Source organism: Xyrauchen texanus, chromosome 23, assembly GCF_025860055.1.
Source record: "Xyrauchen texanus isolate HMW12.3.18 chromosome 23, RBS_HiC_50CHRs, whole genome shotgun sequence".
Taxonomy (NCBI): Eukaryota; Metazoa; Chordata; class Actinopteri; order Cypriniformes; family Catostomidae; genus Xyrauchen; species Xyrauchen texanus.
Window position 1 is genome coordinate 7,631,100 of NC_068298.1, and position 72,089 is coordinate 7,703,188.

The window sequence follows — 72,089 nt, forward strand, 5'->3', positions numbered from 1 at the left end:
CATAAGTTCATCGTTTTATCCTTTTTCATTTTACCACGTGTTTTAGGTTTCTCCACTTTTCTACTATTTCATCTGTGTGTATTTTACCTGTTGCTGCAGGTAAAATACACACAGCCTCCTTGCTCGAGTCTGTGTTTGTAGCCTGCTAGGGTTTTTAGCATCGGTTATCTATCTGTTTTCAGCCTGTAATCCTTAACATCTGCCATTTTTCAGTGCGCATCTGGTTTTACCCCACATTATTCTCTTATCACGATTCAACTGCGTGCATTTTCCACGTGCATCCGCTTTCTGTTTTTATCACGATTAATCTGCATGCATTTTACAGCGTGCACCCGTTTTTCTCCTCTGTGTTACACGGATTATTGCATAGATCTCAAAGCACTGCTTGTTAAGAACAACCATAACAACAAAAAATTGCGTGAGGTATTCACGTCGATATCAAACCCTCACTGCTCAGAAACAACCAACAACAACAAACAACTGGGGTAAGTCAGTTGTTTCTACCTGCTTACCTGTTATTTATACCTGCATTGCATGTCACATGTTTACAATAGCCTCTTCCATCAGCAGTGAGGGATTCAAATGTGATTAATGTAAGGAATTAGTCAGGATGACGGAGAAGTTTAATGAGTTAGAGACACGCATCTGAACGCTAGTGGAGGCTAGTGAGAAAGGGAAGCCGGTAGATACCGTTTCGGATGCGGGCAGGACAGAGAGCAACACACACACACTTTGGTTCCGGCTGTAGAGCCCCCAAAGCAGGGCATTTGGGTGATGTCTTGGCGGCATACTTGTAAATTAAATTATTACAGATCATAGTTTGGATGTGCTCTGTTTGACTGAAACCTGGTTTAAACCAGATGAATATATTAGTTTAAATGAATCTACTCCCCCAGATTATTGTTATAAAAATGACTCTCGTCTGAAGGGTCGAGGATGTTTTTGGTCTTTTGAAATAATAATGCTTAATGTGACACTGTAAGATGTAGATATAAATACAAAAGTCAGACAAAATGTAACAGGACCAACTCATCACCATAATCATACGCTAGATGTAATTCTGTCATATGGAGTTTTTGTTGATAATATAGAAATTCTGCCACAGAGCGATAACATCTCGGATCATTACCTTGTCTCTTGAATGCTGTGATCAGCTAATGTTAATCAATCTACACCATGCTATTGTTCAGGTAGAACCATTATTTTGACCACTAATGATAGCTTCACTTATAATCTTCCAGATCTATCTCATACACTCAGTAAACCCCAGCAAGATCAATAAATAAACTTCAATTGGTTAAAAACTGAGTGCTGATGAGAACCAAAAAATATGATCATATTAGCCCCATTTTATCATTGGCTACCTGTTCAATTTCGTATTAATTTTAAAATTATGTTAACAACGTACAAAGCTTTGAGCGGTCTAGCTCCGCAGTACTTAAGTGACCTTTTACCATGCTATATTCCATCACGTTCATTACGATTGCCAAATTCTGGCCTGTTAATAGTTCCTAGAATATCAAAATCCACAAAAGGAGGTAGATCCTTTTCATATTTGGCTCCTAAACTATGGAATAGTCTCCCTAACACTGTTCGAGATGCAGACACACTTACTCAGTTTATGCCTAAACTAAAGACTCATCTATTTAGCCAGGCATACACCTACAGTAATTTATCCTTCAACTCACAATTAGGCTGCTTTAGTTAGGTCTGCTGGAACCAGAAACCAGAAACAGTGATCATGATCTATAACTCTGTAATAAATTGAATTGCATCTATGCTAATATTATTTATTTGCTTCCCTGTCTCAACCTCAGGACTCCTATCCTGAGGTCTCCAGAACCTGCTGGACCCAGCTCCATTCCTGCTTCATGTTGGACTCCACTGCTACGTGTCGCTGTGTGATGATGACTAATAGCAGCCGGTGCCAGCCAAACATCACATCAGTCTATTACTATGGATGTTAAGTGGTCTAACTGTCACTGCTGGGGTCTCTTTGAAGAGTTCATTTGGTAACAATTCCATTAGTTCTTGTCTCTTTTCAGGTGGCAGATGGTTTAGATCAAGTTCAGCAGACTGTCTGGGAATAGGGAAGTATTGTTCCTCTATCTCCACTTCTTTCTCCACAGCTCTGATGAACAGGGTTTGCCCTATTGTTAATTCAGTGGTTGCTGCTGCTGGGTCATGCAATGGAGTCTGAATATTCAATTTCTTAAGCATATTGATATGAAATGTCTGTAATGGCTTGTTACAGGATGGAATATGGATCTCATAAATGACTGGTCCTACTTTCTGTCTGACCTGGTAGGGCCCTTTGCACTTGGCCAGCAGTTTATTGTCTGATGTTGGCAACAACAACTGTGTAACAAAGTTACGCAAAGGATGGTCAAGGAGGACACAGGAAACGGGCTTTTTAATTGCCGTTTTTCTCTTTTACTGTACAATTCAATCACCACAATATACAGCACACTGGGTTGCTTTTTGGGCTCTCTCTCTCTCGGACTGGAGGCTCGGAGTCTGCTTTTATGCCGCTCTCCTCGTGCTCACTGGAATTAGAGACAGGTGTTAGGCATAATTTAGCTCATGTGTAAGCGCCCTTACCGCTTTCCTCTCCCGGACGGGCACTTGACCACGCCCCCGCTGCCACAAACTGCACCTCATGTCCTGGCTTCAAACTGCGAGTTCTAGCGGTTCTGTCATACCACTCCTTTTGACAGACTTGGGACTCGTGCAGTTTCTGTTTATTCAGAGCTGTCTTCTCTAACTGCTCCCTCATTTTTAGTACATATGAGATGATGTTTGTCTTGTCTGGCTCATCTGCTGACTCCCATTTCTTCCTTAGGACATCTAGAGGCTCTCAGACTGGGTAGCATACAGGAGCTCAAACAGAGAAAAATCGGTAAAGGCCTGGGGTACCTCCCTGTAGGCAAATAGGAGTAATGGTAGCCATTGTCCCCATTTCTCTGAAACACACTTTTTTTAGCATACCTTTTAAGGTTTGGTTGAATCTCTCAACCAAACCATCAGTCTGAGGGTGGTAAGGGGTAATTCTTACTCTCTTTTTCCCATGAGTTGGTAGATCTGTTGGAGTGTGCGACTCTTGAAGTTTGGGCCTTGGTCAGTAAGGACATCTTTGGGTATGCCTACTTGTGAATAAAGTCTTAAGAGGTCTGTAGCTACCTGCTTAGCAGTGATTTCTCTAAGAGGGTAAGCCTCTAGGTATCTGGTAGCGTAATCACAAATAACCAAAATAAACTGGTTCCCTGACTTACTCCTCTCCAGTGGACCTACCACATTCACTCCAATGCACTCAAAGGGTGCATCTATGTCAGGTAGGGGTATCAGGGGTGCATAGGCAGGTGTGCAGGAAGCTGTAAGTTGGCATTCTGTACATGACTTACAGTACTTCCTCATGTCACTGTACATTTTGGGCCAGTAAAACCTCCACATCAATGTTTTCATGAAACCTAGATGACCAGACCAAGGGATGGTATGACCCAGCCGAAGCACCTTTTCTCTGTGAACCATAGGGACAACTAGCTGACATCCATCCTCTTTACTCTCCCTATGAAGTAGACCTTCCTTCAGAACAAAAGTCTCCCCAGTAACTGGAAACGCACTCTCTGCCTTCTCTGTGTCCTTAAAACACCCAGTGGTAACCTCCCTCTGCAGCTTAGCCAAGTTGTTGGGAATAACTACTCAGACTCCGTTAACTCAGGTTGCCCTATATCCAGCTCAGCATGGTTAATGCTGTCAAACTAATTCTCCCCATACTCTCTGCGCTTGTCCAACCTGTCCTATTCAGTAAGGTTATGCTCTCCCACAATATCAGCATGCAAAAATGCATTTCACCCATGACATTAGACTCTGCTTTCTGGGCTATACGCTGTGCTTGGCCGTTGTGACTACTCTACACCATGCTGTATTCTGTAATAGGTCAGGTAAAATGGGCATATCATACCAAGCAGGATGGGGTAAGGGAGATTGGTGGCGACACCAACTCTCATGAGGTAGGGCTGATTGTGAACCTCAATGTAGACATCAGCTGTGGGTCGCTCTGTTTTATCCCCATGCACACAAACAACTGACACAGTCTCCTCTTCACTCCATATATCTCTGGGGACAAATCTAGCCTGTACAAGGGTTCGTGAACAGCCTGTGTCTACAAGGGCAGAGATTAGTTTGCCATTAAGTAGGACAGTTATAATGGGCTTAGTGTTATACTAAGGGATGGATGACTGACTGGGACGGAGCACCCAACAAAGGCTAGTGGTCTTGGGTTTCTTTAAGGGGCACAAGGGGCTAGTATGACCAGGTTCTCCACAGTTAAACAAACTACATCTGACTTATTGGAATTTGACTGTGATGGTGCAGGCTTAAGGGGGTTGGTGTGGGTAGGCTTCAGAATCTTAGTGTGACTAGGTATATGAGAGATTGAACTATCCCATGTCCCCTCAGACTTACCCCTGGCCTGATGGAGTATGCCATCTTAGCGGTAGTTCTCAGGGCCCCTCCGGGCTGCGATGTAGGCCTCAACTTTGCAGCATCTCCAGCGGTGGCAGGATCTCACTCCTTCACCCAGGTCCTTACATCCGGTTAAAGTACTCGAAGATACTGCTCCAGCACCAGGGTTTCCATTTTGTCCTCCTTTTTACTGATGCTGAACTTCACCCTCTTGCAAAATAAGTCTTTGAGGTGGTTATAAAGCTCTCTGGGGTTTTCTCCTACAGGTCCCTGGCTCGAAACCTCAGGCTGTATGTCTCAGCAGTAATTTCATATTTGGCCAAGATGGCTTTCTTGACCTCAACATAGTCCTGTTATAGCAAAGGGTCCATTGCGATAAAAGCACTTCAAGCTTTGCCAAAAGTCTTTCAAATGTTGTTAGGTAATGCTCTATGTCATCCCTGTCCTCCAGTTTTGCCAGCCATGGCTCCAGACCTAACTGATGTTCCCGGCGTGCAGTGTCTCTTTCCTATCACTCATCTTGTTCCCTCTGGTATATCATAAAACTCTCGAACATGCATGCTAAAGACGTAATAGCAGCATCTTCTCCAGCCAATGGGCCCTCAGTAGTATGTAGATGTCCTCTAGGTACTCCTCCAGTTGCACCTTGTTCCACCTCTTGCCCATCACCCTCTTCAGGCAGACTTCTCAGCTTTAGCGGCATCTTTCCAGCAAGATTATCCAACATGTCACTGACCGTGGCAATACCACTTCTGACACCACCTGTTAAGTGGCCTAACGGTCAGAGTAAAAATTATGTGCTGGTGGATCCCAAGAAGTGTTTATTACAGTGCAAATGTATTTACAGTGAAAATATTTACAGAAGTATAATCAATAACTACACAAATGTAAATTGCAACAATGTGCAAAAATGGCTAAACCAACAAATGGCCCACGTCCACAACACTGTTCCATTCACTTCTTCTAAAAATGGAAAAAACGAGCTCTGACCTCTATCAGTACCTTTTTTATTGGGTCTAGCTCCACCCTTAGAATGAAAATGTATATATATAAATAAATAATAATTAACATGTTTAAACATACAAAATAGGGCCTAGATTATCAGGCCACCCAATATGCAACTTGTCCACATGACACTTAAGATATAAAGAGCAAAACAAAGACAAAACCTGCAGTCAATCATATTTTATCAAACTACAAATTGAAGACATTATAGATATTACAGTTTTATCTTCTGTTAATGACTGAACATCTGTAAAGCTGCTTTGAAACTATGTGTGTTGTGAAATGCGCTATACAAATTAAAATGACTATTTAAGCTGTATGGTTGTTTTAGGGTTTGTTCATATCATCATGGCAAAGAAGTTGTAAAATTGTATATAAATTTACACAGAAAATGTTAGTAATTTGATCACACTAAAATGATGTTAACACACATCGTTTTTGTCTTGTGTCTATACTTTTGAAACTGAATGTGAATATTTTAACATTTACAGATTGGCCCCCACTTTAGTTGAAATGTCTCACTGTTTTTTTTTTTTCGTTTTTTTTTTTATGAAAAGTTAAGAAAGTCAATATTAATTTTGGTGGTAATCAACATTATGTCACAAATGATGTTGACTGAGTTTAACTTGTATTGAATCTGGAAAATTCCATTAAGTATGAGCGGTAGTAATAGTGATGACCAAAATGGCCACTTAATTTACAAATAAATTACATTATGAATTGCATTTGACCACCTCTCACATTTTTCATTAGACAAGATAAAAAGCCTAAAATAAAATGCCTACCCACCTCTTCAGCCAACTCTCAATATAGATGAACAAAGTATCAATGCAGAATTTTGACAGGCTGGAAGCCAAATTCTTGCTGCCATGTTTTCTCAACACTGCACAGTTCTTCAACCTGGATCCTTTCTGTGATGCCCATTTATCCATTTGGACAGCTGCCAAAACACAGTGCTTCCCAGCCTCTGAAGAATGCCAGGTAGGCTGAAGGAATCATCTGTCTTGATGGAGGCTTGTCAAATGTTTAATGTTCTTCACCCAGTGTTGGTATTGTGTGCTGACAGCAGAACTCAGAAAGAGTTGATTAGACAGATTCCAAAGAAACCGAGATCCATCTTCATGTTCTAATGAAGCATATGATTGATCCTGTTTCTGGACAGTAACAGCCTTTCAACAGCTGATTATATAGAAACAGATTATTTAACATTACCTAATCATCCCTAAAACGCAACATTACTTGCAGACTAATTGTACTACATGGTGCAAATTTGTTATAAAGTAGATAGCAAAAGTCGCTTGGGTGTTGTAGGTGGTTGCCAGGGTGTTGCTATGCAGTTGCTAAGGTGTTATGAGTGTTTTTTTTATTGTGTTGCTATGCAGTTTCTAGGGCATAGTTAGATCCTTCATGGTGGTTGCTTGGTGGAGCCCACCCCCAAGTCTCTATGATTTTCTGGTCTGTAGAAATGGCTTGGGGTACCTTCATCTTTTTTTTAATAATTCGCCTGGCTTACTTACTTAAATAAGTAACAGCACACCACTATTCAAAAAGCTACTCAATTGGAGTGTCATTCATGTCCATAGCAAAAATATAGCCAAAGTTAAATACTAATAAGTTTAATCTGGTTTAATTTAAAATCATAAGGTTTCTGAAGCTTGCTGCTTCATAAAACATTTTTTGGTGACAATACTGTGGATAAAAAGAGAACACTGTTGTATTGTACCCTACGAAAACCTGCAAAACACTTGAGATTGTTCAGCTGCACAGTGTAAAAATCAGATAATTGGTAAACAGTTTTTCCTTGCGCTTGTTACCTATTCTCTCCAGATGCTCCTTCATAGTGTGTGTTATTACCCACAGTTCACCTTGCTCATCCTCAGTATCTCCAAACCACTACAACTCTGTGTCTGCCTGTCAGGAATTGACTGTTTTCTACGAACACCTCGAAGCACACATGTTCATAGATAACCTGATTTGTGATTAAACCAGCATGGGAAATGTTCATCATTCTTTTTGTAGGCAATATAAACAACCACCTAGCTCCCCCAGTGCCAGCCATGTTCTCCTCCTTTGGTGTTGAGTGGTTTCCAGACTTATGTACGCCCTGATTGCTTTCACAGCAACCAGTGTTGGAAATTGTCACGGCACAGTATTTGCTGGTTGGCCTTAATGTAGTTCTGCTCTGAGGGGTTGAATTCCAATTTACACTGATATCTGGCACAGACTGGATCTAGTTAATCAGCAGATTAGGTGGATAAACTTATGAATAAGGTTATATTCATTAGATAATGCATTACTGTACAGTAGATATCATGAACTAATAATGAACAACTCTATACAGCAATTAGCAATCTTGGTTAATGTTCATTTTAAATATACTATTGTTCATTGTTGGTTAGTGTTAGTTTATATTGCATTAATATAAACTATATTGCAATATAAAATAATATTGCATGTTAAATAATGTTAACATGTATAACTTTCAATTAAAATGTTGCTTTTAATTGAAATTAACATTACCCAGATTAATAAGTGCTGCAAAAGTGTTATTCATTGTAAATTCATGTTAACTAATGTAGTTTAACTAAAGTTAACAAATAAAACCTCATTTTAAAGTATTAAACACTGACACACACACACACACACACACAAATATAGCATATTTTTGCTTCCAGTTTGGGCCAGATTCATTCTAAGACTATAGCTGTGTCCCAAATGCACACTATACAATATGCAATTACACTACACACTATGTACACTGCCCTGTAGTGTATGAATTTTCTAAATGTAGTATCATCCCAAATGGAACGTTTAATTTATTTTACTACAAAGAATAATTTGCCATTTAACTGCTGACGGGAGTGATGCTTTAAATACACGTGATGCGTTGCTGCTAGCTTTAGCGCGTTAGCCAACCTCAGTTCGACACTTGTGTCTTAAACAACATGCATACAATATTCACACAGAATGAGATGATGGCGAAGTATTCAACGCACATTTTTTATTTGAGATTGGCCTAAATGTTACGGTCCCGTTGAGTTTGTCCAGTTTGTTCTGTGTGTGTGTTTTTCCCATTCCTCGTGTGTGTGACCCAGATGAGCAAATCCCCTGAACATAACTCTCTCCTCCCTGCCAGACTGTAGTGGGGCACTGAATATAAAGACTGTACCCCGCTGCTCGATTCAGGAGCTGAAGGGAATTTCCTGGATGATGAGCTTGCCATGCGCTGGAAGGTACTAGTGGTGCGTCTCGAAGGCTCCATCACTACCAGCACCTTGAGTGTCACCACGCTGGATGAGATCACCCTCACCACCGCTCCTCTCACCCTCACAGTATCTGGCAACCAGGTTGAGCAGCTGACCTTCTTCCTCATTAGGTCGCCATCCTCGCCATTCGTATTTTGAGACACCCATGGCTAGTAATGCACAATCCTCTTGTTGATTGGTTGGGGAAACTCTGTGCTTACCTGGAGTACTTTCTGTTTGTCTTTCTGATCTTCTCCTGGAAAGTTAAGGATCGTGTCTATAACATCAAGCAAGTGTTACAGCGGCTGCATAGAACTAGTTGTTCGTCAAAGTGGACAGTCGGTTCAATGCTTGGGGTACATCATCTCATCTGAGGGGATTCGTTTGGATCCATGCAAGGTGAGGTCCATCTCTGATTGGCCAACCCCAGACTCCTGCAAGGCCTTGCAGAGGTTTCTGGGGTTGGCCAATTTCTATCGCCACTATGTGTGGGGTTTCAGTTCTGTCACCGCTCCTCTGACGATGTTACCTTAAAGTGCTCACTAGGCACTTTTTTGTAATGTTTCTATTTTGTCTTGTCATACCGGCCGGGCTCCAAAAACATCAAGCCTGATTCCTTATCCAGATGCTTTGAAGCCAATAATTTGTCACCCTCCCAGGAAACCAAGCCCACCACCGTAAGGGTGGTAGAATGGTATCCGGGGAGGGTTCCAAATTTAAATCCAAAGTCCATTCCTCTTCCTGCTCAACCACCACACCTGCAAGGTGAAGATCTCCAGTCATTCTCCAGTGGGGCTCCTTCAGCCGCTGTCAGTGCCTTCGAGACCCTGGTCCCATATTGCCATGGACTTTGTCACCAGGCTATCTCCCTCCCATTGCAATATGGTAATTTTGACCATTGTTGACCGGTTCTCAAAGGCAGCTCATTTTATTCCCCTCCACAAACTGCCGTCAAACGAGGGAGACCATGATTGTGGTCATTGTCTTCCATATTCATGGCCTCCCGGTAGAGGTGGTTTCTGACAGGAGGCCCCAGATTATCTAGAGGGGCTACTGTGAGCTTGTCATCTGGGTTCCATCCCCAAACTAACAGGAAGGCTGAGCGTGCCAACCAAGTTCTTGAAAGGTTCTTGCACTGCGTGGCTTCCTACAATTCTTCTGCTTGGAGTGATAATCAGGTCTGGGTCGAGTACGCTCACAACTCCTTGCCGGTATCATCTATGTTGCTGTTGCCTTTTCAGTACTGCCTGGGTTACCAGCCACCTTTGTGGCGTCACAAGATGGCGGTAGCCTAGGCAGCACTGAAATGGCAACAGCCCCATAGACAATGTCTCTGTTTTCTCTGCTCATGCTTTCATTTCCAAGTGCCGTCACACAAAAAGAGAGAATCCAGAGAAGCCCTTGTTAGGAATGGCGTGCATTATAAGAGGCTGGCTGACCGGCACCGGACTTAACCCTCAGTTTATGTCTGTGGCCAAAAGGTTTGGTTATCTTCCAAGGATATTCCACTTCATTATTCACCTCCTCCATTCGTCTCTGCGTGGGTGTCCCTCAGCTGGATTGTGCTCATCCTCTCCCTACTGCAGTCTGAGTTGTGCCGTTCTCTGCATCATTGTTTTCTCTGCACCCACATTTTTGGATATCGACTCTCAGTTGTATTTAATAAACTGTTGGTTCTGTTTTCTCCACACTTGGGTCTCCTGTGCTATTTCCTGACACTAAATCTGATACATATAGACATTGTAGTGTAAATGTAGCCTGACTTAATTTAGAATTACATATTGTGCACTTGTGTTTTATTTGTTTTGGTTCAGATTGTGGGGCCTGTACTAATGACTTGGGGAAATAGTATACATATGGAGGGCCCCTGGGTTAGATGTGCACCACTCGTGCTTATGAGTGCAGCAGATGGGAGACCAGCCCAGAGTAATCTGGATGTAATGGCAACAACAGCAACAACACATTTGGCCTCCTGTTTCTCTCAGCTCCTGTTAAACGTTACTCCCATGTGTTTAATTTTCTAGATAATTACTCCAGTCTTTTTTCATTGTGAAGTGTTGATAGACTGGTAAATTGTTAATAACGTACAAAAATGACTTTGCAACTGTAGATGTATAGTAAGATTGCCCGTAGGAAATATTTGAAACTTTAATAAGTTTCTCCACCCTTATAAAAATCGAGAGTTCACTGCAAATTTGCTGCAAACTTGTCGCAAATTCGCCACCGATCATTTTCACATGCAATTGAGATTTGCGGCAAATTGTCCGATGTTGCCAAAGGTTTGCTGCTGGTTCACCACTACCGGTGAAGAGCTGCAAACTTCTGGCAAACATTTGTGGCAAATCACAAGCTCATTTGCATGTGAAAATAATGAGTGGCAAATTTGCGGCAAAATATTTTGTAAGGGCAAGAAATTGATGAAATGACAGTAGAAGAATGGCAAATGAAGACTTTTGCTTTTACAAGTCTTTTACAAGATTGTTTTCCTTAAATATTCTCTAGAATTTTAAAAGACATCTCAACAAACTCAGACTTTGCTGAAAAATTTGCCAAAGATACCTGTACCAAAGTCTGTAATAAAAAGTACGATTTGAATATGAACACAAACATTTTCCATCAAATTCTTTCGAGACCAAATAATCTGAGCTATGGTATCCATATTAATGTAAACTCAAATAATGCATGACAACAATTGTCTATTTGTGTCTAAGATTATTTCTTTAAGGATTTTGGAGAGAACTATCTTGTTGATACAATAATGATATGCCATTATTTACTCATTGTAATGTTGTTCCAAACACATATTACTTTTTTCCAAGGAGCACTAAATGTGAATTTTTAGCACTTAAATCAAATATGGTGGCAGGTTTGGAATAACATGAGGTTGAGTAAATAATGACAAAATTTTCATGTTTTGAAACAATATAACTATGAGAATTATGAGAGGCAACCTCTGAGCAATAACATTTTCCCATTGAGGCTCACATAATCAGATGCATAGGATTGTTGTATTCCTAGATGCAAGGGCATCAAACAATCAAATATTCATGAGTTCTAACTTCTGCTGTCCTCTACGCTGGATGTTCACGGAAAACCCTAAGCAATTCAAATTATGTCTCAGACACTCACAAAACATGTCCGCACATCCATGCTACAGGACTCCAACCCTAGCAGATGTTTAAAGATTATGACACTACCTCATCGAAGGGTGTGTGGTGTGTACAAAGTGATGTTCTTCTAGTCCGTGATGTTTTACATCTCAACATGGCTCACGTCAAGGCGTGTCTCTTATGCAAACGCTTGCAGACAGCTGCTTAGCAGTACAAAACTTTGCCCTCGGCAAGAACGTGCACGCAATGTGAGATATATGTTTCTATAAATATGCAAAAGGCTCCCTGTCACTTATAACAGTCCAAAATCAGTTCTCTTTAAGAATCCTAAAGGAAAAGGATGCTATTTTTTAAACTCATTGCTTTAATAATATGCAAAGTGTTCAGTGTAGTGAAGTCAGGGTTTTACCACTGATAAACACTTAAATATGATGATTATATCATTCACTACACTGAAACACCCAGTTGTAGGATGCAGAAAATAATTAAAGCTCAGAGACAAGCCAATAGTGCTTGCATTCAAGTGTAAGATGACGGACAAGCTAGCTCATGTATACTGTGGATCTGATCTAACAAACAATATCCTATGACGGAAAGGTTATTACAGCACTATAGTAAGGTTAGCTTGGGGTTGAGCTTATGATGAACCTTAGAACATTTCTCTGAAGAGAAAATGGTGCTTGACAAGGCAGTGAATAATGCAAGGCTTTCTGGTGCAAGGTGGAATTCATTGCTGTTGAATGTGTGGATCATGTTCTTTGGATTTTTTTGTACACTTTTTTTATTTTTTTACATAAAATCTGGAGTGTGTAATTTTTGTCAATGTTAAAATACCTTCTATCCCAGCTAAAAGGAACAGTTTACATGTACATTTATGCATTTGGCAGATGCTTTTATCCAAAGCGACTTATCACTTATTACAAGGACAATCCCCCTGGAGCAACCTGGAGTTAAGTGTCTTGCTCAAGGACACAATGGTGGTGGCTGTGGGGATGAAACCAGCAACCTTCTGATTAACAGTTATGTGCTTTAGCCCACTACCCCACCATCATTCTCAACAGTTCACCCTAAAGTGTAAATTCTCTCATTATTTACTCAACCTGAAGCCATGTCAGATGTGTATGACTTTCTTTTTAGAAGAATATCTTGGCTCTGTAGGTCCATACAATACAAGTGAATGTTGGCCAGAACTTGGATGCAAGAACCATTTAAAGGCTGTGTTTTAATACATATTTTCAGAAGTGATATGATATTTGTGGGTAAGAAACAGATCAATATTTAAGTCTTATTTTACTTTCTCGACTTTCACTTCCACCTTCTTCTTCTTTTTTTTTTTTGGCGATTAAAATTGTTTGTGCATATTGCCACCTACTGGCCGGAGCTGGTCAAACATGGAGATTTAAAGTAAAAAGGACTTAAATATTGATCTGCCTTTCATCCACACCTGTCAGAAGACATGGATTTAACCATCCAAAATGTTTATGATGTTTTATCCTATGAGGAACTGTAACAAAGATTTTTAGGAGAATATCTCCGCTCTGTAGGCCCATAAAATGTAAGTCAATGGTGGCTCCAATGGTTAAATCTAAGGGATAGTATAGGTGTGGCTTAAAAACAGATCAATATATATATATATATATATATAATAGTCCTTTTTTTACTAGTAATCTCCACTTTCACTTTACTTCCACATTCTTCTTCTTTTCTTTTGGTGATTCTAATTCACCACTTACTGGCCTGGCCTGGTCAAAGGTGGAAATTTATTGTAAAAAGAAAAAAAGACTTAAATATGGATCTGTTTTTCACCCACACCTTTCATGTCACTTCTGAAGACTTGAATTTAACCACTGGAGTCATATGGATTACTTTTATACTGCCTGTATGTGCTTTTTGGAGCTTCACATTTCTGGACACCATTCACTTGCATTGTATGGACCTCCAGAGCTGAGATGTTCTTCTAAAAAGTCATACACATCTGGAATGGGAGGATGAGTAAATGATGAGAGAAATTTCATTTTTGGGTGAACTATTTCTTTAATGTGCATAGACAACAATAAGTAAGCAATTTTATGGTTGATTCCTATGAAACGTATAACACTGTGGCTATGTGGTGCTATATTAAAAATTTATTTGTTAGTTTAAGCACGCCAACAAGCCCAACCCAGCAAGACTGATTCAACCAATGGTATGAATTTAGGCAGCACTTTTATTCAATCAGTAGCAGACCAAAATACTCCATCAGTTGAGCCACTGCACAATTTTATTGAGCTAGAACAACCTTATCAGTGTAGTTGATTATGTAATGCAAAGTTAAAATGTATCACCTTACAAGTCATGTGGCATAGTAAAAGTGTTTTGATGTTATAAGATCGCATTGTGCGAGGAACACTGCAAAAAGTACAGTAAGTGTTTATGAACTGATAATATGAAGTTTTACCCAAGATAGGTCTGAAAGGAAATAAATTATATTGTTTTAGTGCGTCTCTTGATTATTTCACCACTAAACTGCCGCAATATGTTCAACAAACCTTGTAAAGATAATTTATAAAAATGTACATTAGGTGCTGTATTGTAATATGTTTTTATGAGACCCGATTGCTTAAAATAAATTTGATGAATAAACTTCAAGTACAATGTGTACCAGACTTGCTATGCAAGATTAATACACACAATGCACAAACCAGATCCCAGACCACATTACAGACGAGCCCCAGCTGCCCCACATTTCCACTCTTTAGGCTTATCTCAGAGGGATTGTCCATGTTTGAGTTCTGTTTCACATTATCAGAACTTTAGTGGATAATCCAGTTTAGAGCTGTTTATGAGGCGTAAAATCTCAGGTTTTAATTTGTAGTAATTAGAAGCTCGTGTGTTTGACGTGACTAAGAAAAGTGCAAAGATGGTACCCTCAAGTACCAATTAGTCCTTATTCTGCTGTAAAATGTAATTTGTAACATATACCGTTAGATTACTCAAGGTCAGTTACATATTCAAAATACTTAGGATTACTTCTTCAGCACTGGTAGATTTTTTTCACTTGTTTTGACTATAAAAAAATCTGCCAATCCAGTAAATACACATGTTAAAAATACATTCTCTGAAAAACCTAAATATCTTATGCAATATTGTTTCTAAAACAAGATCAATCTAACTGATCATGTTTTAAGGATTTTTAGATATTTCTACAGGAAAAAAATAAAAAAATTATTGTCAAGAAAATGATTTTTGCCCTAATATCAAAGGTCTTACTAGAAAAAATAAATTATGATCTAAAAATAATTTTCTTGATAAAAAAATATGATCGTGCCTGGTAACATGTGCATGTAAAATGGCTAGAAATAGCATTTTAGCTTAGCGTAAAGCTGACAATTTACACATGGTTTATTTCTTCTGCTCCAAACTTACTTCAAACTTCTCTTTCTGCTCGTATGAATGTAACACAACATAAGAAAGTGTTTCACCGTTGTTCAAACGCACTTTGGATCACATCATTAATATGTATAAATGTTTTCCATCTGAAAAGACTAAATATTTAATGAAACAAATGACAAAAAAATGCAAAGTAATCTCCTCAGTAATCAAAATACTTTTGAATGTAACTGTATTCTAATCACCAGTTATTTAAATGGTAACTGTAGTGGAATATAGTTACTTATATTTTGTATTTTAAATACATGTATTCCGTTACTCCCCAACCCTGCTCGCCCTAATGTCACTCCTTGACAGCGTCACCATTAATTTTCATTATATGGCAATAGCTATGTGAAGATTCTTTAAATGTTTCCCTTTTTATTCAATGAAAGAGTCATACTTGTTTGGACAACATGAGGGTGAGTGAATAATGACAGAATTTTCATTTTTGTGTGAACTTACCCTTTAACGTTAGCTAATCACAAGCGTGGAATCCTCTGCACTTTCCGGAAGCCCCAGGCTTGTGCCATGCAGGGGGCTCAGTTTGAAATGTAGGCCACAATGCATGGACCTCCACAGTAAATTAGCCTTCCTTTCCACAGCTAAAACCCCAAAGAGGAAAGAAAGCTCTAGTTACAACCCCTCAGAGCTGCAGGTCAGAGGTAGAGAGATGAGATATCAGTGTTGCCCACAGGATCTCATCTGAAGTCATCTCGCTCTCTGATGAGCTGTACAGATGCTGTTAGCAACAGGGAGGGATTACACACACATACACACTCAAACTATCCAGCACATCTCAAGAGATCAAAACAATGGATCATAACCAAAACAAGCTAGTACAACCCCCTCTATATTTATACCATTAATAATGGAAACATGTAGATGCTTCAACGCTGCAACCAATATTCAAGCCAAATCGACACCCTTGGGTTCATGGCACTCCTAACTATACTTCCTGTGTCCTATTTTGCTGTGTCAGAATTTAGTGTGCGACTAGGGCACTGTTTTGTGGTGGTTGTTGAGGAATGTCTGGACCCAGATTTTACACTGGATCTAAAACTCACTGAACAAAACACATTTTGGTTAGCTTGGCACAATATTTTTTTCTCTCGTTGCAAGTGAACACATATTTAATGTAGTGTAGGTTGTATTTTCTTTTACCTTGCATAGTTTTGTTAAATGTTTTAAGGATGACGGCATGCCATCCATGTTTTCATCTGCCTAATTTGGCTAGCTTCCTACCAAGTGACATGAATTTGCACCAAAATACTGCAAACTACATGTTAACAGCTTATTTATTTTGCACGGGTGCATTATTTTATCAGAATAGACCTGCCACCACTAGCTGGCTAGAAGAGTATTTGTGAAATATGGGTCAGCAGGTATGATTCTCTGACCCTAAGCTCATATGGGTCAAAGGGAAGTGGGTCTCACTTTCATCTAGTAAAAAGTACAAACGTTTTTCACCTTGCATGCTATTTACTCGTAAACTGAGCAAAACAATGATTCGTCAGTATCAGGAATACTGAAAAGATCTGTACCGGTAACAGAGGCAGATCATTCATTTTGTCCAAGTCCGCAGTGGTCTTCAACACCACTAGATGTAGCTGTGTCCCATCCTTTATAAACTCAAGGACCTACTGCAATAATGGGAAGAAAATAAATAACTAAATTAAGGCACACAGCTAGTGATCTAAGAAGATGCACATAGTGTACAATAAATATTTCTGAAACATACTCTATTCAGTATGTAAAAAGAAAAAATACACTAGCTACACAAGATGAATTTCAGACAATTTTTGGCATTTCTGAAATATTTCAGAATGCAATTCATAATGGAAAACAAGAATCATTTATTTACCCTCATGTTGTTCCAAACCCCTGACTTTCTTTCTTTGTTGGAACCCAAAAGGAGATGGGCAGAATTATAGCCACAGTCACCATTTACATGTATTGAATGACAAAAAAAAGATGCAGTGAATGGTGACTGAGGCTGTCAGTCCCTAACATTCTGCATAATATCTAATATCTGTGATCTTGTGATATATATACTTCTGTTAGTCAATTGATCATTTTGTCCACCTATCGAAATAATGTAGACTCGCTGATCATATTGTGGATACAAGTTAAGTTCAATAGACAGCATTAGTGGCATAATGTTGATTGCCACAAAACATAATTTTGACTTTTAATCCTTTTCTTTAAAAATGCAAAATCGAGGATACATTGAGGCACTTACGATGGAATTGAATGGGAATTTTTTTTAAAGGCAAAAAGCTTTAAAGGCAAAACTGTGAAACGTTTCATTTTTTACAAGCACTTTAATTTATCTGTTAAAAAGTTGTATCATTTGAACTGTAAAGTTGTTTAAATTTGTTTTGGAGTATTAAGGTTTAATTTGTTATGTTGTCATGGCAATAAAATTGCTAAATTTAATATAATTGTATGCAGAAAAGGTTAGGAAACAATTTTATCATACTAAAATCATGTTTACATACATATTTTTTTTTATGTTTTGGGCTATAATTTTGAAACAGTAAGTATTTTAACATATACGGTTGTACCATTCACTTTTTTACGTGCCTCACTATAACCCAGATTTTTACTTTTTGTAAAGAAAAGGAGGAACAAGTCGAAGTTATTTTTTGTGGTATTCAACATTATGCCACAAATGCTGTCGATCGAGCCGAAATTGTATTGAACTCAGAACATTTCTTTATGTATGTATAATGGGATTGGAGGCAGCCATATTATATTTTTATATACTGTGGATGCATAATATGGTTATATATTGTTTCCAAAATGTCATCATTTATTAGTCTGTCATCATTATTACATAAAAACATTAAATGGGTCATGACATGGCTTTTTTCATTATTTTTGTGTTATTGAGTTCACTTATAATATTACTTACAACATATTTTTTTTGTAAAACATATATATTTGTAAAACATGGTAATGTTTCTCAGAAAGGCACATTTGTGGTGCTGCTTCTCTTTTAAGACTTGTCAGTACACACCCACTTTTCTAATTGGCTCTCTGCTCTTGACTTGCCTGCTCATTCATTGCCATCTCACTGCTCACTGCTACTGGACGGGGCTAAAGAAGTGATAAGGTAAAGTCCTTGATGTTTCATTATATAGGTCTTCAGATCCAAATGTTTGCTGCAGTCTGACATCAAAATGTTGAGAAAGTAGAGAACGAGTCATTTTGACAGCTTGGTGTGACGAGGAGGAGGGCGGGGCCGAGCCGATCCGTGACTATTCACGCCCGTACCCCAATCGGGCTAATCAGCTGAGAAGAGGGATAAATGCAGCTGAATGCCGCAGATCAGGTGAGAGAGAGCCACATGCAGCTGCCGTGTGTGTATTTGTGTTTGTGTCTTTTTGTTTAAATTAAATATTACTACTATGCCTGAATGCAGAGGAATGGCAGCCATCCGTGAGAGGAAGAGGGGCTCACTGCCAGCCGCCTGGAATGGTGTAGCCGCTGCCAGGGGCGGAGGGGCTCGTTACCGGCTGCCAGAACGTAGAGGGGCATTCCATCCATCAGGGGTCAGAGGACTCGCTGCTGTCCACCTGGAGAGGAGTAGTTGTCTTCCACCAGAGGCTGGAGGAGTGATCGAGGACTCTCGCTCCTCTCCTCTTTTTCTTTTCAGTCAGGCTAATCAGCCGAGGAGAGGAATAAACGCAGCCAGATGCAGCAGTTCGGGTGAGAGAGAGCCACACGCAGCTGCCGTGTGTGTATTTGTGTTTGTGTCTATTTGTTTAAATTAAATATTACTTTGAATGTTCAGCCGGTTCTCGCCTCCTCCTTGCCCATCCTTTATACTGTTACACTTGGTTTTAACACATTTTTATAATTTTTTTGCATTGAGGAGGAAGTTTTGAGTTCTAAAACGTACAGTTTTTATATTACAATGACCTCTTATATGTCAAAAGATCAAGGAACATTTGATTTCTCATGTTATGACCATTTAAAGATCAGGTATCAATTTAACAGTTTTCATTTCAGTGAGTAAGTACCACGGTCATTATTGCTTTTCTCCAGCACATGTGGCTGAATGAGAATAACTCATCATTTATCATGATGCCCTCATCTGCCGTCCACCCACCCACACTCACACACACACACACACACACACACACACACACACACACACACACACACACACACACACACACACACACACGTTGGTGCGGCTATCCTTATGAGGACTCTCCATAGACATAATGATTTTTATATGGTACAAACTATAGATTATATCCCCTAAACTTAACCCTCACAAAAAACATTCTGCATTTTTATATTTTCCAAAAAAATATTTCAGTATGTTTTTAAACTATTTGAATTATGGGTACACTAGAAATGTCACCATAAGCCACATTTATAGCATAATACCCTTATAATTACCAGTTTGTTACTTAAAAATGTTTCTTGTAAACCACACATACACACACACACACACACATGCACTCACACGCACACTCGACAGCTCTGGTCTGTGTGTGTCTTGCAGCCCCTGTGAGGTGAAGGGGCTGGGCAGAGGAGCTGATTGAGCAGGAGTGATTGTATTTGCTCAGCCCTCCTGCTTGGCTGAGATGAGTCTGTGATGCTATCACATACAGACTGGGCCTCGCCACCCAAGTGCATTTATGGCCTTGCAGTTATTTGTGTTTGCTCAGAGATCACTGTGTTGTATGAGATATGTGTCCATGCATCATGCAGTAGCTCCTGCCTTTACAGTAGATGTGTTTGCCTCTATCATGCCTGATTCTGTCACTTTTACTCCCTCTGTTTATATGCCAATTTTTCAGCTAGATACATTGACAGACAGGAATATAAGTAAGTGCATAGGTTGATAGTATACAAGCAGATATTGGTTATCCTTGTGTTACTGGATGCGTTCACTCTCAAAATAAGTAAATCTTTACAGACTGCATATAGTGCATTTTTACATTGGCATCTGTAACTGTAAATCTGTAACTTTTGCTTGTTGCTACATCGACACTTAGGTAAAAGAAATTAACTAACGTTACAGATTAAAGAAAGACAATCAGCCAACCTTGTGTCACCCAGTAAATATATAGAATTTATTTTATTAAGTATTCTCAGTTAATTGTTTAATGGGATTGTTTATATGATTCATGTATTTCAATTAATATTTTTTTTTAAAAGACTTCATAAATGTAATTGTTTGTTAAAAAATTTCTGGTTAAATGATTAATTATTGAAAATGTTTTATATATAATTTACACACCTGTTAAGTGAATGTCCAATCCAGGAAGAGTTAAGAGATCTTGTTAGGTGGACACAAGTGAGGGGGGTGGACTCTTTTGGGATGGGGTCTTTTGAATCATTTCACTAATTTGTTAAGAAGCGGTACGGCTCCAAAAAGGTCCGGTCGTTCCAAATCGCCACTGAAGATATAGGGAGCCCTGTACCTAACCCTTTCCCTAACATTAACCGTGAGTGGAAGTGACACCCCCTATTGGAGTTGGTTCAACCCCCTTTCTGGCCAGCAGCTATACCTACTTGGGGTTTGTTCACGGCAGTGGCTAGCATCTGTGTTATTAGTGAGGCTTGTTGTTTAAAAACACCAAAAAAATTGAAGTGGATGAGAACGATTCATTCATTTGAAAGATTTGTTCAAAAACATTGATTCGCTCACAAGTGAAACATCACTAGTGAGAGTTAATATCTAACATCCTGTTAGTTATTTAGGTAATCGAAATAAGCAAGATCTAAGAGGGTAACCATTGACTAAAAATTGAATTACAATACCAAGTGCAAGTTTTGCCTGTGATGGATCTTAAATGTTCGCAAACATCCAACACAAGTCATGTCATCTTGATGGCAGTTTTTGATTCAGGAACACTAAAAAATCATGTGGATAACATCGCTGCATCGTGATTATCCCCAGATTCTTTAAAGGAACTCTAAACTCTACTAGTGCTGCTGCGGCCTTCATCACAATTATTTTAGTCATTCCATCCCAGAAATGGTGAGAGCAGAAAATATTTTTTTTTTTCAAATGAGAGGAGACAGCCAAGCACTAGGTGAAGGCAGTCTGTCATATACAGTGTTTTTCAAATCTGGTGTTGGAGTTTCTGGTGGATTCAGTGCTAAAACACATAGTTATATAGGCCTAATACTATTTTTAATTTACATTTCAAATCAAGATTGTATGCTTTTATTTAGTTATTAAAATGTAATAAATTGATAACATAACTTTAGCATCTCTGTAATATTACATTTGATTTATTTGCTTAATTGTATGTTTATTATTTTTAAATTGTAAACTGGTAAATGATTCCAAGGGCACTTCAAACAGTATTGTCAGTGTCACACTGTTTTCTCTCATACTGGTACGGATAGTTGTTGACCGATATATCGCAGAGGCCGATAAATCGGCCGATATTCTGACTTTTTTTAATAATCTTCATCGGATGATCCATTTTCCCGTTTGGCCGATTTGTTTCTTGAGGGTGCCGAGAATCGCTTGCTTGCATGTGAAGCAACTGAGACATGCAAACGACCAGTCACGTTTCATTTTCTCATTTAAAAGGTACTCATATCAGAGCCGCGGCAGACACGTTTGATCTCATAATGTTAAGTGCTTGCCTGTTTCATTCTCCCTCTCTCTCCTCAACAGTTCCCTGTAACATTTTAACTGTCTTGTCAAATGATAAAAAGGCAAATATTAATAAATCTAAGATCATATGCTGTCTGAAAATATGCGCATATCTCGAAAATGCTTTCTCTGGAGGCTGTATACTGAGGTAGGATATAAATAAGGGGCTTTTCAAACTGTTCTTAAACCAGTTTCCTTAAGAGTTCCATTCATTCATAACAGCTGTCAGTTAAGTCAGTAACTGATTAGGCAGGAAGGTAGCAAGTCAGCTGCCAATGTTTTCAGATGCAGTTTTTCAGTAAATGCGATTGCTAATGTGGACATGCCATCCATGGTTGCTGGACTACTGTGTATACTGTTATTTCCTTCTTCCTAATATATTAACAATTTCTTCATGTGCAAAAATATTACTGAAATTTGTTGACTAAAGAGAAATCTGAACAAACTGCTATCTACTATTTAAAATATAATATACATTTTTAGCATTATGTGAAATTGAGTAAATATAGTGCTAAAAACTGTAAGAGTTTATATATATATTTTTAGTAAGTTTGTAATTTACTATATTAAATAGTGTGATATATCAGCATCGTATTGGCCTATCAGCCACTCTGCACTCTGGATATTGGCATTGGCCATTCAAAAACCCATATCGGTCGACCACTAGTTATGGGTTTGTTTTAAAGTATCCTTTGATGTCGGGCTGCACGATGACAAAAATCGTAATTGTTGATTATTTCCCTTGATATTGTAATCATGATTATTAATTTAGATAAATAGAATTTACATTAAATTTCTTTTTTTGTGTGTGGGGCAAATTACAAGCCATGTTATTTATGGAAGTTACACTTCCAAAAAGAAGATTAGAACTTAAGCTTGATTATTGCTGTTAAATTGTTATACTATAATATGGGAGTAATAGTTTTGTCTCACCATAACTGATATTCTTATGTTCTCAGCAAAACATGTCTAGGATTGGTTACATTGCTCAACCACTGAAAAAAAATTAAGTACAACATTTTTATTCAACATGGGTAGATCTAAATGGTAATTTTCTTGGGGTGCACCAATGCCACTTTTCCTCTACAGATATGATTCCAATACCTGAAATCTCAGTATCAGCCGATACCGATTCCGATCCGATAGCATTGTTGTTTTTTCCTTAATCAGTGTATAATATTTTACCTAACTGTTAACTGATTAGGGGTACTGTTTTATATGAAAAGAAACAAACCTTTAACTCAGTATTTAAATAGAAAAGTGTAGCCCATTAGGAAAATTTGATTGTTAACTAGTCTAGTGGATATTGCAGCAGCAAAATGCACAGTCATTTATGTGAAAGTTCTCTTTGCACATTTATTTTCTACTTTTATCTGGGCTTAAAAGGAGTTAGACTATATACGTTTGTCTTAAAGAGACTTTGATTAAACTGCATGAGTCATATGGACTACTTTAATAGGGGCAGTGGTGGCTCAGCTGTTGGTGCTCTGGGTTACTGACCAGAAGGTCGGGGGTTCATCCCCATCCCCATCACCGCCAAGACGCCACTGTTGGCCCCTTGACCCTATCTGCTCCAGGGGAGCTATATCATGGCTGACCAAGCTTAGCTGGGATATGTGAAAATAAATACATTTCACTGTATACACTCACCTAAAGGATTATTAGGAACACCATACTAATATTGTGTTTGACCCCCTTTCGCCTTCAGAACTGCCTTAATTCTATGTGGCATTGATTCAACAAGGTGCTGAAAGCATTCTTTAGAAATGTTGGTCCATATTGATAGGATAGCATCTTGCAGTTAATGGAGATTTGTGGGATGCACATCCAGGGCACAAAGCTCCCGTTCCACCACATCCCAAAGATGCTCTATTGGGTTGAGATCTGGTGACTGTGGGGGCCATTTTAGTACAGTGAACTCATTGTCATGTTCAAGAAACCAATTTGAAATGATTCGAGCTTTGTGACATGGTGCATTATCCTGCTGGAAGTAGCCATCAGAGGATGGGTACATGGTGGCCATAAAGGGATGGACATGGTCAGAAACAATTTAAAGGCCGTGGCATTTAAACGATGCCCAATTGGCACTAAGGGGCCTAAAGTGTGCCAAGAAAACATCCCCCACACCATTACACCACCACCACCAGCCTGCACAGTGGTAACAAGGCATGATGGATCCATGTTCTCATTCTGTTTAAGCCAAATTCTGACTCTACCATCTGAATGTCTCAACAGAAATCGAGACTCATCAGACCAGGCAACATTTTCTTCAACTGTCCAATTTAGTGAGCTCTTGCAAATTGTAGCCTCTTTTTCCTATTTGTAGTGGAGATGAGTGATACAAGGTGGGGTCTTCTGCTGTTGTAGCCCATCCGTCTCAAGGTTGTGCATGTTGTGGCTTCACAAATGCTTTGCTGCATACCTCGGTTGTAACGAGTGGTTATTTCAGGCAAAGTTGCTCTTCTATCAGCTTGAATCAGTCGGCCCATTCTCCTCTGACCTCTAGCATCAACAAGGCATTTTTGCCCACAGGACTGCCGCATACTGGATGTTTTTCCCTTTTCACACCATTCTTTGTAAACCCTAGAAATGGTTGTGCGTGAAAATCCCAGTAACTGAGCAGATTGTGAAATACTCAGACCGGCCCGTCTGGCACCAACAACCATGCCACGCTCAAAATTGCTTAAATCACCTTTCTTTCCCATTCTGACATTCAGTTTGGAGTTCAGGAGATTGTCTTGACCAGGACCACACCCCTAAATGCATTGAAGCAACTGCCATGTGATTGGTTGATTAGATAATTGCATTAATGAGAAATTGAACAGGTGTTCCTAATAATCCTTTAGGTGAGTGTATATGCAAAAATGTATGTATAATGTGTGACCAAAATAAAGGTTTCTATTTAATGGTGTTTTTATAGTTATTTTATGTCGGTTTTGGAGCTTCACAGTAATGACTATTACTAACACTCAATATCGGATTTGGATCAGGCTCGTCGGACCGATACTCAATCCGGTTAAAAACATCAGTATCGAAGCCGATACGATCTACAGTAGGTATGGAAAAAGATGCAAAGAAAGTGAATGGAAGACTATAGCCGGTTGCACACCACACGAGAAGCACCACATCGCATCACTGGTAGGACAAGGCACAGGAACGACACACAGGACGTGTAGAAGTGGTGGAGGTGGCTGCAAAAAATTGTGGATTTGACCACTATACAATAATAACCAAATTTTTTGTACTTCTACAAGAATGAACAATGTGACGTTGATGAGTTTGCAAGTTAGTTTTAGTTTGCAAACTGAACAATTTGAAATGGTGACATTTATTTTGCAATTTCTCTGGGCGTACCCCTTAATAGGTTTTTTCAAGCTGTCAATCCACAACAATACATACTTGTAACTGAAAATACTTTGTGTAGGCTATATTAAATATATATACACACAATATTCAATTTGTGATCCATTGATGGCTGGAGTAAATAATCATTAGATAATGATTTGGGTCGAATTTAATGGAAAACTATGCGAGTTGGTATCCATGGTGCTGCAGAATTTTGAGCAGCCTCTGGAGTTGCAGCTGGGTAGCCGTGTGCATACCTATATAGAAAACAGTTTTCGTGACATGCCATCTGCCAGACGTGTCCGCAGTCTACCCAAGATCTCCTTTTGTATTCCACAGAAGAAAGAATGTCATAGAGGTTTGGAACAACATGAGGCTAAGTAATTGACAGATTTTTCATTTTTTTGTGAACTATCACTTTAACCCCCTATTTTGCTAGAATGACTTCCACCTCCTAAACTCCAGACTTCTCTGCCTCAAAATGGCCTGAAAAGTTTGCTCTATTCTTATCTTCAAATCATAACTACTTTTGCCTCACCGTAACGACTATGTGATGTAGGTGCTAGGTGTCCAACTGGTCCTCAAATGAACTAAGAAAAGTTATATCTGCCTTGTAGAGCTTAAGGACCTCAAGATAACCCCCTCAATCTGTCAGATGCTAATGTTATTTGATAATTGCTTCCACAGAGAGATTCTCGAAATGTGAAATTACATCTATCTCCTCTCCGATCTTAATGCATCAGTGACATGCACTAATTCTCTCTCAATTTCTCTTTTCCTTTACTCCGAAAAGGATTGGTGCAATTTTACTCTGGGGGCCTTTATTGCTTTGACTTCAAGTTGGCATTTGTGTTTTACTGCAGGGTTTACATGCTGTGATTACAGTAAAATAAAACTGCTTTGTCATGAAAACTAGTATGATTATGTTCTCTCTATAAAGGGATAAAACAATTGATTCAGTTTTACTCCACTGTGGTTGCTGTACAGTGTAGTCATTTTCATTAACTATGCTTCACTGCTGCCTCCTCATTTTACCAGTAATAAAGTAGCTAAATTTACACCATGTCTACACTATAGTGAGCAACATAACGAAACTAGAATGCTTCCTTTTCCCTGTTAAAACCATGTATTATCATCTATCTTCATTGAAACAAGCTGGCACACTGTTGCTTAGTACTACATGTTAATGTCATCACAAATGTGACATTTCAAGCAGAATGCTCATAATGATTTTAGTCCATTACCTGATTGTTTGCTTTTAAAGCCACACCTAGCTGGCAAAGTTTAAAAACTGTTGTTTTGGTGAAGTAATTACTTATCTCAGTAGTCCTTTGCTGTTTCCAAGGATTCATCTGCACCCAAATACAAAAATAATTGTTAATGGAACCGTTAAGGAATCAGAATTGGAACCTGAATCATTAAATTCCTTATGATTCCCATTCTTAGTGATTTGATTGCTCAAGATGGATGTTGTCCTTTTGGAGCTTGACAGCTCATCACTGTATGATTCCATTGCATGGTAAAAAGCTGCATCAACATGCTTCTAAGCTTCTCCTTTTGTTCCATGGAAGCAAGTTAAGTCAGGATGCAAATGATATTGTTTCAAACCCATATGACTGATTTTTTCCCACAAGGAATGCAAAAGGCACTGTGTTAATCTCATCATTCAGTTTGTATGCATAATTTTTCCATATTCTGTAGGCATATTGAAAGTGATTGGTGATTGAGGACTTAAGACAATCTCTCTGTCTTTCAAGATCTCTCCAGTAGATGATGCTGTGTCTCTCCCTTTAAATGGTAGAGATGTCAGATTCCTTTGAGAACCTATGTAAAAGCCTGATCTTCCTCCCTTCATCACCTGCTTAGAGTGATATCAATGTGACCTGGTTAGAATGTACGGGAAAGATGACAACATATGGCCCCTCTTCAGCCTTGCTTCAATTAAGATAATGTGGATTAATTCTTTGCATTGTCGCCCTCATGAGTATGTGGAAATATGTCTAAACAGAGTATCTTTTTAGCTAATGAGGTAGGTACACATGCGCCATCTTTTAGGCATTGGAATAGGAAGGGTTTCACTGTCATAATGAAGCCAGGGTCAACATCGTGTTAAATGAAGTTTTTATTAAAGGCTGAACGGAATTCCAATAACTGCTGTCGAGCTGGGAAATTAAGTATATTTCTTTTTACCATGTTATTACCTCTCATTAAATGCTCAATGCACCACCAAAGAACGAGCAAGCCTAGAAAGGCTTAAGTTGATGGGATCTGCTATCATTTTTTTTGAGCTCTGTGGATGGCGTTAATGAGGACAGATGACCCATGGCTAACAAAGTGTTAGAGAGTAAGGATCCATGGTTTGACATGTCCACTGCTTTCATGGGGAAATACTGGAATTGGACTGAGTCATTATTGGTGTCCCAAGGCAACACTAATGAACTGGCTGTATTTTGACAGCTTTGTATTTTTTATGTTTCTTCCCTACTCTCAAACAGCACACTCTTACATTTAAAACATCCTGGTGTGATTAGGCAGAAAAGAATAACGCTCCTGTTAGCTAACTGGTTACCATGGTGCCTGCTTTCAATTTGTTCTGGAAGCACAGAGTGATTGAGTGCGTGAGAGAGACATGAACAAGCTTTTCTTCATGCAAGTATGCAGACTTGAGTGCTTGGCCAACAACATGATCAGGGCTGGACTGGTAATCTGGCATTCCGGGCATTTTCCCGGTGGGCCGACACACTTAGGGGCTGATCAGGTGTGGACTGGCCATCGGGAGAACTGAGCAGGCCGGTGGTTCGGCCGCGAAACCTGCCGAATGGGCCGCGATATGCTAAAATGAGTCGCCGCGTTGGGCCAGCTGATATGTAAAATCCCGGGCCGATTACTCTTCCCAGCCCAGCCCTGAACATGATCACACGGGAAATCCAAATGTATCTACTGAACATCCCAGTACCCTTATATTGACCCTCTTGACGTCTGTGCGTCAATTCAAAGTGTTTACCTTTTCTGTGGTGTTACTGATAGCACGTTGCACAAGCAGCCTCAGAGACGGGGGTTATGGTCAGGTGGAAACCAGAAAGTAATCCTGCTGACAATCAATGATAGGTGATATTTGGAGGTTGCATTTTCCCTTTAAGACTGTTGGGGTTTGGTTAGGGCATATGGTTAATAATATATGCATTTTTGGTGACTGTAAAACATGTACAACTTAAAACAACTTTTCTACCCGCTGTTGGCGCCACTCTGTGGACATTTCAGCCACAGGCGGGGGGGTCGGGGGTCAGGAACCCCCCATCTGAGGGTTGCCCCCCCCTAAAATATCATTAAAATATGTGTATTGTAAATAATATAATGATATATTCTTAAAATAATTGTTTAAGAAATAAAATAATACAAATGCAAACGGGGCAACAACAAAAAAACCCTTGGTGTCCCCTTCAAAAATTGCTCTTGAGAATTGTTATGTTTATTGTCCCCCCAACATTTTGATGAAATTTTCGCCCCTGATTTCAGCTGAAAACTATAGCTCACATGTGACCATACGTTTAACAACATTTCCCTCTTTAGCCACTAGGGCAGTGTATCAGTGTAGACTGATTTTACCTGAAGAAATTGACATGAAATGAAATGAAATCCAGTGTTGGGGAGTAGCTAACTACAAGTAATGACTACTAACTTAAAATCTGAAAATGTTAAAAGAACACCATTATATTCTATGAAACAAAGAGTGTTTCAGAGACTTTGCTGTTAATAGACAATATAACAGCATATTTACTTTTAAATATGCTATCATGTCATGTATTATTATGCGACGATCTATGGGTAACCAAGCTTTCTCTTTTTTTCCGGACATGTCCTCTTTTTTTGAACCTGAAAAAAGCATCCAGCTGGGATTTCAAAATTGCTTCTAAATGCCTGGAATATTTTTGAAGAGCATCCTCTGTATGTGACCTGTAAAGCTGGCACTTGTGTGTCAATGGTAATATAGTTTGAAAATACAATGAACATGAACACAGGTGATGGAAGAAACAAGCCCCGAGTCTCTATTCACATATTAACCATACTAAATATTATATGTCAAGCATAAAATGTGAGCCCAAGGAGAGTTTGGCATAAAAATTTGATCTTTGGGGGAAGTAAGTTACACCTGGGCACTGCAGTGTGAAGGATCATATATATTATGGCGTCTGATCTTTTCTGTTTTATTGTATGTTGTTGTATTTTATTTTATGGCCATTATTAACTGTATTAATGTTACTATTCAATACATTTTTTTAAATACATTAAATGTATTTAATGAATACATTTGTTAATTAATAAATGTTATTAGTGTAAATTGTATTATTAATATTATTTGTTTGATTATAACATTGAAAAATATATTGCCTCATTATGTAGCTAGCTACTTTTGTTAGTAACTTGTAGTGTAGCTAACTACTTTTTCAAAAGGTTAGCTTGACTGCAGCTTAATTTAAATTATGAGTAGCCTGTAGCTTGTCAAACTTGGGTTTTCCTCGCAAAACAAATGGAAAGAAATGTCTGTGAATGCAGTTTATATACTGTAAAACCGTATAAGTTCAGATAACGCCAAACATTTGTCGAAACGCATTACCTCGAATAGTTTAAAGTCAAGTACAAACTCAAAATGCTAATTTGAATGGACTATTTTTGTGTTTTTTTTTTTTATTTAACTTTAATTATTTTATTTACCATAACTCAAAGATATTTATTTATTTTTTGTTTGTTTTTTTAAGTATGCTTTAAATTTATATTAATGATATTTAATATTTTAATATCTAATATTTTCATTATTTGGAACATGAAAAAGCTTGTCTTCATGAAAATAACAACCTTATTGACTAAATAGTATCAATTTATAGTAAACATTTTTTTTTATTAATTAATGCTCCATCAAGTTAGCAGATTTCAAAATGGGCAAACACAAACATTATATTGTGGAAATGGAATAAATGTAGAATCCTGTCATAATAATTATGCATAGCATAGTTATATGACTTTAAACTGGATTACATGTTTACACAACACAAAATATGTCATTGCAAAGTCACCAGACAGGACAGAAGTGAGAGTTATTTTGCATACCTTGTGACTATTTTACAATTAAATAAAAATTAAAAACTGTGCATTTATGGTTTCAGTAAATATATTAAAGCGTTTAAATTGTGAAAGTTCAAAAAGCAAACAAAAGACCTTTACAGTAAACATATTTTGTACACACTAAATATTACATACAACCACTCTTCGAAATGTCACTTGCCGTATAAAGTCTATAACAATTTATTAAAAATCAAAGTTCACGCTAAAATAAAAATTCTGCTATAATTGAATCACACTTTGTTTCATGCCGTAGACTTTCTTCTGTGGAAAAATTGATAATAAAAGTAAATGGTGACTGAGGCTAACATTCTTCATAACATCTGCCTTTGTGTTACAATGAAGGAAGTCATACAGGTTTGAAACAACATTAGGGTGAATGATGACAGAAATAACATTTTTGGTGAGCAATTCCATTAAAGCACAAACACAAAATACAGTTTAGTTTTGTCGCAGAAAACAACAATATTTATCATCACAAGATATGCAATTTCAGATATAAAGTAAAATTAAAATGTTATATGAATAAAACCTGTTTTTTAACCATTTCAGAAAAAGCTATTTTACTGTGTTAGGAACATCAATTTAAGATGAATACAGAAAAATAAGTGAACTGGACTCCTGCAAATTACTTTTTAAATTTAAATTTGAATCCCCTTTTCTCCCCAATTCCCACTACTTAGTAGGTCCTCGTGGTGCGGATACTCACCTCAATCCGGGTGGTGGAGGACAAGTCTCAGTTGCCTCCGCTTCTGAGACAGTCAATCCGCGCATCTTATCACATGGTTCGTTGTGCATGATACCGCGGAGACTCCCAGCATTTGCAGGCTCATGCTTCCCACCGCGATCCACGCGCAACTTACTACGTCCCCCATTGCGAGCGAGAACCACTAATTGCGACCACGAGGAGGTTACCCCATGTTGCTCTACCCTCGCTAGCAATCGGACCAATTTGGTTGCTTAGGAGACCTGGCTGGAGTCACTCAGCACACCCTGGATTCAAACTCGCAACTTCAGGGGTGGTAGTCTGCGCCAATACTCGCTGAGCTACCCAGGCCCCAGCAGCACATTTCTTCAATAATTTCAGCAGTAGATACCGACTTGTGGCTTTTAGCCATCCAAGTGCATAAATACTTTTTTGATGAAGTTGAATGTATGGGCCAACTCTTTAGGATAGTTAAACTTGAAATTCATCACATAAATCAAACAAAACATATGAAGAAAAGCAAAAGGCAAAGGGTCATTACTCAGAAGAACGTCACCTTTAGCACAATATCAGTCCGAGCATGGTCAAACTTCCTGAACAATAGATCTCAGGTTTTCACTCACAAGGATGGATCATCCACCTCTGGCTCATCCAGCTCTTCATACTGAAAAATAAGGCAGAACTTCATGAGGGTTTCAAATGGATAAAAACCTTTAAACTCAAATAGGGATTTATAACATCTTGTAGTCCAGGTCTTGAACAAATTTAAATAAAAAATAAAATAAATCAAATGTTTACCAAAGGGTTTTAGCACAACAAAACGCTTCTCATTGCTTCTGTTGTCTTGCTAGTGTGGACAGCCTTCTGTCTGTAGATGGCCATCAGTCATGGAGTACATTTGCCCAGTTCAGTGTAGAACTTATTCTTTAGGTTGATATTTGTCTGAACATACAATTGTGCATAATGCATGCAAGTCAAACAAGAGAATGTAAGAAGTAGCAGAAGGCCAAAGACGGCAATTGAGAAAATGTATCTGAGACTCCAATGGAAGAGTCGGTCAGTTTTCCAAAAAGTCTTCGACTGTTTGTGATGGATTGTCTTCAACAATATGTTTGTGACAAAATGCACATGTATCTGCATGAGCCATGTTGTGCAAGTAGAATCCATTTTGGCACCAAAAACAAGCCTTCTATTTACTGCAGACAGAAAGGGGGAACATGTCTTTCAAATCTGCTACTGATTTAACAGTTATTTCACCTAAACAAAGGTTATAAGCTTTTAAATGTTCAACAATAGGATTTGTGCTGCCTTTTGAGAGAGAGAGAGAAAAACATTCAATTGTAATTTCACTTACATTCATGTATGCTGTGGGCTCACATACTTTAACCTGTACAGGGAAAGGGAAAAGCATTTATACCGAGGCAAGGAGACATAAAATGGATAACGCCTTTTAACAGAAGACAAATTTGACCTAATTAGAGCTAACCTAATTGTAAACATTGGGGAGGAAGAAAATCAACATTTAATTAAATTACTCTTATTTTCCTGTTTCACTTAATTAACCGCAATAACCAACAAGGCTGCAATATCCTTAAATATATCAAATCTATCCCTAAATCAACAGTTCATGCATTTTACACACTGGGGGTCAAAATAAAACCATGCATTGTGCTCATAATAAATTATTTTTGTAGCAATTGTCAAAACAAACACGAAAATAGCTTTAGCTGCAGGAATACACTGTTCCACTGTTCTTCTGCTTCATACTACAACATTTCAATATATCTTAGGGCCAAATTAAGTTATTAAAAAGTACTTTCCAGATTTCAGCAGTGAAGGACATAATAACGATGAGAAACTCTGGACAAACATGATGAGGCAACGGCTCTCGCTTGCCATCTGACTGACGGTATCAAACTGGCAGTCTTCCAAGCAGTGTTGCCAACGACTTTCAATGAAAAGTAGCTAAAGCCTGCTCAAAAGTACCTAAATGTCGCTAGGTGACGTCATGCGTTAATTAGCACATTTATGATGTCATCGTGACATATTCGCATTTTGCCTTGTGTCAGCCCTTTACATCTGTTTCCTTCTCTGTAACTCTCTGTGCTCACATACTGTATTTTAATACTGCCGGATTCCCTAGACAGATGTTCTCATGTACATATTTGTTTTGTTTCTGTTGTCAGACATTGGAACGAGTATGAAATACTCCACATGAAACGCCACCCATTAAGACTAGCTAAGGTAGCTAAGGTTTGTCCAATATATTGCTAAATCTAGCGACAAAGTCGCTAAGTTGGCAACACTGCCAAAGTTAAAGTGTGAGCGCAGGTTTTGAAATGCAACTTTGGTTATGTCCTTAATCTGACAGTCACATTAATAAAATAAACATATACAATAGTTTCAATGTTCACGGGTTCTCTCTATATGGTATGTTTTTTAAAACTTGTGTAATGAATTGTGTTTCTGCTGCAGGATGCTCATCCGCCATGTTGATTAAGAAAGTACACAATGTAAATGAGAAGACATCATTTATTTTTTTTTTTTGTGTTGAGTAGCCTTTTTCACTTATATTATTTAATATATTTTCAGAGTTTTTAATTCCCACATTTTTAATGAGTAAAATATGGTGGTATTGTTCGTGCTTTTCAACTAATGCCTCCTACACACTACACGATTTTCAAAGATGTCAGATTGTGGTAACGTTCATATTACCCAACTGTCTTTCTTGTCATATAAGTCGTAGCGTTTTCAAATTCCACGAGGATTCGGCGACATGGGTGAACACATTACAAGACATTTCACTGTTGACGAATCCCCGACAGCTCTGCCTGGACTCCAAATTACTTTTCCCAACAGAGTACACGTGAGAAGTGATAAGAGATACGAAAACAAATACATGATCACATGTTATGCGTTTAAGAATATGATGTGTATGTTTTTAATCGCCTAAAGGCATCATATATTTTATTGGTTACAATATGAAAAAGTACCTCATACTGACAAAAATCTATCTATTTCATTACCTGACTCTCCAAGAGAATTGGCAGTTTCTCTCCAACTCTTCTCTTTCTCCACCCGGTTGTGGTACAATTTAGAGAAAACTTCAAATCTGGTGCTCCTGCCAATGTTCCACAAATTTTTCCTCCATTGCTTAGGACCAATGTGACTTTCTCGAATACTGCAGCCTGTTGCAGCTACATCTGGACTCACACTGAAACGTCCCGTGCCCTGTTTCTTGCTCTCTTATTGGCTGTAGGTCAACGCGGCAGTTGTATTCAGTCAAAACATATTTCACATTTCACGATTTGGAATCGCCGACTGGTCCAGATATTTAACAATAATCTAAATATCTCGCTGACATCGGCGACGCATTGGCGATTCTCTCAGATCATGTCTTTGATAATTCACACATTGCGATCGTCGCTCATGGGTGCGAGCTCCGATTTGCCTACGATTTCTGGCTTTTGCCAGCGATCACCACAAAACTGTCGCCGAGCGAAAATCGGGCTTAAAATCATGTAGTGTAAACTCAGCATAAGGCAGTCTCAGGTTTTCTCTGATTGTGTATTCAACTTAGGACCAAACCTGAAGATCTTACAGGAATTTCACTTGCCTTAGTCCGTAACAGATAACAACTACTTTAAAACAGTGCCTTATTTGAAAGAGGTAGCAATGCTACTTGATTGATCGACTAATTAAATTTTTGGGTGTTTAATAGTGCTCAACAGAGATGTTCTGTGGATTGACTAAAGAAATAAATATGACTTTGTATCAATGGCGAACTGAATTAATGTCAGTTACCTTGGAAACAGGGCCATGTGATTTGTACAAGAAAGAATACAGTTCAGTGATTGCATTCACTTGAGAACTTCACTTCTTAAACTGTTTTGACATAAAAACATCCCAGTTCGTTTACTCAAACAATATCAAATTCTGATTGAAACATGTCAAAATTGAACAGAGATGCACTTGTGCACATTCATAAATATAACTATTAGGCCTATCTCACAAAAATACATAAAGCCCACACTTCATTATCTGCTTTTGAAATATCACTGGAGAAATTAGGGAATAAATTAGCCTGCACTTCCAGCAGCAGCTGTGTTTCACAGAAATTAAAATTTCTTCTTAATTTCTCTCTCTGTCTGTGCTTTGAAATATATCCATTGAGCTCCAAAGGCAGTAGGGGATGCGCCCTGTGGCAGGTATCAATCCCTGGGGTATGGTAGATTTTGCTGAGGTGGTTGCTAAGGAATTTATTTCAAAGTGAAAGAAAAAAAAATCAAGCATGTAGTTTATTAACCAAAGTGTACGAGATGTGTGGAGAAAAGGAGGGAAACAGAGTTTGACTCAGCAATTTTCTGTCGATACCCTCATATAGTGTTGTCAAAGGTACTGGTACTTCGGTACCAAGTTGATACTATAATAAAAAAGATGTAACAATACCAGTCTTTCTGCAGTACCAGTAGCACCAAGCACCGACTCTATCCGGAACCAGCTCGCACTATGACTGACACACGACTTTAAAATGCTCACACGCTTATTTTGCACATGTGCTCTGTTACTCCTTTTACACCGTAATGGACAATTAATCAAATTAAAATTGTGACATAATGTAATTTATTAAAATGGTAAAGAATGCAATCTTAGCATTGATGAGCTGTGTACTTTGAATGTATAAATCTGACCACTCATTCAATGGAAACTCCACAAACATCGAGAATCATTAACGTAGTACGAGATGACAAAGCAGAGCACTAATCCACTGTGAACCACGCATCACATGTAAACTATATTCTGTATTTATATAATTAATTCACAGCATTTACACTTTAATCTCAACTCATCTTTATTTACAATATATTCCATTTAAAACAACAGATTTGACCAAAGTGCTTCACATTAATACAATTTAAAACATAGCACCATTTCAAAATTACCGCATACACAAACACCAGTAATCTAAAATATAAACACTTCAAAATCGTGTCCTACATTTCATTTGTCAGACTCTACGGCCAGTGTAAAGAGATGAGATATCAGACCTGACTTAAAACCAAGTCTTTCTAGCAAGTCAGTCCACTTTCAGACATATTTGGAATGCTCTTGGGAGGCTATTTCCAGTCATGCGAGTGCAGTTTTATCTACTTGATTGGAGAAAGACCAAAATGTCAAAAACGGTTGGTCAAGATTCTGATCAAAGAAAAAATGTCAAACTAGCAATAAAATCTGACAGTACTGGTATCATAAATTGTGGTTCTTTACTTCATATTACATAAAAAAAATTCAATTTTCCTGGCTTTTATAGCTAATGCGCATGTGCGTTCTAGAGTTGATTGACAGTTGATGTCTGTATCTAAAAGGTGATAGGCTCTTTTAACTGTTAAGTGGGAGTTAATTTCCACATCCGTTGACTGTTGGGCGCTCAGAGCTCCTTGGCTGAGTGTTCCAATTTCTCCCATTCATTTTAATAGTAGTGGCCCATCTCTGCTAAACAATCTCTGCTTAAAAGTTTTTAATTATCATACTGGGCCATATAGCACTGTTTATCTGGAAAAGAGAAGCGTCCGGCAAAAAACACAAGTCATAATAAAAGCATTATTTAAAATAAAATCTAGATGCTTGACATTTAAGTAATTAAAAAAAGATTTGAATAAAATTATATCACAACCAGTGCTGGGCGGATTGCTTGTGAATTGTAATCTGGTGCTGAGTACAAATTACATGACATAAAATGCAATCAGTAACGTAATCTTGCAGATTACATGGGTAATCTAATCTGATTACTTTTGGATTACTTTCAATTTAATTCTATTTTATTTTATGTCACATGCATTTGAGTAGGATTATCATTTTAACATAAAAGTACAAAGAGGAAGAAAATATCTAAAAAAATGTATTACTAACAAAAAGAGCCTCTCAAAAAGAGCTCCTTATGACATTTTTAAAAAGTGCATTACAAATTGCATTAAACAACATAAACATTAAATCTAACAGCAATGACAGTGCATGGCTAAAGCTTATAATTCAAAACACTGAGACATCAAGTTCATTTTAAGTGCATGAAACAATAGCAACATTAAGAACATTAATGACAATAAAATCAAGCGCAATGACTTTGCTATGTCAAATCTTTAATCTAAAAACACTGAAACACTTTTAACCCTTACTGCTTACTGATCCATCACCTATTCCAAAGATGAGGTGCAAGATATAATCTTTTGAACAACAAGAATATTCTATTAAAAAACAGACTTATTTTAAAACAGCAGAGTTACACCAAGTTACACAAGGAACGCAATGGAGTGGACTCCACTGCATCAGCAGCAACAGTAGAGCAATGAGCTTTGTTTCATATTGCTGCACAGTTCACGTTTGAACTATTGTGTACCCTGCGGGCAGAACCCTTAGAGATGGCATCCACTAGATCCTTTGAAGCAATTAAGTTCAGTGTATGAGCTGCACACCATTGTGTAATTTCATCCTTAAAAATGAAAATATATCTATAGATCCAGTGGTTAAATGCTGAGGTAGACTGCTCTATCTTCACCTATCTGGCAAGTAGCGAGTATTAGTTCTGAATACAACCCCTCCCCATCAAAAACCACATGCAGCTTTACCGAATGTTTATCAGCGGTGTGCTGATTTACAATGAAAAATTTTAAAGACTGAAAAAAGAGAACGATTAGGATGATCAATAAATGAAAAATTGACTGCCGTTGAATTGTTAATATGTAATCAGGTAATCTATAAAAAGTAACTATAGTCTGATTACAAATATTTTAAAATGTAATATAAATGACAAGTAATTGATTTTTGTAATCTTATTACACAATACAGATTGAATATAATCTGTTACTACCCAACACTGATTACAACTGTATTGTAAAATGTAATATTCACTGTAATAATAATAATTATTAATCAATATAGCATAAGCAAGACAGCTGTTGAATGTTGAAGTTTGGCAAAACATGCAATGATATGTTGAAAAGTTATATTTTGACTTAAAAGTTTTAATAATGAATTGATTAGACACCATTTTGATGATAAAATTAAATTAAACTTTAAAACATGTTTGGCGCCAATCGATCTACTTGGGCTTACAATGATTTTGGGCAACGGAGCCCTGGTGTGTTCCATAGCACATTATCATATAAGCATATTTTTGCTGTGGTATCGAAATTGGTATCGAGAACCAAAAAATTCACTGGTATTGGTCCCGACTACTTAAATTGTGGTACCGTGACAACACTACCCTTATACACCTAACCCAATGGTATTTGCAGGAAGCCAAAAATGCATGGTGCAGACTGATAAATGTGTTTCCTTGTTTATCAGGTGCAGATAAGTCTTGTCTTGGTAGACATCATAGGTTCAATAGTTTGAGAAAAATATCAGTCTTGTAATCTCTGATGCATGGAGATTGACTCAAAATCCAAACTTTGCACATGGATTTCTATATTAGAACTGCAGTATTGTATGGATTTACATTTATCAGCATTAAAGTGCTGCACCAGATGAGAAAATTAATCAAACTCTGCAACATAACACACTGATTATATTTGTATTCCTCATGCGTTGTGAGTCCCTGACAAAACAGGAACATTGAAGGACAGAGGAAGATTTGGAATAATCTGTTTATCTTGAGTTTTTTTTTTCATGCTTAAGATTACATACTGGCTGCAATCTCCTTGTATTTTTTCTCCTCTGAGCCATACAAATATCAGACTGTTGGAATAACTCTGTTCAAAGATTATTGGAGGGAGCCCATCCTTTCTGATTTCCTTCTGGGCAAGACACTGGGGATATTGAGAGAAGGAAGAAATATTAAAACTCAGTTAGAGAGTTAGAGAGAAAGAATCAGAAATATAGTTAAGAGAAGACACCCAGGGGTTCATTCTCAAAAATGGCTTATCTGCCTTATTGAACTGAGCTGTTTCCCCCCCCCCCACTTGCGGTCAACTTCTGCCCTTACCCATAAACTGCATCCCCTCTGTACCCCATGTGGCCATCTGTGCACTATTACCAATGCATAATTGAAGAATACAATACCAGTTTATTGCTATCTTTTAGGGACTCCAAAGACACTATTGATTCTAGTTTGATTCTAGCTTTATGATTTGCTAATTCTTGAAGTGGAGTATCCTTTTAACAGTAGGTCATGGATCTCCTTTGAAGTCTTGAATCTAGCTACAGGACAAGCAGACTTCCAGAGAATAGAGCAAGCCAACATTTACATCCCCTTACAAACCACTGTCATCAACTTTTGACTTCCTGTGGTGCCAAAGTCTTTTTATGGCAAGCCAGTTTACATTTTGGCACAATCAAAGCACCCCCCCCCCCCCCTTTTATTTTTTGTGCAGCACGTCTAGCTCGACGGTGCAACATTGCCGCAACAAATGGATTAAGTTGGGACCGGACTATCTGCTTGTTCAACCAGTGCAAGATTGGGGAGTTTTCTGGAATCTATTGATAACAGTCAATATATTTGCAATTCCGTTTGATGAAACAAGTGATGCAGAGAAAAGAAACAGCTGATGCCTTTATCAGAAAGGTGATTGGCTCTTTTTACTTAAAGGTAGGACTTCCATGCAAATAGCCGCCATATTAAGCATTACAATAGAGCACAACAGAGCACCTGCCCACTTTTTCCATTTTGGCTCAGGAAGTATTTTTCCCATTCATTTCTTCCATAGGGAATCCATAAAATCCTTCATAAATAAATGTTCTAAGCTATAAACCAAACCAACCAGCTCCGGGGTGAAGCACTCCATTACAAACTATGATTTGAAGAGAAAACGTTTTTGAAAATCAGACAAAAGGTTAAAGAATCTGTACGTAACATCTCTCATGAGGGCATGAACTACATCCCATGAAGCATAGTGAATGATGTAATCAAATTAAAAGACTATTCAGGGTTCAATACAAGTTAAGGTCAATATATGGCATTTGTGGCATTATTTTGATTACCACCAAAATTTAATTCGACTTTTGAAATTAGTTATTTCTTTTTTTTAAAGAAAAGGAGGGACAAGTCTATATTACATTTATTGTTAATCAACATTATGCTACAAATGCTGTCAATTGAGTTAAACGTTTACTGAACCCAGGACATTCCTTTAAATAGATTGATTTTCTTCTTACAATGAGCTTTTTACAATAAACGATTTTAAAGTATATTGCAAATATTTACATATAGGCCTATTCAAATATACTCACAGTGCATTCTTGTTTGTTGTGTTTTGTCGGCCGCAGTTCTCAGAACTGGTGGATCACGTATTCGCGTTGCCATGTTACGGATGTAATCTCACGTCCTCCTCTCGGTTGAGCCATTCAGGATAAGCACACAAATGCACCATTGTGAGTAAAGAAACAGATAAATACAGATCTAAACCAAAACCAACAAAGCTTCTGTACAGCGCTCCGCCTACAGTTGTAAACAGCGCTGCTCTTCCACGTGTCGCACATGCCTCAGTTTTCACGTGTCTCACGTGCCAATGCAATTACGTCATACGCGCATAATGCTACTGATGTTTATGCTGACTATCTGTTATTTTTGGAACTTTAAAAGGCAGATCACTATCCACTTGCATTTTAAGGACCTACTGAGCTGAGACATTTTTCTTATTTTCTTCAAATGTGTTCTAATGAAGAAAGATAGTCATATACACCTGGGATATCATGAGGGTGAGTAAATGATGTGAGAATTTAAATTTTTGGTTGAACTATCTTTTCAACCAAAAGTCTGTTTGCCAATGGGAAAAATGTATGTGATTTTTACTTCTGGAAGTTCTCCCATTATTTTTCTGAGTGGTCCATCTTCTTTATATTGTCTCTTTATTTCAGTGTTACAGAAATTACAACAAAAATATGAAAATTTTTATTACAAGGTTAAAGACCAGTTGACACTCTATTTTTAGTAAGGCTTGAAGCAGCTAGTTGCTTTTGGGATCTACCATTAACTTCTCTGTTGGCTTTATCCACGTCATACAGAGTGACCAAGCTCTTGCAGGGAGGGCTTCTTAATCATGCAGCGTGAAAGCTTAAACTCCCTAAGTGTCATGGAACAGCCCACCTGGCACACTGATGTGCTAATGACAGGCCATTTCACCATTGGTACTGCTCTAATAACATGCCACGCTTACACTGAAGCTAGCTCGCCATCAGTTGTCGGAAGTGTCATGACTGATCTCCTAAACAGGCAGTCCCCTTTTGCATCATGGTAATTGGCCAGTATAAACACACAACAAAACCCTCACCTCTGCTTCTCAATATACCACCTTTGTATTACACATTTCTTGCCTGCAGAGGTGGTGGGTGGGTAGGGGGTTATTGGCCAGGCTTCAACTGGAGACAGGCGCCCACCTAAGATGCACTCCCGCAATGTATGCCCACTTCTTCTAATTCACCCTTTAGAATGGTGCCTGCCTTCCTCTCGACTCCCACCTAACACTCCAACTGAGTCATCCGTTAGATATTTACGTGGCCAGTTTGAAGTTGGATATATCTGGATCTCACCCATTTAAGTTTTGGGTGTTCAAAATGAAGAATCGCCATTGGTCATATAGACTTAAACTTCAGTAAATCACAGGAATTAATGTTCAGCGGTATGTGCTGGCTTAGACATCTTGTTTATTTCAACCTGGTCTCATAGAATCACGATACTATAATTTTGGCATGGCACTAAAACAACAAAGACTTTTATTCGCTTTTACATGAATCCTGAGTAAAATGGTAAATTATCCATTCTTTTATCCGTTTGTTTTTACACTTTTTGCCTGTTTCTCACACAATGCTATCTTATGATATCAAGAAGATAGCACATGACTTGTAAGGCGATACATCTTAATGTTTGCATTATAAACCAAATACATTGACAAGCTTGTGCAAATGCAAACATATTGCGTAGTAGCTCAACTGAGCACATTGCACTTGCGATGCACAGGTCTGGGGTATGATTTCTGAAAAGCACAACTCGACATGTGAGCTGAAAGCGTCAAAGAAGCACCACAAAATGACTTTGTTGCTTCAGCAATTTGGGAGAACATTAACTTGCTTTTAGAAAAACACAGTGGACATTTCCTCTCACAACTGCCACGATATGTTTTCGAACCACATAACACAATTAGCAAAAATGTTTCCACCGATACGTTATTTTTATGAGACCAGACTGGTTTATTTGGTGCATTTTTGAAGCCTGTTTTCTCTCTGATGGGTGCATTACGCCATAGCTGAGCCGGTTAAAAAAGCTTAAATTAAGCTTAGTCTCTTTCGCTTCTGCTTGGAGACCAGTGGCTGACAAATGAGCCATATCCTCTGGCATAGCGCACAGCCCTTGGGTGGCTTGGGCATACAGATTGGGACAGTGACCGTACCTTGGACGCAGATTACTGGCGACCAGGCGGTGACTCAATCCAGTCCTCTTGGAGCTACAATTATGACTATAAGCAGAACCTGATCCTCTTCATTAGCAAGCTGAATCCGTTGTCTTCTGGGGCCCTGACTGTTTTATGTCGAGTGCAGGCTCATCCATGGCGACTTATTGCTTGTTTAATGTGATTGCCGGATTTCCATTAACCCTAGTGAGTCCCCAGTTTCCATTGGAGGGACATAAGGGGAAACATAAATTGCTCAGAGGTTTCTCTTTCATAGCTCAGAATGCTCAATGGAGATCTCAGTTATTCTTTAAGTATCAACTTAGATGTTTCTAGTAAAACTCATTTGGAGAATTGAACAAATAGAAACAATTAAGACAATTTTTGACATACAGTACAGGGCTCCAGACTAAATTTTGTTTAGCAGTGGCACTGGTGCCACCAAGATCTACATATGGTGGCACCAGCACCTCATTTGGTCTACGGCCTAGAAATGAAAAATGTAATGACAGAAACTAATAATAACATATTATTATTATTATTATATATGGTAAGTGCAATTACCAATAGTTTTGAGACAGTACCATTTTAGCACCTCTACAAATTTTGGATGCCCCGATACCGATACTGGTATACTTCCGATACCACGCATATGTACTAGAACTCATACTCCATCTGACCATATACCATCTGACTTACGAGAGTAGATACAGAGAAGATACTTATTTTATAGCAGCCTTTTACAGTTTAATAATCACTTTGAGTAACGTAGCAACCAACTTTTCCAGAGTGGAAAATAAGCTTCAAAATAAAAGCTCTGTCAAAATTAAAGGATAATGTATAGGAGAAACGTATGACAGAAATATTACTACTGTGAAGTTATGTAATATTCACTGTAATACTACAACTACTACTACTACTACTACTAATAATAATAATAAATCAGTAGTAATTGTATTATACTTAAGAAGTTTCTAACATCTGTGATGCTCTGTTATGCAGCACTTTATTTGACAAAATACTCCAATGTTGTATTTTGGATTGTGCTGTGAGGTTCTGTATATAAGCACATCATTTGATAAAAAAGAATGTAATATTATGTTGAAAATTAATTGTTATATTTTTATAATATTTATTATATTTTAATATATTTTTCACAAGTTTTAATGAATTAATTTAAACACCATTTTGATGATAACATAACCAAAAATTAAGTATCGGTTCTCATACTCATTCTAAAAAAAATGGAATCGGGACATAAAATGTGACTTATAATGAAAAACGAATAAATACATACAATTTGTAAAATACAAATGTTCATAATGTTCACAATGTATCATTTCACAAGTCAGAAGGTCCCCTGTATAATTAACAGCAGCAGCTGAGAAAAAAAACTTTTCAAATGTGAGAAAATTGGACATTGTAGCTCACATATACCCAAATAAATTTGAACTGAATTAAAAACTAGTTAATCAAAATCGAATTAATCGAAACAGGAAATCTGTATCAATACCTAGACCCTAATTTTTGATCTTTCTTTCCTATTGGGTTGCTTCATGACACCCATTTCCACCAAGTCTGTTTCACACACGGTTGACTTGGACAATGATGCTATCTACACTGGTAGCTTCCGTTGCGTTTCACCGACAATAAATGGTTGTCCCATTCCATTTTGCTCTGCATGCACGGGCGCTACTACTGCATGTGTCGATGCATCCAGTGTAGACAGCCTCAAGCCGTTGCAATGTGTTGCATCAGTAGACGTGCCCTGTGTAGACATGGTGTTAGAGTAAATAGATTCCTCAACTTCTGTCCGATAAAGGGTCATCACGTAGCATGCTGCACTGCCATGTGGCACACGGCTGCCTACCTGAGCCCTCCATCTGGGCTCTTCAATGTCTCCATTCTCTGGGGATGAACCCAGATCATGACTCCTGTCCTCTGTCACTACGGCAACAGCCGTGACAATTAGCATGCTCTTAATTACACAGCAGCTACTGTGCAGCGCGCCCACCTCACAGTCTTACCCACCCACACACATTTGAATCGCTGCCCCCTCCTGTAGCTTGGATCACACATGCTTATTGCTGGATATTTATCTTAATAAATGCCAATGGAGGTGATGGGACCAAAATTAGTCACATCTGAGCATCAGGGGCCGAGGTAGCCAAAAGAGAAGGGTTCATTTGCAACTGTTCTGTTGATCACAATGGTTGTTTGTAGCTCCGTCGCTTTTCTGAAGAGAGGAAGGCCTTAATTACAACACATGAGAGATGGTGGAAAAAAAAAAGAAAAAAAGCTTTGTTGTAAAGAATACTTTTCTCTTGGTTTCTACTCCATAGGGATGGCAGTAATGAAAGGAAAGGAAACAGTAGGTGGATGACTGTAATTTTATCTTCTTTGAAACAAAACCATAGCAAGATTACTTTGAAACTACATGCTTGGTGCTGTTATCTGGCTGCTCCTGGTTAAACGCCAGCAGGAATGGATCCAAAAAGAACAAAGCCTTTATTGTGTCGCAATATTACAGATATTTTTTGAGACATAGCATCAATGATATCAAGCTTTATTAGCTATCTGTTTAATTGGGATCTCTTCATGAAACTTTTGTCCTGTAAACAGCCAAGATATACCAATATGATTGACTAAAAGAGCTATTAACCTTTTGAAGGACAACAATAAAAGTTTAGAAATGCTGAAAAACGATTGCATTGTATTTTTACATGGAAGAACTTGCCACAGAAATGTGCAATTTATGTCCCTCCAATGGCATCAATACTTAGAATTATAATTGTGTGTGAAACATCAACACATGTAAGCTTGTGATCTAGAGTGATATAACGTTTCATCATAAACTGTTTTTAATGTTTTGTTAGCTCTGCCAGTTGGAGATTCTCTCTATTGGGATTTCTGTTAGTTATATAATCCAATGCTTTAATGAATGGTTTGCTTATCTTTTGATCATCTATTTGTGTGTGTGTGTGCAGTTAATGGGTTAATGTGAAGTCACAAAATATAGCATGTTTTTCTCTAGCTTTGATTGTAAATCATAAAAGATTTGAGCTTCTATAAGCCATATAAGCTCAAAACAATTAAAATATTTCCTCATGTTAACATAGCTACTTTAAAGTGTTTTAAAGTGAAAAGGTTAAAAGCTGAGAAAATCTATTATTGTTTTGAAGACACAGTAAGCATCTATGGTCACCCACCTTTCAAGTTGAAGGGATCGTTTCTATCATAAAAGCATTAAAAGATACAGACAGCCTTTTGAAAACCTTGACTGTCATGAGTAAATGAAAGTAAAGTACAGATGGAGGTCTTATTAACAGTATATAAATTATATATTATTATCTGTACAGTTATGTTTGAAGTTCTAAGAGAATTGAATGTAGAAGTATATGCTTCATGCTCCAGCGTTAAAGAACAACATTAAACCCTAGTAAAGCTTTAAACGAGAAAGAAAAGGAGGGACGTCAAAAAAATGTTTTCGGTGGTAATCAACATTATGCCAAAAATGCTGTCGTATGACCCTCACCTGCAATATGCCTTTTAAAGGGACAGTACACCAAAATATGAAGGTTTTGTCATTATTTACTCACTCTCATTTTGTTCCAAACCCAGATGACTTTCTTTCATCTGCAGATGAAAACTGAACAAATACTGTGTGTCTAAAACTGAACAAATACTTTTTATTTGTATTTATTTAATTTATTCTTTTTATTTGTTATACTAAATTATTCGATTGAATTGACTGTCACTGCTTGGCCTGGTAATGAGAGTATCTCAGGACAGGTGTTCTGATTAGATGGCTACCTAACATCGGCGTAGCTAGACCCTAGTTGATAGATTTGAAGCCCCGGATCTTTTGTTAATAGCCCCAAATGTTTTTTTGTGATGAAAATTAAAAAAAAAGAGTAAGGCTTAATGTTAATTATATCAGGGTACAAAAGCACCAAGGCATGCTTCAATTCTGTCTTCAAATGTAAATTAATTACGATCAGTGAACCCAACATGCATAAATTGACTTTTACCTGGTGTTTGTGCTCAAGTTCATCAGACACGTTCCGAACTTTCTATTTTCTCTCACGGGGGTGCAGCTTTTCTGTATCAGAGGCACTGAGGTTTTATGCAAGCCTTATTTCCAAATATATAAGTGTAAAGGGATTAATGGAAAGGAGGAGGCGAGCACCGGCTTGATAATATAAATCACATTTTAATAAGGAACTTAAACAAAATGACAAACAAACAAAGGTGTCGGACATCTGTCCGCAAATCTCTCTCTCTCTCACACTGCAGCCTCCAGTTGGCCTTTATCCCTCTCGGAGGATTGATTAGCCTGATTAGCGGCCGGGTGTGCAGCATCACGACCCGGCCCCGCCCTCTGCCCTGTCACATTCCTCCCTTTTTCTCTCAGGCCGGGGAGCCCCCGGCATTACGTACACCCCCCTCGCTTTTCCTGGGGGGGAGCCTTCTGATCTGTCTGCCGGAAGGTCATCCCCGCCTTCCTGAATCTGGGAGGGGACAGGGGGAGGGAAACAACAATAATTAAAAACACTGGGGGTACTCCCTGTAACAGTGCAGTACCCCCTAAAAACCAAAGTAAAATTTAAAAGAGAGGGCAAGGCCAACACATAGCAGCAGCGGTAGAGAGAGAGGAGAGAGAGAGAGAAGAAGAAAAAACAGTTACTCGCCGGTTTTCTGATCCGCCGTAGCTTGGTCCTCGGTCACTCCTCCAACTTCTAGCGGTCCACAGCCCGCTAGTGGGTGGAGGGTGGATCTCGGTTGGATCGATTGCAGTTCTCCGGTCCGTGGTGGACGTTTTTGGTGGACGGTAGGGGTCTCCCCCACACCTGGAAGCGGTAACCATTCCAGGCGGTTGGTTTGGAGCCACTCCTCCCCTCGTGGTCGCTGGCCGTTCCTCCGCTTCCAGGCGGATGGCCATGGCTGCTCCTTTGGGGTGGATGGTAGCGGCGAGAACTACGGCGCATCCCTCTGTCTTCCCAGATTTCAGCACCAGTGTAAAGGGATTAATGGAAAGGAGGAGGCGAGAACCGGCTTGACAATATAAATAATATTTTTATAAGGAACTTAAAAAAAAAGACAAACACACAAAGGCGTTGGACAGCTGTCCGCAAATCTCTCTCTCTCTCTTGCACTGCAGCCTCCATTCGGCCTTTATCCCATGCTAATCGGAGGCTTGATTAGCCTGACTAGGGACCGGGTGTGCAGCATCACAACCCAGCCCCACACTCCGCCCCGTCACAATAATTTATAAGCCTCATTTCTAATCTTAATTTATTTTTAACTCTCCACACACAAGTAGATTTTAATGCATGCACCAGACATGTTGTTCAGTTATTTGTGTTTAGTCGGGAGTCGGCACACAAATCTCAATATTAGGCTAAACAGAGCATCATTATTATAATGATAGCATGGATGCCGAGACTGCAGCTTCATTAATGCAAGAGATGGATGTGGAGGACGTAGTTAATAAATTGTGGCAGGGCGGAGGGCGTGGCCGGGTGATTCTACACACCCGGTCCCTTATCAGGCTAATCAACCCTCTGAGAGGGATAAAGGCCGACTGCGGAGGATTGTGCGGGAGAGAGATATCGTTTACTTTAGGATAAGATTTTTGCAATAAATAAATCCTTGTTCTTTTGGTGCATAAGCACAGGGTTAGTAGTATCTGGACAATTTAGTGGATACATAGGAATTTTAATTTATTCAGGAGAAAGAACCAGACACATTCGAGCAGTCCCGATAGGCATTGTTGTTGGGTTTTCCTCTCTAAACAATACTGTAACTGAGGGGATGTTGCCACATACAATATTTTGATATGGATTATATAACTCACTGCAGTTCCAATTATTTTTTCGCTTCGCTTGAGTGTAAGCCTATACCTCGTGCCTCCCTTGACAGGCACCCACATGTTGAAAACTCATGTACTAATGCACATCTCATTCATGAGCAGCAAGCTTTCCGCTCGGTTGCATAGTCAAGTTATGTCCCTGGTTATTGATGTTGTATGTAAAACCCCAGATGCTCCAATTTGCTGTTGTCCACCACATCACTTTCCTTTCGATCAAATATTACCACTTTATACTCATAATGCTTTGACTTTATTCTTGTTATTTTACTATTTCTGCAATTTCAATTAAAACATGTTTGATCCATTTATTGTGCGCCTGACGTTTGCTTATGTAAAGTTCTGAACCGATGTCAGTGTTGCGCTTAATATAATAATTATTTGACAGGTAGGGTGGTAATTTTTTAAGTCGTGGAAGGGAGGATTCTTTTTATTTTAATATTATAATATGGCCTGTGGGCTATGCCCTGGATGACATTAAAGTCTAGAGATGCCCCTGCTACCTACTATGAGTGAGATGAAGAGAGGAATTTGATCTTTGATCAGTGTACCTAATTAACTACTGTTCTCTATGTGAATACCAGCTGTGCTAGACAATTAATTAGTTGGAGGCAAGATCAAATGTTCAGACTGATTTCATAGTGAAACTGTTGATATCGGTATGTGCCTACAGAAATGCAAAACACTGCCCCCAGTGGCCAAAGTGGTAAGTTTTGTTGCTTGTTGGCCATATTATATGAGCCATACTATATGGGCACAGGTGTAGTGTCCATGGAAAAAGGCACCAAAACAGCTCTACAGGCTGTAATACAATGAGGAGGAATATCTATTTTATAAACTGTACTCCCAAAAACCAAACCTAAACCATCAGTGGAAAAATGCAACCTCTGAATCATGCTCATCACTGATTATGCGAGCGTGATTACTTCCTAGTTTCAATGCTGGATCTGGACTCAGATCACCCACGCTGCTGAATCAAGGCGGTTCCAGTTGCAGCACAGGGGTAGGTAAACAGTCTTTATTTTTATGCTTTATTCAATTTATCTAATTTATAGTCTCTGTGCCAAATACCTATGTGCCAAGTGCAGCAGTCAAGTTTGGTCTTTCCAGACAGAGTTATATCACTGCATGAGTGATGGGTTGATTAGGAAAGAGGCATTGCAATGGCAAACAAACAACCCCTCAGGCACTGATATTTGCAGAATATCAGAATATTGAAGGTTATGCTGTTTTACAAAGTGCATGGGTGGCATTGCTCCCACTAAAATTGGGTCAAAATTTGTCTGAGCTAAATCACAACAAGGTTAAGTGTGGAGTAACATGGAGGCTGCATTTCACACTGATGAATTGAGATCAGGATGGCTCTGGGCCAGAGCATGTAAGCGAAGCAGAGCAGTGGGACACTCCTCAATAACCCACTCCATGCGTGTATGCTCCACTCAACTGTTCACGGCCTCAGCAGACACTCTGCTCAAGTACCGCTCAACGGTAAAAATAAATTTGCTCAAATGCCGCTCCAACATGAAATTTAATCGTAGTTTCCAAACACGTAAACAGGGGGGTAGTGTGGTAATATACATTTAAGAATGAGTTTAAGAATACATTATTGTATTATTTGTGTATCAGACTCGGTAGGTTAGAGAAGCAACAGCGTCAGCTGTATTACACTGTTAAACAGTTGCTAAGTGGAGGTCTCTGCCAGATCCTGTTCACCCTTTTGTGAGTCATACAAGAATGGCTTACTGAAGCTATCACCTTTGGTATGTGTTGGCTCTTGGTGCCCCTGTCCCAGTCACTGAATTGATGACCATCATTCATGATTTAATCATTGTCTGAGTCAAATGTAAATATAATGGCTTTGGTGTTGACCTTCTTTTATCTCTACAGCTGTGGCCAAAAGTATTGTCAGAAACATTTTGGCAGAATCGCAACATTTTCTGCTTCTGTTGTTGTGGTGTTGATTCACATTGTTTCTAGATTATTGTGCAGTGTGATCAGATGCATTTTAAATAACTGCAAAAAGCTTTATTGGTCAAAAAAATGAACTTTATCACAAAAACCCAAATTTCACCATTTTTTGGCCCTGGCACAAAATTACCAGCTAACATAATTTCACTAATCATATCAGCAGCACCTGGGAAAGTGCATCAAAATGGCCTCACATGCAAGGAAATTGCTTCAAAGAATATTGCACCTGAAAGAACCATTTACTGGGTCATCAAGAACTTCAAGGAGAGAGGTTCAACTGCAGTGAAGAACACTTCAGAACATCCCAGAGTGTGCAGCCAGTGCCAGGACCGTCTCCTTCTGAGGAGTCAGCTATGGAATCGTGTCACCACCAGTACAGAGCTTGCTTAATATTGGCAGCAGGTTGGTGTGAGTGCATCTGCACGCACAGTGATTCAAAGATTTTGGACAATGACCTGATATCAAGAAGGGCAGCAAAGAAGCAACTTCTCTCAAAAAAAAACATCAAGGACAGACTGATATTCTGCAGGAAGTACAAGGATTGGACAGGAGAAGACTGGTGCAAAGTTATTTTCTCTGATGATGCCCCCTTCCGACTGTTTGGAACATCTGGAAAATCGATAGTCCGGAGAAGATAAGGCGAACGCTACCATGAGTCCTGTGTTGTGCCAACAGTGAAGCATCCTGAGATCATGTGTGGGGTTGCTTTTCATCCAAAGGAGTGGGCTCTCTCACAATTCTGCCCAAAAACACTGCCATGAATAAAGAATGGTATCAAAACGTCCTGCAAGAGCAACTTCTCCCAACGATCCAGGAGCAATTTGGTGATGATCCGGGCATATTCCAGCATGATGCAAAAGTGATAATGAAGTGTCTTAGAGATCATTACATTGAAATTTTGGTTCTGTGGCCAGGCAAATACCTGGATCTTAATCCCATAGAGAGCCTGTGGTCAATCCTTAAAAGGCGAGTGGACAAGCTGAAGCCCACAAATTGTGATCAACTCCGAGCACTAATAAGGCAGGAATGGATCGCCATCAGTCAGGATTTTGGCCCAGAAGCTGGTATCCAGCATGCCAGAGCGAATTGCAGAGGTAATGAAGAACAAGGGTCAACACTGTAAATATTGACTCTTTGCATATATTGAATATTTTTACCAATAAAAGCCTTTAAAATGTATGAAACACTTATCATTGTTTTCCAGTATACCATAGAAACATGTGAAAAAATGATCTACAAATACTGCAAAATACAAAATTTATGTCACTGCCAATACTTTTGGCCATGGCTGTATGTTAATGAAGTAGTCTGTGTGTTATAGTTATCCTGAATGGATTAACGGCTGGTGAAACTTCAGGGTCTGGGGAGGGTTCCTACAACTGCTTATTTCCTTTGTACACTTTGTTTACAGTCATTAACTGAGTCATTTGTCTTCTCATGGAAATACAGCCCCCTTTATATCTTTAAAACTACAATGTATAGCTCATTGTTTTAGACTTGATGAGTGCAGCTCCACACAGCACGTTCTTAAAAAATAATTCTGCTGAAGATGTACCCCGAGTCTCCTGGTCTTCCCTTCTGAGATTCCAACAGTGTCTACAATGGCCCGAGCAACTGCTCCTTTGCCCACATGGGCTGAGGTGATCCCTTTGGGTGAAATATTGTGGTTTATTTGTAACTGGTTTACAACGACTGATAGATAATAGGGTCCACCAGACCTTCCTTATCATTTGTAATCAGTCAAATATTCAAATAATGCCTTAAAATGGTTTTCAGTTCTAAATTACCTTTATTTACTTTTAACAAGTCATGCCAATTTGGCATGCCCAATTCCTTTTAAGTCCTCGTGGTCACGTAGTGACTCACCTCAATCCAGGTGGTGGAGGACGAATCCCAGCTGCCTCCACGTCTGAGACCGTCAACCCACACATCTTATAATGTGACTTGTTGGGCGCAATGCCATGGAGACATAACACGTGTGGAGGCTGCACGGCATCCACCGCGACGCCCAATTCATCATGTGCCCCACCTAGAATGAACCACATTATACCGACCACGAGGATGTTACCCCATTTGACTCTACCCTCCCTAGCAACCTGGGCCAATTTGGTTGCTTAGGAGACCTGGCTGGAGTCACTCAGCACACCCTGGGATTACAAACTAGCGAACTCCAGGGGTGGTAGCCAGCGTCTTTACCACTGAGCTACCCAAGCCCCCAAATTCATGCTTTTTTTAGTCTAAACTGGATCTGAGTGATTCAACCGACCCAGAAAAACACAATCATTTCATGTTTGAGTCATGGACTGGTAGCAGGAAAAATATTACAGGTGAAAGTTAAATTCATAATTGTTCCTCAGTTGTCTCCACGGAATGATTGTTAGGCTGTAGATTACTGTAGATTTGATACATTAATAGATTACTGATATAATGCTATCAAACTTTAGGTCTGTAAATTAAAATGACCAATTTCACATCCTAATTTTGTGTTCAGCTGTAAAGGGCATATTAAGTTCCAGAAATGAACATTGAATGTTTTTCTCTTTTTCAGTATTGTTGCAAGATTAATATTCCCTACAATTTTATATGTACACACATGCAATCTAAAGGACTGTGGTTAATAATATAATCATTATTATATTTGTAGATACCATGTACCCCCTTTGTTTTTCCTTGATATTTTTAAATCAGCATAAATTGAATCTGGACTGTATATGCGTCAAACGATCATGTCTTGTGCATACACTGTGTACAGTGTATGTGTACAGCATGGTTTAACCATGGATTTAACAAATAAAAACTTATTTGTCCTAAAACAAATAAGTGGTGGTGGCGTAATGGCTAAAGCACAGGGCTCCTTAATCAGAAGGTCACAGGTTCTAACCCCACGGCCACCACCATTGTGTCCTTGAGCAAGGCACTTAACTCCAGGTTGTTCTGGGGGATTGTCCCTGTAATAATTGCACTGTAAGTCGCTTTGGATAAAAGCGTCTGCCAAATGCATAAATGTAAATAACAATTATTTAATTTATGAATTACACTGCCTTAGTTTAAGAATTGTTTTTTCCTAATGTTCAAATATGTATGGCTTTTTTTCTCTGTGCAAGAATGCCTCAAGCAATGTCAGAAGATGTTATCTGCAACCACTAATCTAGAGTCAGTTCTTTTTTTTTACGTTTCACTTATCTTTAGGGTGTGGATTTGGCTTTGGAAAACAGACCAGCAGTTATGTGTCACTTTATCCCGAAGCAGAAATCAAAAGCAATAGGCAATATATTAAGTGAGATAATTCAGCTATGAAATTATCTTTGCGAGATCAATTGCTCAATTGTACAATGAAGGCGTGAAAGCAGAATGCTTCACCTGCAAATTAGGACACACTGATCTGCAAGATCATACATGTTTATTAGTATTGATGCAGGGATGTTCATCAGGATTCAAGGAAATATGCCAATATGCAGAATTATTAAAGGAATAGTTCACCCAAAAATGAAATTTGGCTGATAATTTACTCACCCATGAGTTTCTTTCTTCAAGATGTTTGATTTCTTTCGTCATCAAAACAGAATTGATTTTTTTAGGATTTCACTTCAGGCCTCCTCCTTGTGAATGTACTCCATTTTATGATTTTTCAACCTTCAGAAACCCCAAAGAAAGTGCACGCCGGGAAAAATGTGAACTTTTCATCGATTGCATATACATGATGATGTGTGACTGAAACTCTGGCTTATCGCGCTGAACCTGGATATCAGTACACCCCTATATTCTCTCAAATATTGGAGGGCGACGGTTTTTCCAGCAAACTCAGGTATGTGTGAAAACTTTGTCATTGTCACGCATCCCCCGGGTTCTGCACCTCCTCATCACTCGATTTCTAATTCACAGCACCTGCACTCAATTCGCTCGCTTATCACTGCCTACATAAATAACTAAATTTCATGCCACTTCATTGTCAAATCTCAGACAAAGGACTCGCAGTGTTTATTTACCTGTCTGTATTTGCTCTTGATCTTCGTCGATATCTGTTTAGAGCTTACTCTGCTGTTTTGCCTGTTACCTCTTCATCAGTTTGTGAAGCTTCTCTTCTGTGTGATATCACCTGTACCATTGATCTCATTGTGGAAATCCTGTGAATCTCAGTAAACGCTCTCTCGAGTCGTGTGGATTATTTGATGCACCCTAAATATGCATTTTGGAGTGTCAAAAATGGAGTACATTCACTTGTTTAAAGGAGGAGGCCTGAAATGAAATCCTACAAATCTTGTACCATTTTCAAAAGGAATATTTGTTAACTCTCACGGTCATTCTACACTCCCTTTCAATTTCCTCATTCTTAACATTGATTTATACTTTGCAATTATTCAGGCTATAAGGTTTCAACTTCAATAAAACAATGTTTAAACTCCATAACCTCAGGCCTATTGCTTATTTCTCAGGTTCCCAATCCAGCACATTACGAAGCACATTCTGGGTTGAGCGAGGGGCGCTGAGCGGCCTCAGCGAGCAGAGTGGAATCTTCAAAAAGGCTTTATCACCACTCTGCTTAACGCTCTGCTCCGCTCGCATGCTCTGCTCTGGGCAGAGGACACAGTGTTGGTACACCAGGGAATTGATTCACAGGTTTGGGAGATGGGAATAAAAAGCAAGCTGGAGAATCTAGATGGAAATCTTATATCATTGTTGGCCACTAGTCAAAGACTCGGACTGTATCTAAAATCAGTAGTGTAGTGGACCAGAGATGGTATCATGACTTGCCACAGCAATCAAAAAAGTTTGGGGTTGTGCATATGTTCGTTCAACCAACGGAAGTTTTTTGTTCTATTGCCATACTAGGAGTTGAACAGCAATACATTTTAGCATTTGTATAACATATCAAATTGCGGTGGAAGCTCAACTGATAGAGTGTTGCACTTGTGATGCAAAGATGAGTAAGAGTCCTGAAGAGCACACAAGTCGACACGAGAGCCAAAATTTTCACCACAAAATTACGTGTTTTCTTCAGTGATTGCACTTTTCTCTTCATATTTCCTTTTTTCAGTTAGGTTTAGGGTTTGGAGGTAGGATTTGCTGATTTAAAACTTGATAGCATTAACCTTATCCTCTATTTAAAAAATATAAATAAATAGCTTATTTCACCTCAGAACTGTTGTGATATGTCAAATTAACCACATATTAAAATATATATTTTTTTGCCACATTTTACATTTTCATGAGATTAGGCTGTTTTTATGTCACAATTGTTTGCGCACCATTTATGTGCAATGAGGGAACAATGAGTGAACTGAGGCAATTCCTTCTAATATGTAATCTCTGAAAGTAATCTTTTTTAAAAACATTCAGTGTTCATTTGAATCTTTGCACAAAGAATTTTACATTGTCTTATCAGAATATTTTTGACTCAAATGTGGATGTTTATAGTTATAATTGTGTTTAATGTGCATTTTATCTGTTGAAGTTTTATAATATAACCCCAATACAAATTTGTTTTTGTGCCAGTGATGAATACCACTCTGATTGTAAAAACAAATTACAGTATATTGTCTTACATATTGATAGGATATTGGGCTTGGCGGAATAGATCTGCTAACTGCTGCTGCCATATAACAATTATGGAGACTTCCTACTGCTAGGAAATACACATACACATACACACTGCTGCACATATAGACAAATACAAACAATACTCCAACAAAGCAGGGAAGCTGCACAAAATGCATAACACATTAGCACATAAATATGAGGTAACAGTGGGTTAGACTAAAGAATATAGTTCTGATGTGCGGCAAAATGTTGTTGAGCTTCACAAAATGGGAAGTGGCAATAAGACAATAGCCAAAGCATTGAAAATACCCAATTCCACCATCAGGCCAATAATTAACAGGTACCAATCAACTGGAGATGTTAAGCCTGGTAAATTATGTGTGTCTGTATTGTCTCCATGCACAGTGAGGAGGATGGTTCAAGTGGACAAATAATCTCCAAGGATCACAGATGGAGAATTGCAGAAATTAGTTGGGTCTTTGGGTCATTTTGTCAGACACTACTGGAACTTCAAATGCGACTGGGTGCTATGGTATGCTGAAACCAAAAAATTGCTTTTTTGAAACACAGAGATGGGTTTGGTGCACACAGAGATAAAGAAGTACCCAATGCCTACAGTTAAATGTGGTGGTGGATCTTTAATGTTGTGGGGATGTTTTTATGCCAGAGGTCCTGGGCATCTTGTTTGGATACATGGCATCACAGACTCTATCAAATACCAACAGATAAAAAATCGAAACATGGCTGCCTCTGCCAGAAAGCTTATAATGGGCCCTGGTTGGATCTTCCAGCAGGACAATGATCCAAAACAAACATCAGTGTGGTTCACTGACCACAAAATCAACCTGACCTGAACCCCATAGAAAATGTGTGGCATGAACTGAAGAGTTGAGTCCACCGACATGGACCTCTGAATTGGAAGGATCTGTAGAGATTCTGTATGGAGGAATGGTCTCAGATCCCTTGCCAGGTGTTCTCCAACCTCATTAAGCATTATAGTAGAAGACTCAGAGGCAGAAATCATACACTTCATACTTTAAAAACCTTTATTATTATTATTATTGTTAACATAGCTAATATAGCAGGTAGAATGCAGAGCAAAACCTGCTCACCAATTGATCACAGTATGCCCCTCATGTCAAATGCTCTAGAATTGCTGTAACGGCTATATTTGAGAAATAATTTTACAGATTCTATTTCTATATATGCATTACTATTAACAGCTTATAAAATAAAAACAGCTTTTCAGCTAGCCCTCATCATCCCAGAGGGCATTTAGCTACAAGGACGATAGCCAAGACTGGCCTGCCCCTCATTATACTGCCTTTCCTTTCTCACTAACCTAACACAATAAGGGCAATGGTTCTCTTGCAGGGGTGGCAGATGCTGTTGTCTGGCACCACCACGGGGTGGGATCAGAGACAGCTATCATGTCCAGCATGGAAGTGAGTGCTTATGTTTATGTGTGTGTGGGTTGGTTGGTAGTAAATGCACAGCTGTGCTATTATCTCAGTCAGCCACAATGGCATTAGGCCTTGACCCAAGCCAAGCCAACTCCAGGGCACTGATGGAGGCTAGATGATGGGCATGTTGCCGTTCTATCTGTGTGATGGATGTGCTCTAGTGACGCAGAATGCCACTGGGAGTTGTAAAGGGGGTATTATAACACAGCCCATCCCAGCTCCATGGCCAAAGGCACTAGCTCCAGCTATTAGACTTATTTCTATGCAACCACACAAGCTGTATGAAGGCAAGGGAGGTGTAGATGGAGAGACAAAGAGGTAAAGTGAGGTGAACACAAAAGGGAGGGATTTTGGAGCTGAGGAGGAAGAGTCATTAAAAAGGGATGGAGAGGGGCAGTACTGAATAAATATAAAATAAATGTAAACTATTTTCACCAAATGCAAATACATATACACACCTTAGAAAAATACCTTACATTTGCAAAAAGTTATGCATAATGTTTGCTTTTAGGGGTTTACAGTATATCCATTATCTGAAGGATAAGTAGTTAAGAGAATAGTTATTGCTAACACTTTACAATAAGGCTGTATTCGTTAACAATAGGTAAAGGAATAGTAAACCCAAAAATTATCATTCTCTCACCATTTACGCACCACATGCTTTCTCAAACTTGTATGATATTCTTTGTTCTGCAGAGCACAAAGATATTTTCATAGATGTATAATGTGTTTGTATCCATACAATGCAAGTCAATGGTGTCCAACTCTTTCAAGCTCCAAAAAAAAAGACACAAGATATTTTTTTTTACGATGGGCTCGCCACAAAACTGTTAGTGAAAGGTACTTTCATACAGTAATGCAATGCTCCCTTCAGCATACCCACATCAAGAGCTCTGTTCTTTGGAGACAGTAGGGCATAGGGATGATGACTTTTGATGTTGGCCTTGTCATGATCAGTGTTTTCCTGTGGTTGCAAACTTGACGTTGTTTAATGTATGCACAATTAAATAAAATGTACATGACTACTAATGAAAACACTTTTGGAAGTGGTATGTTTTGTGTGTTGGTATTAGGGCTGGGCGATATGGCTGCAAAAATTATATCTTGATTCTTTCAGCTTATTGACAATGTTCTATTTACAGTATATATCTTAATAATTATGAATTTGTTGTAAAATTGCATGTTTTAAAATGGCTTTAAAGGTGTTTTTTTATATTTTTTTATAAAAGGAACCATCATTTCAACCAATTATAGCCAAATATACTGAAAATGTAAAATAAGTCATGTTTTGAAAAAAAAAAAGATTGATATTTAATCATTTCGATACATCATTACAACAAGACATTAATAAAAATCTTTAAACATACTTACTTTCATTTTACTTTATTATAATTGTATTTTTTATGAATGTGTGTGCAAAAACTACAAGTTCACTCTTTTTTGAAGCCCAGTTTAATTTTATTATACTACAATATAATACTGAATTATTATTATTATTATTATTATTATAATAATGAGAATATTATTTGTTTTGTACAAAAGTAATGTATTTTTGTCATATTTAGTTGATTTGGAGCTTTTATTTTGGCAGAAAAGCTGAAAGTGCTGTCGTGTTTACTTCACCCTTACCTGGTGCTTTTATTTTGAATGAACACTGAAAGCTTGAAATGTTGCTCATTACAATGCTGTTGAAATGTAGCCATTCCCTTTTCTGTGATACCATGTCCCGTTTTATAATAACTTGAAGTGGTTACTAAAGTTTGGAATTGCGTGAATGTGTGAACCTGCAGCATTTTGCCATTACAATGCACATAAATTGCTCTGAGACTGCTTAAAAGAGCCCAAAAATAAGCCCAACTTTTGAACCCAGAACAGTGCATCACCTGTTCACAGATCAGGTATTCATTGCATTAAATCACAGCCTTTTGCTGTTTAATAATCCCATATGAGAGCAAAGAGATTTTGTGAAGCACCAAAGAATCGTTAAATTTGTCAAATGACATGCTGTTTAGGACACAAAGTAGCTAAATAAAAAGCTCATTACTTTTTCACAATATTGCTTGATTTGAAATCTGCAGCAAAATCATTTTGATAATATCATGAATATTAAATATTTTTTCCAGCCGTAGTTGGCAGTTGGTTGGTTTTGAATGGTCATTGGTCCATCGTTGTCATACAGACCTGGCATAACTTCTGATTTATATATAGCTTTAAAGTAGCTTTAATGTTTCCTTGTTCTTTCAACACTATACATTTCATTGTTTTTTCTGTAGGAATACAGAATATAAGCTACATTGCCTTATTTAACACCCCTTGAAGGGTTTTTATGTCTGAGTATCTTTCCCTAACATTCAATTACTTCACTTCCTGTTGCATAAATCTGTTTTTATTCTTCTTCACAAATTGTCTGCTCTAAAAATGTAGCATTACCGCACAGTGCATTAAAATTTGAATCGCAGGATATAAATAACAGTTAAATTGCCTGGTTATCTAGATGAGTAATATCAAGCAGGAAGCACAGAAGTCTTCCATTTGAATGGAACAAATGCTGTGCTCAAATGTCTGCAAGAGGGTGCATATTTTAAATGACATTGTCTACCCAGAGGAGTTGAGGAAATCAAATTAACATACGAAAAACTGAGACTGGCCGGGGTATATGAGCATGGGAAATAAAATCATTAATCTTTATGATTCTCCCATAGGAAATCAAATAAAAACCATGGCGCTATTGTTTCCCCCGATGCCGTTTTGGGCATGTGCGCAAAAGTTCTCCTAAATGTGTCGAAAATAAGAGAGTTTCCTGTTGTTTTGAATTCAAAGTTTAATTCCCAGAGTGATTCGTGAATAACTATGGGAGAAATTTCTGTACTAGCCATATTGAAACTCAGACCTACAGAGGTTTGGATCATCTTTTTTTCTTGAAGGAGAGGAAGTGAATGATTTTCAGATATAGCCAATTTCAAGTACATCAACATATTCTGATCTCCAATTCCATTCCTATTAAATTAAACATATACTGAATATTAAAATATAATATTATATTATCAAAGCTTTAAAATATTAAAATATAATATTATTATATCAAAGCTCTCTTTATTTTTACTTAGTAAAATACTTTTATTTTGCATAGTTATAATCTTTTTTTTCTTTAAGAATGAGAAAGTTGGATAAGAAAGTTGGCAAAAAGATCTACATCCATTATTAAGGTGTGCCAGGCAGCACAACAAGAAAATTAGCTTTTGTTACTGTCTGCAATGAAGGTCAAAATGAATGAGGATGTGAATAATATATACTGTATATATATATATATATATTGCAATCACAGACATTTCTGTCATGGTCCGGTCACCTTGTCGGGTTTAGGTTCTACCTGATGGGACCGTGGCAGTATCGGCCTGCCTTTGTGTTTTGTGTTCCCCCTTTGTTGACACATATGTGTCAGTTACGACCCACATATGCATTCTAGGTGTAGTGATGCATTAATTAACATACACACATATGGGTAGTTACAACAACGCACATATGCATTCTATGTGTAGTAATGCATTAATTAACATACACACATATGGGTAGTTACAACAACCCACATATGCATTCTAGGTGTAGTGGTGCATTAATTAACATACACACATATGGGTAGTTACAACAACGCACATATGCATTCTATGTGTAGTAATGCATTAATTAACATACACACATATGGGTAGTTACAACAACGCACATATGCATTCTAGGTTTAGTGATGCATTAATTAACATACACACATATGGGTAGTTACAACAACGCACATATGCATTCTATGTGTAGTAATGCATTAATTAACATACACACATATGGGTAGTTACAACAACCCACATATGCATTCTATGTGTAGTAATGCATTAATTAACATACACACATATGGGTAGTTACAACGCACATATGCATTCTATGTGTAGTAATGCATTAATTAACATACACACATATGGGTAGTTACAACAACGCACATATGCATTCTATGTGTAGTAATGCATTAATTAACATACACACATATGGGTAGTTACAACAACCCACATATGCATTCTAGGTGTAGTGATGCATTAATTAACATACACACATATGGGTAATTACAACAACCCACATATGCATTCTAGGTGTAGTAATGCATTAATTAACATACACACATATGGGTAGTTACAACAACCCACATATGCATTCTAGGTGTAGTGATGCATTAATTAACATACACACATATGGGTAATTACAACAACCCACATATGCGTTCTAGGTGTAGTAATGCATTAATTAACATACACACATATGGGTACTTACAACAACCCACATATGCATTCTAGGTGTAGTGATGCATTAATTAACATACACACATATGGGTAGTTACAACAACCCACATAATGCATTCTAGGTGTAGTGATGCATTAATTAATATACACACATATGGGTAGTTACAACAACCCACATATGCATTCTAGGTGTAGTGATGCATTAATTAACATACACACATATGGGTAGTTACAACAACCCACATATGCATTCTAGGTGTAGTGATGCATTAATTAACATACACACATATGGGTAATTACAACAACCCACATATGCATTCTAGGTGTAGTAATGCATTAATTAACATACACACATATGGGTAGTTACAACAACCCACATAATGCATTCTAGGTGTAGTGATGCATTAATTAATATACACACATATGGGTAGTTACAACAACCCACATATGCATTCTAGGTGTAGTGATGCATTAATTAAAATACACACATATGGGTACTTACAACAACCCACATAATGCATTCTAGGTGTAGTGATGCATTAATTAATATACACACATATGGGTACTTACAACAACCCACATAATGCATTCTAGGTGTAGTGATGCATTAATTAACATACACACATATGGGTACTTACAACAACCCACATATGCATTCTAGGTGTAGTGATGCATTAATTAACATACACACATATGGGTAGTTACAACAACCCACATAATGCATTCTAGGTGTAGTGATGCATTAATTAATATACACACATATGGGTAGTTACATCGACCCACATATGCATTCTAGGTGTAGTGATGCATTAATTAACATACACACATATGAGTAGTTACAACAACCCACATATGCGTTCTAGGTGTAGTAATGCATTAATTAACATACAGTTGTTACGACGACCCACATATGCATTTTAGGGGTAGTGATGCAAACTCTTATGATACAAAATAAATAAATTAAATGTTTAAAAAGTCAGTTCACATGATCAAAGACACCTTAATTGAGAAACACCTGGAGTGTCAAATTAAAAGATCACTCGATGTAAAAATTATGCATTAAAAACTAGACGCTGGGTTACCTTGATTGTCTTTGATGATTTACCAAAGTTAAGAGAGAAAGACAAATAAAAGTAGCTCACTTGCTGATTTTTCTCTCACTAAGGACTATCTAGAAAATGGACAAAAAGTGCAGTAACTATTTTGGATCTAGTGCCCTGCAGTTCCAGACTAATGCTGAATGTTTAAGTAACTTCTCTGTCCTACTTCCACATTTCTGCCTGTGTCAAAAACTTCTGCAAATGCCAGAATAGCGCATTTTGAAATGTGGCACATTGTTAAAGTCAAATTGAGATTAGATGGCAGTTTTTTATGGCACAAAAATGTGTAAAACTTTATATTAAGTTTTCACACATTATATTAGGTGTCTTTACTGTGTACATAAGAATTTGATACATTGTACTTAACACATGCATGCATGCAGTTCCCTTGTACTTACATTTATAGCACATTCATTTAATTACATCCGTAATTACATTATTAATCTTTCCCCTAATTTACCCCTACTTATATACCTACCCGTACCTCAACCTCTGTAGCAGCAATTGTGAATCTTTTGAGAATTGTACAGAACAGCATGTAGTTTCACAATTAATACATTGTATTGCATGCATTTTAATGTTAATACATAGTGAAAGACAACTAATATAAAGTTGGACTGCATCACCAAATTAAATTGTAAAAATAACTATTCCCCTATTTGCCATTGGTTGGTCAAACAGAAAGTTTCGCCCCAATCACATACCATTCATATATCCAACCTAGTCTCATAGAATGAATGTTATGTTAACTACATTTTTGCAAACTGAGTTTTATTTGCCACATTCTGTGTTTCGCTGCAGTTTCCTGGTGAATTGAACACTCCTGTGTGTGTTATAGACTTTCACACATATCACGACTACAATGGCTGTTTATGACTTTACAGACAAGTATTTTTCACTCTATTTCTCACATAATGCTATGTTGTGATTTTGACACATTTTTACTCTAACGCATCAGTTGATAAACATTACAGTCCCACCTACATTTACACACTTATTCCAGTGTCATTATTTTTTGCGGTAGCTCACCTGATAGGACGTTCGACTTTGGACTCGTAGACAGAGGCTCGAGCCCAGCTAAGGACACTCAAAACAAAAGTGAAAGGAAAATGAAAGTGCCATAGAAGTGACACAAAATTATGTGGTTGCTTCAGAAAATGTCCATTCATGTTGCATTTTCAGTTGAAACACTATTGGTTAGGTGTTGGTGATGGATAAGGATGTCTGTTTTGTTCACCTCTCATTTATATTTTAGCACACTATTGGTTAGGTTTAGGCTAAAGTTTTAGGTTAGGGACTTTTTCTCATTAAAACATCCATCTAAAATTCACCTTGAAAACATAACCTGATTACAACATAATTTCAGTCGCCTTTTTTGCCCTGTGCTGAACATTTCACTGGGAAATCGCAGCCAGACGTGTATAGCATGTCATTTTGGTTTGCAAAAATGTTGCCACGGTCATGCAGGGCTCCAGACTGAAAAAATTACTTAGTGGCCATTGGCTCCTTAACTGAAACATTAAAGAATCAAATGGCTGTTTTTAGTCGTCAGATCATATAATTGCTCGATTTAGATTGTTTTTCTGAAACAAGATAGAAAGCAGAAGAAAAGGAAGACAGCTGATAATCCATTGTTCTGAGGTTTAATAAACAGTATATATAGTTGTGAAGATACATTTGCATTTCCCTTTTGTTTCATCAATGTTCACACCCCTTTCATAATTTATACAAATACAAGATATAAATGATTTTTCTTTTCTTATTTAGTACTGCCCAAATAATAATATGCATATAGTAGAGTGTTGTCTTCTTGAGCATCATTGAATGTTTGCACCTTGTTTAATAGTTGTGTATGAGTCCCTCAATTGTCCTAAGTGTCAAAAGCTGGATATCATATGGATATATATACACTCACCTAAAGGATTATTAGGAACACCATACTAATACTGTGTTTGACCCCCTTTCGCCTTCAGAACTGCCTTAATTCTACGTGGCATTGATTCAACAAGGTGCTGAAAGCATTCTTTAGAAATGTTGGCCCATATTGATAGGATAGCATCTTGCAGTTGATGGAGATTTGTGGGATGCACATCCAGGGCACGAAGCTCCCGTTCCACCACATCCCAAAGATGCTCTATTGGGTTGAGATCTGGTGACTGTGGGGGCCATTTTAGTACAGTGAACTCATTGTCATGTTCAAGAAACCAATTTGAAATGATTCGAGCTTTGTGACATGGTGCATTATCCTGCTGGAAGTAGCCAACATGGGTACATGGTGGCCATAAAGGGATGGACATGGTCAGAAACAATGCTCAGGTAGGCCGTGGCATTTAAACGATGCCCAATTGGCACTAAGGGGCCTAAAGTGTGCCAAGAAAACATCCCCCACACAATTACACCACCACCACCAACCTGCACAGTGGTAACAAGGCATGATGGATCCATGTTCTCATTCTGTTTAAGCCAAATTCTGACTCTACCATCTGAATGTCTCAACAGAAATCGAGACTCATCAGACCAGGCTAGACCCCGAAGCCGCCGCCAGGCGCCACCATTTGCGCCATTTAGAATTTCAGCCGCCGCCAGCCAATAATTTCGTAAGCCAAATTGAGCCGCCATCTGATAAAGTTTGGCTGAGCCGGCTAGAATTATTTGCATCAAATAATAATTCTATCACATAGAGACATACACACACGAAATATATAAACAACACACGAGATCTATTTTCCCACTGGATTCATAACAGCGCAGTCTTGTGCCCGTTGCTACGATACACAGACTCACTAGTGAATTGATCGACCAATTAAAATTGCTCGCTTTTCCGTACAGAAGAAGCGATGCATGTTTTTCTCAGCACTGAGGTGAAATGGCAGGAAAGAAGCAAGCAAGGTAATTTTGATCTCACTTCTCACATACTTTCCTAATTCCTACTTACTTTTTTCTTAACTTAGGCCTACCCAGACTTTTGTTAAATCTTCAGGGCACGGTTGCACAAACACCTGAATCAAAGATTGATGTTATGAACCAAATATTCTGGAACGGAGAGATTTATAGCACTGAACGTGATATTACTGCAGTAACAAACCACCGTTTCCACATTGCTAATTCACGACGCATGCTTCAGTGTACATTGAAGTGAAATGTGCAAAACTTTGTCCAAAATAATAGGCTACTGATAACAGTGTGTGTTTATATTAAGGCGAGACACGCAGGCAAAAACATAGTTTTTTTTTACTGGTCAATTTTGAGATTTTTGGATATTTGTCTTCAATAACATGTCTTCTTTCAGACTTGTGGTGAAAAAAGTCCGAAATACACATTTAGGTCTTTATTTTACTACACTTCGCCTGTTTATGCCTGTAGATTTCTCATAAAATTCAACAAAAGTTTGCATTCTTAATCAAGGTGTAATATGATAAGCTTCATCCATGATAATGCCAAGTTATTGTATACAACTTAGCCTACATGCATTTAGCCTAAACACAACACATTGTAGGCTATGTGAAAATGTTTAGTAGCATACAGACTACAAAATAAATATGTACATACATTGTGAAAGTAAAATCTGATGTTTTCTTTATTACATTTTGTAGAAATATAGTGTAAGCCATGCATTGCTTGGAAATATTGAGATCTAGTAAATCAGTATAACATAGACAGTGGTGGACGAAGTACACATACCATGTACTTGAGTTAAAGTAAAGATACTCAAGGTAAAATATTACTTAAGTAAAAGTAGAAGTGCTGCCTTTAAAAATTCACTTGAGTAAAAGTACAAAAGTATTTGCCTTCAAATGTACTTAAGTATCCAAGTACTATGATTTTTATGGCCATAATGTCCTATTATAATTTGTCACAAGACTCTTGCTTAAGACTAATGTCACTCTTGGCACACCAATCTATTAATAATATGACATTAATTAGTCAGATGTGTGTGTGTATATATATATATATATATATATATATATATATATATATATATATATATATATATATATATATATATATTTGAATTGAATACATTTTTTGTGTGTTTAATTTTGGAGGGAAGGGTCTGTTCCCATAAGGTATAATACATTTACAGTATTTACTGTATATTTTTTTCTCGAGCGCCTATGGTCATAATTATTAACATCCTAATGTTATGATACATTCACATAAACCTGCACAATGCCATTAAATATAAATATATATATATATATATATATATATATATATATATATATATATATATATATAAATATATATATATATATATATACATATACATATATATACACACACACACACTACAAGACACACATACATAGAATATATATATATTCTATGTTATGGGAGCAGCCAATTTCCTCCAAAATTAAACACAAAAACGTATTAATGCAGTGTTTCTGCTACTCTCCAGAAAAACAATGCTATTATATGCAAGTCATTTTAGTGTCAACATAATAAGCAATGTACATTATGCGCCAATATTTACCGATAATTGCTGCAATAATAGCTGCTGCTCTCTGCCCCGCTTTAAAATCATTGGCAACGCAATTTGTTTGGAACTATTGAGAGCTACACGAATCACGCGACGCTGCGGCGGCGAGATCACTGTCGCAACCGCCTATGTTCGCAACTCTCATATTTAATGGCTCTGGGGTGCGCTTCCCGCATAACAACGTAACTTGCTGCTCCACTACCGTAGTACGATGCACTGTTGAAGAAATCAACTTGCTAGTCACGCACTGTTTCCCAAAACCGTATTGTCGCAAATTGGTTGTTCAACCACGTTGGTTAATGATGTCACACATGTGGTGGATTAAAAACTACTTTTAATGAATCTGTTCGAATTAATGATCGAATTAATGCTAGATGTTTTGCTATAAATTACGGACATGTCATCTGAGGACTCTCTCATATTTTTCTCAGTTATTTGCTTTATTTCCAGATTCAATCATAGGCTCGTTCTACGCACTAGAGCACGCTCACACATGCACACTCTTCAAAAACGGTGCTTTAAATCTATTGACAAACTAAAAGACATAAAGGACATTTGTATGTCTTCTAAATAAAAGATACTGATTGTACTGAATGTCATCTTGCTTATTTGGCTCAAGATAATAATTTATTAAGCCCACATGTTATAATAACAAGAAACTCTGCTTCTAACCACAGGTCGAGAGCTGTCGCTCCAACCACACAACTCTGCGATGCTGTTTGCGAATGTTCGTTGGAACGATGGTTTCGGGAAACACCGACTCGTTGAACTATGATGATAACGACGGAACTTGCTACCATAGTTGGCTAACGATGCTTTTGGGAAACACACCCTGGTTCAAGGCTTAGTAGATTCCGCCAAGGCAAGTTCAAAACAAAGCGCCGCTGTACTGTGATTGGTGGCTCGTTTGACCAGTTACATTTTTATCCACTCATAAATAAAAAGGAACGACTGATTTTGAAAATGTAGTAGAGTAAAAAGATATTTGACTTTGAAATGTAGTGGAGTTAAAGTAAAAGTCTCCCCAAATTTAAATACTTCAGTAAAGTACAGATACACAAAAAAGCTACTTAAGTACAGTAACGAATTACATTTACTTCATTACTGTCCACCACTGAACATAGACATCTGTAGACATGAAGTGGCAGCTTCAGCCATTTGCAGCTATGAAAAGTTTGGCGGCTGCAGCAGCCATTTAGGTTTTGGCTGAGCCGGCTAGCCAGCCAATAACTTCATCAGCCAGCCATTATTCTCAAAACAAATGGCTTCGGGCTCTAGACCAGGCAACATTTTTCCAGTCTTCAACTGTCCAATTTTGGTGAGCTCTTGCAAATTGTAGCCTCTTTTTCCTATTTGTAGTGGAGATGAGTGGTACCCAGTGGGGTCTTCTGCTGTTGTAGCCCATCCGCCTCAAGGTTGTGCGTGTTGTGGCTTCACAAATGCTTTGCTGCATACCTCGGTTGTAACGAGTGGTTATTTCAGGCAAAGTTGCTCTTCTATCAGCTTGAATCAGTCGGCCCATTCTCCTCTGACCTCTGGAATCAACAAGGCATTTTCGCCCACAGGACTGCCGCATACTGGATGTTTTTCCCTTTTCACGCCATTCTTTGTAAACCCTAGAAATGGTTGTGCGTGAAAATCCCAGTAACTGAGCAGATTGTGAAATACTCAGACCGGCCCGTCTGGCACCAACAACCATGCCACGCTCAAAACTGCTTAAATCACCTTTCTTTCCCATTCTGACATTCAGTTTGGAGTTCAGGAGATTGTCTTGACCAGGACCACACCCCTAAATGCATTGAAGCAACTGCCATGTGATTGGTTGATTAGATAATTGCATTAATGAGAAATTGAACAGGTGTTCCTAATAATCCTTTAGGTGAGTGTATATATATATATATAAGTGGTGCGGGACTTTTAATTATAAAGAATCCCAAAATACACATGGTACTTCTATTTTGAAATATCTGTATTAACAGTTGTGAACACACTGACACATGATTCGCTGAGAGAGTGAATCTGATTCAAACTGCTAAACTGAGCTCCTGAGTTCACACCTTCAGTTCTTTTCGGGTGATTCATGAAAAAGATCCGGTTCAAAAGAGTCATTTGATCACGACTCTCTCACACTGGGTTTGTTGTTGCTTGCGGTGCAGCGAGCATTGTTGCCAACTTAGCGACTTTGTCGCTATTTTTAGCGACTTTTCGGACCCCTTTAGCGACATTTTTTCAAAAAAGCGACTAGCGACAAATCTAGCGACTTTTTGGACAAACCTTAGCAACTTTCCAAATTCCAAATATCGCCAGTACTGCAAGCGTGAGGTCTTACTTCCCGCTGCGCCTGCTCTGTTCAGTGAGCGGCTGAGAGGAGCAGCACATTCCGCTGACTGCATGCCAGCGGACATAGACATGAATGAGCTGCGCATGTGCACGCTTGTGTTAGCAGGAACCAATCAGTGATCACATAGCAGCTGCCTTCTCCTTTGTTTTAATTCAAAACATTTAATTTGACCGCTTTTTCTTGGCATGCGCTTATATTCACTACTAATCAGAGTTTTAGTTCATTCCGGTTCGGTTTCTGAACTCTCCGACTTCAGATCGTGATATTTACAGACTCTATACATTTTACTTATCCAAACACAACAATAAACCTTCTTCAAACTCATAAACATGTAACGTTAGCTAAGTTCCGCTCCGTTGTCTAACAGAAAATATGTAATTGAGAACCGTTTTACTGGACATTCGGCTATATACTTATATAAAAACAGTATGAGCACGGTTTAGGGGAGACAACCGTTATTATAAACTGAAGTAAGCTACAGTACCGACAAATTAGGCAGAATGCAAATACGACGCGATGACGTCATTAATATGCTAATGACGCATGACGTCATCTGGCGACATTTAGCTACTTTTCGAGCAGGCTTTAGCTACTTTCCATTGAAAATAGTTGGCAACACTGGCAGCGAGCTCATCAGAAACAGAATGGTGATAAGCTGCTCGAGACACACTGGTGGTGAGCGATTTAAAGATGTATTCAATAACACTCACTAGATGGTATCTGATGAAACAGCATGTGAACGCACACAACCCAACTGTCGCCAATGGCGACTAGATTTTAAATTATTACAATATCACAATCAATAATTTTTTATCGCATTTTCTACCATTTTAGTCACAGTCTGGAGACCTGTCATGTGAGATCAGACTTCAAATATCATACCAGGATGTTGCAACAGTGCTTTTCCTAATCTGATCTGGTGATATATTTAAATTAAATGGTTACAACTCACATGAGAGGTCATGTTACATTATTTATGCCTAGATGTTTTGGAAAAAGATCAACGGTACCTCCTAACAAATCGCAATGATGCATAATGTTCTCGGTAGACTTCCTGTGTAACGTAAGCTTAATTACTGTAGTGTGCTTGCAAATTGTTCACCCACACCACTGGGAACTGCGTACTGTATTTGTGTTTGCAGCACAGGGAGACTAAAACGCCTGCAATTTCCGGCCTTACGCGGCCGCACTGATGGCAACACATTAGCCAGCGCGACAGATTGCTCCTCAGGTGAGAATGCACTGTGCCACCACATATCCGTTTTTCATGCTGTCTGGCAAGCATGTCAAAAAACAAAACAAACAAAGATATCTCACCAGAGACTAATTTAGCATGAAATCCAGTGTTGAAATGCAGACCATTCATTCTAGCACAGTGCTCTGACACCTGGTGAAAGATTGCACTTAAAAAAGTGTGCCTCTCTATAGGGCAACCAAGGGTAAAAGGCATAAAGTATCTGATTGAACAAGGTGGACTGGTGGTAAAACATAGCTGGATGATGTAGGCGAGGGTGGGCATGGCATTTCTGCTGCTTTTTCTGCCATTCGTTTTTATTTAATAAGGATGTCAGTGGAGAAGCCAAATAGAGACTATCAATTATATTAAAAAGGTTTGTTTGAACTGGCTGACTCGTTGCAGAAAAGGATGGGTGGTAAAACAAAATGTTGGAGAAAGGTTGGTGTGGTACTTAAACTGTTGACATATTTATGTTGAAACTTTGCAGTAATTTTACTGTCAATTGCAACGAGAAACTCCCTTTTTATAACATGTTTATTTTTGTACAATGTAGCCATAGCCCTAGATTATATTTGAACAACAGTGCCTGTTCACATTCAGTAGGGTGGGGTGGGGGTTTGGATTTTTTGTGTGTGCAAATTATGGTTTAATTAATTAATTAGCCTCTGTAATTGATCTTTTGTCATTCCTCTAGCATTGCAGACCGCACAGCGAGGAAAAAAAATTCACTATTTAGAGCTAGTCATCTATGATCATTTTGAATCATAGATGACTGAATTTTAAAATAAAAAATAAAAAAATCTCATTGAATGTATAATCATGCTTATATTTGTTTATTAATAATGATTATGTTCATGTAAAAAAAAAAAAAAAAAACTTTATTACAGGTTGTGATGAAATAGAAATCCTAAAAATGAATACAGTAAAAATGCACATAGTAATGAAAATCACCATTGAGAGTAATGTTATGCATTTTATAATTTTTTTACAAATAATAATAATTATCATTTATTTGTGCAAAAGTTAAACATGTAGACACGTTAAAGTTTAAAAAATATGTTTGATTTTATATTTGCTAAATTTATCATTCATTAATATCACAGTGCAAGAAATAGACTTTCTTTAGGCAAAATAAATACATAAATAAATCTGCATAAATAAGATGGAATGTGCTTTAGCAAAATAATTAGCTTCCTGAAAACAATTTCCACTCCAGTGTCAACTCGCCTTAAACAAAGCCCTGGATTCTGACTCTGCTCACTTTATGTACAGTGTAGTGGGTAGATTCTGAGATGAAACCACCTTTTCTGTTCACTCGATTCTCCACACTTATCCTTATCTTCATTCTGTGTAATCCCACTCTCATGAGACATGGAGAAAGGAAAGATGAG